The 71497-nt window shown below is 39.9% G+C and overlaps 6 protein-coding genes across 7 annotated transcripts in view; 4 read left to right on the forward strand and 2 right to left on the reverse strand.

The window, feature by feature from the left end:
• LOC144650730 (uncharacterized) overlaps positions 1-7731 on the forward strand; it is an 18411-nt gene extending 10680 nt beyond the window's left edge. For both annotated transcript variants that reach the window (XM_078510472.1, XM_078510473.1), the window contains 2 exons: positions 1-5933; positions 6687-7731. The exon at positions 1-5933 is cut by the window's left edge and continues 955 nt beyond it. In XM_078510472.1, coding sequence (XP_078366598.1) covers positions 1-5923 — 5923 coding nt within the window. In that variant the 3' untranslated portion in view covers positions 5924-5933; positions 6687-7731. The remainder of the gene's footprint in view (positions 5934-6686) is intronic.
• A 2822-nt stretch (positions 7732-10553) lies between these two features.
• On the forward strand, positions 10554-23006 carry LOC144650729 (uncharacterized). The gene is given in 6 exon segments (XM_078510471.1): positions 10554-10728; positions 11021-11088; positions 11339-11384; positions 12661-12714; positions 14304-21281; positions 21967-23006. Coding segments are annotated over 2 exon segments (6975 nt in total). The 5' UTR covers positions 10554-10728; positions 11021-11088; positions 11339-11384; positions 12661-12701; the 3' UTR covers positions 21266-21281; positions 21967-23006.
• LOC144650750 (prenylcysteine oxidase 1-like) lies at positions 22935-28921 on the reverse strand. The gene is made up of 3 exons (XM_078510500.1): positions 28476-28921; positions 25949-26344; positions 22935-24887 (listed from the first exon to the last, which is right to left on the reverse strand). Exons 1-3 carry the CDS (start codon positions 28798-28800, stop codon positions 24094-24096), a joined length of 1515 nt encoding a protein of 504 aa, XP_078366626.1. The 5' UTR covers positions 28801-28921; the 3' UTR covers positions 22935-24093.
• Positions 28922-28944: 23 nt separating this feature from the next.
• Positions 28945-46853, forward strand: LOC144648599 (adenosine receptor A3-like). The gene is made up of 2 exons (XM_078508113.1): positions 28945-28980; positions 45696-46853. The coding sequence occupies exon 2, from the start codon at positions 45705-45707 to the stop codon at positions 46851-46853; it is 1149 nt and encodes a 382-aa protein (XP_078364239.1). The 5' UTR covers positions 28945-28980; positions 45696-45704.
• A 1609-nt stretch (positions 46854-48462) lies between these two features.
• Positions 48463-51750, forward strand: LOC144648007 (adenosine receptor A3-like). The gene is made up of 2 exons (XM_078507662.1): positions 48463-48523; positions 50593-51750. The coding sequence occupies exon 2, from the start codon at positions 50602-50604 to the stop codon at positions 51748-51750; it is 1149 nt and encodes a 382-aa protein (XP_078363788.1). The 5' UTR covers positions 48463-48523; positions 50593-50601.
• Positions 51751-58515: 6765 nt separating this feature from the next.
• Positions 58516-71497, reverse strand: part of LOC144650747 (sphingosine-1-phosphate lyase 1-like) — a 20759-nt gene continuing 7777 nt past the window's right edge. The window contains exons 10-22 of the mRNA XM_078510497.1: positions 71029-71102; positions 69025-69113; positions 68510-68546; positions 67996-68067; positions 67462-67497; positions 67158-67300; positions 66303-66369; positions 65656-65721; positions 63998-64115; positions 63236-63290; positions 62064-62210; positions 61082-61202; positions 58516-60527 (exon numbers count right to left, since the gene is read on the reverse strand). Of these exons, the coding sequence (XP_078366623.1) occupies positions 60396-60527; positions 61082-61202; positions 62064-62210; positions 63236-63290; positions 63998-64115; positions 65656-65721; positions 66303-66369; positions 67158-67300; positions 67462-67497; positions 67996-68067; positions 68510-68546; positions 69025-69113; positions 71029-71102 (1157 nt within the window). The 3' untranslated portion in view covers positions 58516-60395. The remainder of the gene's footprint in view (positions 60528-61081; positions 61203-62063; positions 62211-63235; positions 63291-63997; positions 64116-65655; positions 65722-66302; positions 66370-67157; positions 67301-67461; positions 67498-67995; positions 68068-68509; positions 68547-69024; positions 69114-71028; positions 71103-71497) is intronic.

The raw sequence follows: 71497 nt of genomic DNA on the forward strand, positions 1-71497 counted from the left end.
TAAAGATCAGAAATCTTCTGCTCATAATCTTTTCATTAATGAATGGTGCAAAGGCAATTCTCCCCAAAACGTGGTCGTAGTTCAAATCTCTGCAACACCTTTCAATCTTCTCACACAGAACTCTCGTCTTCCTGTGGTCCCATGTGTCCTTCTTAATGACAAAGTGTCTACCACCGAAAGAGACTACGAAGAAGGCGATCTAGTGGTGCTAGAAAGAGAGCCTGACTTAGAAGAACATGTCCGGAATAACTCAAAGGAAGTAGAACTGCACGTTGTCCACTGGTCAGAGGTTGAACTGAAGAATTTTGAAGGCGGGATGAGGATGAAGCTCAAATCTTCCTTAAACTTGCCAGATGCCCGATACCAATACCTTCACGTTTCGTCCTTGAAGGACAAGCTGGGTGTTACATCAAACGAAAGCGAAGCAACTGAATTCGTTGTACAAGGCAGCCGTGGTATTGTGATTCTGAAAGTGATGGCAACAAACGGACAAGATCTAGCGAAGCCTTTGACGATAACTGCGGATGAACACGGAAATCTGATAGCCAAAGCTGATCCTCTACAGCCAACTACATTTGAAGTTAAGTTGGATTTTGGTGTTGGAATTCTCGCATTTTCTTCCTGCAAAAACCCAGATCACTTCATTGCCGTTGATGAACACGAATGTGTCACTTTACAATCCGCCAATATTGAAAGAAAGTGTGGTGTCTGCATCATGAAACCAAAGCATAAACTCGCTAGAGTGGCCTTCGAGTTCTACATGGATCAGTCTGGGCCAATGGAAGTCGGCATTGTTGGGCAACAGTATATGAGTTTAAACTACTACCTGAGCACTATCAACTATTCCGACCGTAGCGAACAAAAGATCAGAGAGGACGAATTTTTTCAAGGAGTCGTGGACCAGGCGAAGAGGCAAAAGAAAATATCCAAAAGCGATAAGGATTCGTCTTCATTCCCACCCGATGCCTTACTATGTGCGGAGTACTGCTACCACATTCTCCATGCAAGCGTTTATGGCAGTGAAGAGAAAATACGCCAAGCATTCAATCCTGATTCTGACGATTCTCCTGCTGCTAATTTGGAAAGAACTCTCAATTCCTTTACCATGGAACTCACCAAAAAAGCAGCAACCTCGAGAAAGTATATCAACCCCGACGCATTTGAATTTGTTCGAACAGAACTCCGCAAAAAGGTAAAATCCTCTTTCAAGGAAAGCTTAAAAGGAGTAGCAAGATGTCACAAAAAAGAGGCATCGACGAAGAAATGGAAGGAGCTCAAGGAGGTGATGGCTACTTCATTTGTCGCCTGTCTGATGCATCTTTCCCAGCTTGAATTACGGAAACTAAAGGAAGACACGCACCCAGTCGGCATCGTGGAAGATATCGAACAAAGGTTACAAGAGAATGGCTGTCAGGAGATGATTGAAAATTGGAACCATGTTGTTCAAGAATTCGAAACATCTTCCTTGACCAAAAATCTTATTCAAAGTGGCAAAGGGGAACGAGGTAAAATGAAAATTGTACGAGCAAAGAGCATGGAAACCGCTGATCAATTTTTCTTCACCCTACGTCTGGCGCGAACAGTGTCTTCCCTTGATAAATGCTTTGAAGTCATCAAAGACTACGGTGGGATTCAGATTGAGAAGCAACTGATGAAATCGTCAAGTCCTTTCTTCCGAAAGCTTCAACCAGAAAAATGCACGTTCGAGTTTCCGGATTGCCCTTGCCCCGGGTTGAAGCTACAAGCTGGTCGAAAGAAGTGCGTTAATTGTCAACATGTGCATAAGCTAATAACACAGTATGAAGACCTGGAAAACCTGGCCTGTGTACTCATACTGGTTGATAAAGGTCGTATGGGAGATACATTTCCCCGAAGCTTCGATTGCCTGGACCTTCGACTGAGCTATGACAACAGTCGAGAATTCAAGGAAGGAACTCCTTTGTTTCTTTCGACTCTCATTCAAGAACTTGGAAGAATGTGCCGTTATGCAGGGGTCCCTATCAATGACAATCAAGTACAGAGTATCCCATATGTACTAACAGGGAGGCAACTGTTCAAGAAACTGAAAACGTCGGTGGAAATGTCCCCATCAATGAGCTCAATTTCTTGTACTAGAGCTGACCGGTACATGACAAAAACTCGCAGAAAAAAAGACGCCACATCCTCGTCACTGCGTTGGATAGATTACGAAGCTCATAAGGATAGCTACGATCATCAAAATGACCTAAAGCATCCAAACAGAATCCTTCTGCAAGCTGAGCCTCAGATTGGAAAGACGGGAACATATCTCTGCCTTATAAAAGATTTGCGAATGGACATTCTTGGAAAGGAAAAGGTACCTTCCACTTCAACAGCTGCATTAGATGAAGGTGCCTTTTACTGCCACACTGATTGCAATTCAGCTGAAGAATTCCTCGCCAATGACAACAACCAAGTGCAAGACTGGGAAGTTCCCTATTGGAAAACAATTCAATTCTCTCTAAGCCTTTACGAAAAACCAGTGGTACCAGGAAAGTACTCCATCGGAGGGCAATTCTACACCCATGTCACACAGGAGAACCCCTACATCCTTATGAAACGAGAAGCACAGAACCCGACCAAGTCAACTTACCATTATCAGAAAACTGACTGTAAAGAAGACGTGTTACGTGCTTGGCATTGGTATCATTTCCAAAACTGTGTCGGATGTGGAAGACTTCTTCAAGGCAAAGAATCAGTTTTGGAGGAAAACTTGGAAATAAACATCGATGGTATAACAGTCTCTATAAAATGTTCACTTCCAAGCAGTCGCCCACCCTACAGCCACCTGCTTCAATATCTCAAGAACCCTCGATCAACAAACGGGGCTTTTGCCGGCGTCGAATGGCCTGAAGCAGCAGCCAATTCTCCCACTTTACCGTATTGGATATTTCATCCATCACACAGAGATGACCCTCGAAAGTGCACCTTGAATTATCATCACGTGATGCAAGAGAAGGGAAAGGTTGCTAGTTATGTGCAAGCTGTCGTTGTTCGTAGTGGCAAGTTCGAAGCTTACAGATCCACTTGGGGAAAGGTCCTTGCTATCTTCCAATTGCCAGAAAGTTTGCCAAACTGTGAGTTTGGGCCGAGTGAAGGAGGTGTGGGATACGCCAGGCTGTTCATTCAGAAGTTGGCATTTTCCCTTAATCTGGAATACGTTTTCGTCATTGATGACAACGTAGCCGTGATGTCCGAAGCAGTACTTGCCGCTGATCGCCAAACTGCCTCCGATGAACTAGTTGCAAGAGATGGCAATGGTTTAATGAAGATGGAAAGTTGTTCGTTTTATAAGCCTTTCACGAATCTTCAGAAAATAACAGAAGGGAAAGACACCCCACCGCACAGCTTAGAGCCTTATCCTTTCAAAGAACCGATGGATGCTCAGCAGTTTCCACTGTATAGCTACAGCGGTCCAGCTAAGCTGTTTGGTGACAAGCTTCATGAGAGTTATGGTGTACTAGGCCTTCTCAGAAGTATTCCAAGAGCAGTGAGTCCTTTTGCAAAAACTCAAGTGTACGCTGCCACTTTATTGAATGTCAAGAGCACAGTGGAAAAGGGTGTCTTCTACCGTCCATGGCCCTGCTGGGAAGACCTACGCTTTAATGATGACTGCGATAAAGCTGGTCTGTGGGTTGTGAAGTGCAATCGTTACCACTTTCTCAAAGTACAGCACAATGATTGGATAAACAACTTAGTTCTCCCAAATATCTTTAAGTGGAAAGATAATTGCGCGTTAGAGGACAGACCAGGTGTAAGTGAACTGCCCAAAGATTTGGAAGAGGGAATAATCCTGGAGCATCTTCGCAACTTTGTGAACATCCAGGGTCCTGATAAGTGTTTCAAGGGATGCATCGGATATGACCGACAAGAGGATATTGAAGAGCCAGTCTCTCCTGCGAGAATTGTTCAACAAGTCGAAGCAAAGGAGGGAACAGAGGAAGCTTTTGCCAATGGAACTCCAGTCCTTATTCTTTCCTACTGTGTCACCAATTCCGATCGTAAAAACCTCAATCTTTTGGATTCAACCTTCTGTAGCACTAAAGAGAAGATAGTTTTCGTCACAAGTGCAAAGGAAGTAATGGAAGAGTGGACTCAAATGACGCTGACTACCATACCAACTAAAAAGGGGATTTGTTTCTGTTCGGAAATGAGAGACAGAAACGCTCAATTTGCCATTTATTCCGCAGCTGATCCGCGGAAGCATTGCTTGCGATATATTCTGATTGAAGCGTCATTTTCACAAGACAAGGTCGCCAATGAAGAAGCCTTGAATTCCATCAAAGAGGACATCGCCGCTGAAAACAACCAGGTTCACGACAGTAATGTGAAGGAAAGTACCCTATTCCAACCTGTGCAACACACAGACAACGAGACCAAAGGTGCAAAGAGAGAGGATGTGACCGCTGAAAACAACCAGGTTCACGCCAGTAATGTGGAGGAAAGTACCCTATCCCAACCTGTGAAACACAGAGACAACAAGACCAAAGGTACAAAGAGATCTCTTGAAGAATCCACGAATGATCCCGTTAAAAACAAGAAGAGAAAAATAAAAGACGGGAGTAGTCGGAAGAAGAAAGGATTGCCCACTGCTGGTGCAGGCGAAGTGAGCATTGGTCCAAACACAACAAAACGTGACAAAGAAGGCCACGAATCACAATTAAATACTGTTGAAAAAGGCAAAGACGTACCCGGCATTAGCGATAATAGAGGGAAAGGATGCAGTCGCGAAACCTCACAAGCAGACCGCGAAATCCAGGGACAAAGCAAAGTCAAAAGAATGAAGACTGAGCCAGTCCAAGACATGGTAGAGCGCAATAATGAAGATAAAAAAGAGTTTCTCATTAAAGGTCAGGGCATCGTGTCAGTGGCACATCGAGAGGAGAATTTGAGAAAAGCCACGAGCAACAACTATAGCAAAGCGTCAGCCAGTGACCTGCAAACCATGCTTGGTTCTGAAAAAAGAGATGGACAGATGAAGAAAGTGGAGACCAAGACTGAAGGAAGCAAAGGAAGCTCTGTGGGAGAAATACGTGACGAAGAGGAGGCATCCAAGAACAAGAAGGCGAACAAGAACATGTTGCATGCTGAAGATAAAAAAGATGAAAGAGCTGTTTGGCAAGTTGATGATGACAGCAACGCCAGCACCGTAAGTGATAGCCAGGAGGCGTCGGGTGGAAAATCTAAATCGAGAAAATCAACAACTAAGACAGATCTCAATATCTCCGCAAATATGGAGGGAACCAATCGTGTCACGGGAATCATCGTGGATCTCTGGCGGGAATACAAAGAAATTTTAGGTTATAGCAAAGCGCAAATTGAGGAAAGAGGCAGTAACGACCTTTCTACAGACGAAGTTTATAACAAGCTTTCGCACCTTACATTTAATGAATTGCAAGCAGCCGACAAAAATGGCTACACCGCACTCCTAAAAGCCTGTTCTCTGCCTTCCATGAGTCCACATGTGATGCAGTACCTCATCACTACAAGAAAGGTAGACCTCAACTGTCAGCTCTCTCATGATTTTGACACAAACCACCCGACGGCCAGGAAACTTGTTCCAGGAATGTTCGCCTTATCAGTGGCAATCAGAGGAGGAAATGTTAAATTAGTTCCTACTTTCATGACGCGTCCGGGAGACATTAATGTTCGAAGCAAGGACTATAACGGAAACACTGCCCTCCATCATTGTGTTCTTTCGCACTCCAAGAGTTCTTTTCAGAAACTTTTTCCTCTTTATAAGCCGCTGGAATGGAAAGAGATGCGCAATAATGAATTAAAGAATCCTCTGGACATCTGCGTTGCAGAGATAGAATTGATGGAAGGCAGAAAAGAGAAAGAAAAAGCCCTAACAACCCTATCATACATGCGTCAAGAAATGGAAAAGGTTTCTGATGAGTGTTGACAAACATGAGGTACAGTATAATCAAAGAAACTTTATGAGTTTTGCTACCTTTATAAAACCACCAAACGGGCAACATATTTTTACCATAGAAAGAGAGCTCTTGTTAAACATCAAGCATGTTAAGGCACGGCTTGTCCTTTGTCCTTTTGTTAATATCCCCTTCCCCACTTTTTGTTTGAAGCAATATTGTTTTTCCCGACTGACTGACTGACTGACTGATTTTTTCCTGACTGACTGACTGACTGGTGGTGGCTGGCTGGCTGACTGACTGACTGACTGACTGACTGGCTGACTGACTGACTGACTGACTGACTGACTGACTGACTGACTGACTGACCGACCACGCCGCCGACCGACGACACCGACCGACCGGCCGACGACCGACCGACGACCGACCGAGGGACCGACCGACCGACTGACTGACTGACTGACCGACCGACTGACTGACCGACTGACTGACTGACTGACTGACTGACTGACTGACCGACTGGCCGACTGGCTGGCTGACTGACTGACAGGCTGACTAATTGATTGATTGATTGGATTGGATTGGATTGAATTGAAATCTTTTTTGGTGGTCACGTATCCCGTGACGTCATAATACTGTCCAAAATGAATAAAATGAGACAAGAGCATTTACTTAAACTAATAGCAAAACATTAGTTATACCCACTTTTAACTGATTGGAACCTAATCCGTGGACAGTTGGGACCTAAAGGTTAACACTATTAAAATATTATATTTCTTTCTGTTTTGGTGGTAGTTTTGCAAGCCTGAAGAGACCTTGTAAGCGTCCTTAACTGCACTTGTTTATCTGGTGAAATGTTGACAGAGGCCGCAAGCAGCATACCAAGGATGAGAACAGTAGCAAACATGATCACTAGACGAACCGAGGGTTTTGTTTTTATTAGATATCACTTATAATCGTTCGAACTTATTTTGCTATTTTAACTATATATGTTTTTGAGTAGCTCAATTCAATTCAAGAATTAGAAGTTGCCAATTTGATCAGTATTTTGTGAATATAAATGCTCGTTTTTTAAACTGTAGTGCCGGCGTATGATAAAAATGTCACTCAGCAAAACAGTTGCTTAATAGCAGCCTGGTGCACCGAAAATGTTACAAAAGAATTAAACTAACTTTGAATGAAAAATTCCAGCAAATTCATCAGTACTAATCAGTTCATTTTTCCTTACGATATCAGTATATTGTCTGAAAAAGAGTATTGTCTTGACATACTTTAGATTCTTAGAGGAAAGTAGGGAAAAATAACATTTTAAGTATGGCATCGAAATGTTTATACTCTTAGATTATAGAAGTTTGTGGAAATTTTCCTCTGTATACAAATTTATGCTTGTACATAGTTGCTGTGTTAAAAATAGCCGTTGTGTAACGACTCGTAGTTTAAAGGTAGCTAAATACGGTAGTTAAAAGAATTTGCATTTTCTAAAATTTCTCTATAGTATGACAAGAGTTTAGCATTTTCTACAAACGAAAAGTAGTGAGGAAAAACACCACCTAACGCATTCGTTAATTTACTCCAAATTCTCAAAATTAATGTTTAGAAAAATGACTGAGAAGTATTTAGGAGAATTCGAATTTTAATCTAGGAATTTTGAGAAAAATTTTAGATAACAGAAGTTTGAGGAAATTTCACTGTTTTATTATACAACTTTAAAACTGTGAATAATAGCTGTTTTCAAAACACACTTGATTATTATCAATATAGTCATATATAGGATTGAGTCACATTCTTTATGTACAAAAGGACTCACGTAACAAAGTAGCAATAAAGATAGTTGAGTGTACACTGCATCCTCTGTTATAAATGAACCAGGATCTTGGCGGAATCCTGCCAAGAATCTTGGTGGGAGTCCTGCTGGGATCCTGCCATTATACATTATGCTAGCATTTTTTCGAGCATTTTAGTGAGGCAAAAGCATTGAGCATTATTCGAGCATTTTAGTGGCATTTTCCCGGAAATTGATTTTTTCCCGAAAAAATAAAAAATAAATTATTTTTTTCCAAGAAAATAAAGACTAAAACTCAAAATTCAACTACAAATAACTTTCTAGAGATAGTCAACTACTTTCTGTACTAAGCCTCGTGGATGATTTTAAGGATTATGATTTTTTTGGCTGTATTTATGTACTTGGTATATGTTGTTGTTGTTACTTACAACACTTGTACGTTTGTATAATGAGCATTATCCGAGCATTTTAGTGGCTTTTAGGGGGGGGACCGAGCATTTTAGTGGGAAAAATGGAGCATTAAGGTGGAGCATTTTAGTGGGGAATCAAAAGCATAATGTACAAAAGCCTAGACATAGGTAGAATGCACGCTGGTATGAAAACAAATCAGGAATCTCTATTGTTCTTCTCGTTAGCATTTAACGTTAATGAGCAGAATTATCTGCACGTGCGTTAAAGCCTGATTCTCATATGATCGTCCCGATCGTCTCTGTCGCTTCTGTCGCTTCAAAAAGTTTGCTTGCTCCAATCACCTCAGACTTTGCAAACGACAGAAGCGACAGAGACGATCGGGGCGATCATATGAGAACCAGCCTTAACTATGCACGTGCGTTTTGAATCTTGGTACACTTCAAAGCCGTTCTCTTCCGAAAAACAACGTGAAATGACGAAATTCTGCGTATTTTGGACAACGTCAGCCACGACGGCTAATATTTGGTTTTCTATTTTGGGTTAAACGTTCTCTTTGAATATTCAACGGGAGATTGTTCTTAAAGCAATAAATAAGCAGAATACGTCCGAAAGTTGCGAGATCCTCAAGTAAAATATAAATTCATTTTCAACCAGACATTGTCTTTGACATTGTCTCCGGTGCGGTGTGAGGAATCGGTCTGCGGTCGTCTTCAAAAACACCAATTATGACATCAAAAACTCGTTTCATTCCTTCCATTTTAGTGCGCAGTCATTCAAAAACGTTTTCGTGAAGCCTTCGGAAATCTTCGTAATTTTTGCTGTTATTCACGCTTTGAGGCTCGGGAAGCAAAAATTTTTCTTAATTTTACTCAATAATGGATAGTTTTAGCGGTTGGTTGGTTAAACCTATTCAGACCGGGCTTTTTTGGACCTTCTCAGACCGGGGGGGCTTCGGAAGCCCCCCCTATGTAACTTCCAAAATATTTAAGCAATCACCATGAAACTTATAGGATGTATTGTACGTCCGAAACTCTTTCTTTTGGTATACGTCACGTGGGATGGTGACGTCACATCACGTGACAATTACATCATGATGTCAAAACAGCCGCCATCTTGGATCCGCCATCTTGGATTTCAAAATTTTTCCAAAATGCCAGAAAACCACCCAAAATCATTGCAAAGTACTCAAAATGAATGAAAATGTGCTTTTAACTCGTAAAAATGTAAAATAATGCCATTTAAGTTGATTTTTATTAACAGAAACACGCAAAATTACAAATTTGGGAAAACATGCCTATCAAAATGCCGTTGCCATGGTGATGTCAAGTTCCTGACACATCATCTAACCCTACCAATTTGTTGCCAGCTAAATTTTAGGAAAACTCAGAAAGTTTGGCAGCGTTTGGTTAAATGTTAAAAAAGTTATAAAAGTTCAAAGTCAGCGCGGGCCTCAAAAGCCCCCCCCCCCCCGGTCTGAATAGGGTTAAAATGGCATTTTGAAATTTCTGTTCATTTGACCTTTAAAGCCACTGGGAGCATCAGCTGGAGCATTGTGAGTTATATTTATAACTGTAAAGGATAAATCTCTTTAGCAAAGCGACGTGTGACATTGAAACCTTCCAGACGCACTCACAAGGTCTGGTCATGTCAGTATATTACGAAATGTAATCAATATATATAATGTCTGGATTTCTCAAAACCAGGCCAATGAAATTTTACCGTTTTAAGCGCAAATCGATGTAAACGTGTTTTTTCTCGCCAGAGACTCGACGATATAGAAACTAAAGGGACTATTAGTCTTTTTTTCTCTTTTCCTCTCTCTTCTCTACCTTGCAGCGCTGTTGTTCTTTTTTTCTCTTTCTTGTTGCGTTTTAAGCCCGGGGGGGGTACTTGGGTAAATTTTTGTTGGGTATGTGCCGCTGGACTCTCAGAACCCCTACCCCATTATAGTCATATTCTATGGCCAATTATAGACCCCATCTTAGTCACTTTTGGATAAATTTAATTTTTACGACCCCAACTTAGTCACTTTCTGGGAGCCGTTTGTCAAATATTGAACAACAGCAATAAATACGGTAACATTTTTTTCGGCGAATATTTCCGTTCATAAATCACAACTTGCCAGATTTTCGTACTCTCAAAATCCCGGAAAAGTGTGACCCCATTCTAGTCACCCTATAAAAAATGCTTGAAATGGCGACCCCATTATAGTCAGTCCAGTCGTGAAAATGCGACCCCATCCAGCGGCACATCCCCATTAGCCCATTTATAGGAAGTGCCCCCCCCCCCCCGGGGTTTTAAGCCAATCCGCGCAGTAACGTACATGTTCAAGTATACTGACATCACTTTTCTTTGACCCGGTTTTGATAAATCCAGACATATTTGATTGACAGGTTCTCATGATCGCTGAGGTCACGCCAAATGAACAGTCCGTTTTCCGAGAAGAATTAGTAAGTTCTTATCAAATTCTTAGAATTTATGCCCTCTCAAATTGCATTGATCGAGTCACACAGAAAGTGCATACGTAGAGACTGTCATTAAACAGGGTTCCATATTCCCTGTGCATAGAGAATCCAGCATGCCCCATCAGTCGATAAATCGTGGCGGCTGTTTTCTGTTTTTGTGCTGAACGCCTTCAAAGAAGTAAGTATTATATAGCGATGTACGACGAATGTAGACTGCAGACCTGCTGACATGCACTTCGGTTAGCCTATCTAAATAACGTTCCGTTTACCGTTAGCTCTCAATATAACACGATATATCCTTAAACAGTGTTAATGACGCCCTGTTTACAGTAAGCTTTCAGTAATGGCAATGGCGGTTGCCGATTATGCAGCTGATGATCGCTTTTATGATGCCCTTTCGTAACGTAACAACTATCATTTATGCACACACACATGAACAAGGATTAAGCAATTTGTGTTTAACTTTGCAGGTCATTTGTTGCATTTCGAAGTAAGTCAACGAAGAATAGTTTTAACAAATACAAGGTCCCAATTCAAGGTATTTAATACTAAAAGTTATTTCGGATCTCGGGCTTCTTAATCGAAGATCATTTACAACTAGCTACAACTGTTTGATAGTTAAACTTACATTCGAAGGTCAGTTATCAAGCAACATTGACGCTTAAACTATATATTATTTCTTTCCTCTGTAATCGAAATGACCTTTTTCTATTACTTCGACAAAACTACGTATGACGACGCTCTTGAGCTTGCTGGACATTTTAAATGTTGTCTAATATTTCTCGCAGAGAAACGACGACGACGCAATGTAGACTGAAGACAAAGCAGACATGTGTAAGTAAACAAAACAACCCTGTGATTCAAGGAGGGGCATCTCGTTTATTAATCGCAGAAAGCGGAAAACTTATTATGTAGGCAGGCAGAACCACGATAATCGTTAAATAACGTTGCAGTGTATGAAACAGTTGAATAAGGTCAAAATAGGCAAATCAACAGCCAAATGCTTAAATATTCGGAGGATAATGAATGATTGCGAAATTTACATACCGACACAGAAAGCATCAGTGAAAGGTCAAGAAATGCTCTTATCGAATAGCAGATGTAATGTAATATTCGCTTTATATCACAAAAAGGTCACATTGTTACTAAGACATACAAGGTATCGAGGTTTCTATGGAGGCCACGGTAATGACGAAAAGACTTGATTTACACGCTGTTTGCTGTTGCATGACATGTTGCTTGTAACGGATTATTTCACGAACCTTACTTTTGACTGTCAGACATATAAGGAAGTAATATAAGGAACTAATGTGCATAAACGCCAAACAAAAATGGCCTGCGAGCAGGCTCTCTTCGGGGGCAACGCACGCGTGAAGCGCCCCCGCGAACAAAAGAAACGAAATTTTGTTCAAATTTTAGTGAAACTACTCAGGCTTCAGATGGCGTTTTATTGAGCTCACGCTAAAAACCGAAACGAACTTTTACATGTCCTGTAAGAGGAGTATTTAGATACATTATAGCCTAAAAATGAATCCGATTGGAGAATGGCCACACATCGAAAGTCAGTTTGTAATTGTCAGGTGAAACTACTTTAAATAGGGCTGTTGGTAAATCTCTTTAAAGACTGATATGTTATTTCGCAGTGTGAAATATAATCCAGAACCGAAAAACAGGCTGCTCGCTTACGAGAGTGGTCGACAGTGGTGGTTCGACTGTAATTTCAAAGAATCCCATTTCGACTATATGCATTCTCATCTCCAGTGGTCAGCACCAAGAACGAGCCTCAATTCGACCATGTGCAATTTCGTCCCTACTTGTCAAACCCAAGAATAAACCTCTGGAAAGCTCCAGATTTATGGACGTTCGCTCATATCCAATTGGCTGACAATCGAAATTAGCACTATGCGCATGCTCAAACAATTAAAACCGAACAGTGGTCGCTACTACGATCTCGGTTTCTAAAGACGGCAATGGATGTAAAAATCCGTTTAGTTATTATATTTTGTGGAACTGACTGTTGATGTTCTAGATTCTTTGAACTTTGTAGCTAGTGCCAGGACATTTCTAGTTTCCAAGCTCTATATTCACTGCTTTTGTTTCTGGTTTTCAGGGTATTAATTGTGGTTTGGTAAACGTCAATTAAAGAAAAACATGGATGGGCAAAGTAAGTCAGTGTTCTTAGAATACGTCAATTCAATACACGGGGACCGGTAAATAGGAAATGATTTGGTTCCCACGGCACCTTTTTTTTTTTGCCACGGCACGCCTAGTTCCATTGATTCAAATGCACGATATAGAGGTCTGAGATTCTAGCTGAAAAACGTCCATACTAAATAAATGGCACGCAATGCCTGCAGAAGCGATGACGTTTCACAAGGGGTTTTACTTAATTTTGAGGAAATTTGTCAAAAAACTTAATGTAAATAAAAGTAGAAGCAATGTAAGAAGCAATGTTAATGATTGTATAAATAGCATAGTTAGGATCTCATGGAATTCAAATAAATACAGTAGTTAAGAATCCACAGGCCAAGGATGCAAATAACACATTTTCTTCGTAGAATTGCTGAATTAAACAACAGTAATATTTTTTTCTTTAGATTTTTATTTTTGTTTTACATTTCCCTATGTTGTTGCTTGACATCCGATCAACGACATACGATACGCGCGGCAGGCATTAAGGTCCCGAGGAAGGTCGGACGGTCTCTTGCTCACAGCTTCCCTGTATATTATAAGAATTACGAAATCTAATAGATCCAATCATATAAAATTAGTCTCTTTCGTTGATATATTGTAGCATTCCATTCTTACTGCACGGACGTTTTTTGCTTTTATGTTCTGCGCGGCGATGTCTCGTTAAATTGAACTTGATTTCTGATCGGTCACGCGAAGCAGACAACAGGCAACAGAACAAAAGAATAAATGATCCTGTCGATCGGGTGCCGGCATAAAGCGATGACGTCATCACTTACACGTCATCGCCTTAAAAGCGGCGCTTGAGAGATCAACGAAGTGACGAGTCGTTTTTTTTTGGTTAACAAAAAACTATATCCACAGGAAATCCAGACGTCCTATTGCTGTAGCGCCGCGTTCTGGTGAAATTCATCTTTAGGCATTTTAAAAGGGTTTTTCACCAGCGCCAGGCCATGCATTTCTCTATGCAAATTTCAAACATGTTTGCTTAAGCGGGGTAGAGTCTGCATTCGACACCAGTGCCTATCGGGGCGTGCTATCCGTACTTCTCTTGTTTCACTGAAAGCCCTATTTAGGGAGATTTAAATGCAATAAAATTACTGTATTGTAGTTCTATAGCTCTTTGTTGCGGTTTTCAGTGAAATGCGAACTCTGAAATCCAAAATACAACTAACGATTGCGTTTTTCGCTGCCGTCAATCATAATTATGGCGACAGCCAACGAACCATGAAAACCAGAAACAAACAAAATGGATCGAAATCTACAAATCAAAACTGACATATTTGACCTTTTGACCCGATTGAAGTGCGCATCTTTTTTTTCCGAGAGGTCTGCTAAGATGATTGAGGGCAGCAAAAAGCGTAAACTGTTGGTTGAGGGTTGAATTGCTGAGTTTCCATTTCACTGAAAACCGCAATGAAAGAAAGCTATTGCATTAGGCTTACGTAGCCTTATTAAACCACTATCCGCTTAACCTCATTGGCAGTTAAAAACGTGATCTAATTTGTAAGATTCAGAATGTTTTTTGGATCGATTTCTTATCACATATTCAATAAATTGCAGACGAGGTTATACCAGATGAAACTCTGCAGGTTGTAGTCCATTTCTCCAGCTCCGAGGATACGATATGCACTCTTCAACTTGAAGACGAAGAAGTGTTCTATTGGCAAATCCCAGATTTTATGACTTATTCTCTTTTCGTTGACTTCCTAACCGAGATCGTGGACACAATCTCCGATCGGGACACAGATAGATTCATTGAACTCTTTGATCCTTTTTCATCATTATGGGACGAGTTACGAAGGTGGAACAAAAAACGTGTCAAATGGTTTGACAGCAAGGACACGTGCTCGAAGGTGCGCGAAACGTGTACACACGAAACGAGCATTGGCGACTTTATTTTCCCTTTCCCATCACAGGGAGACATCAAGAGTGTCGACGTTCGAATCAACGATGAAATAGACCCCTCTGGAGAGCTACGAAGAATAATTAATCAGCTTATAGCATCCACCAAGCTTATTGCTGATGTAGAATCAGATGCCGATGAAGAAACTGAAGAAGGTCTCGATGCTTTTGTGGATGACAAATACCAGTCAGACGAAGAAGAAGAGATTGACGAAGAAGTACGAGCTAATCCTGAAAAGCCTTGCTATTATCCTTCGCAAATAGAGATGGCAGCTATCCTAAAGAAACGAATTGAAACGATTATGTTTCATTACCACAACATCACGAGCCTAAGTAATGTTTTCAATGATGTTGAGTTCGTAGTGTACACGGCCCGGTACAGGATGCTCAGCGATCAGACAGAGAAGAGGATACGCCATCCCGATGCCGGTGTACTATCGAAAGAAGAACTGAAGTCACGAAATGACTCCGACGCAAAGAAAAGAATGTTCATGTATGTTCGCAGCCTTGAAACGGATGACCACTTTGAAAACCTTAAACGAGGTGTTCGAGAAAAGCCTAACACTCTTTTCGTCGTCATTGCAGACGAGTGTCACTGGGGAATCACGAAAGATAAAGATCAGAAATCTTCTGCTCATAATCTTTTCATTAATGAATGGTGCAAAGGCAATTCTCCCCAAAACGTGGTCGTAGTTCAAATCTCTGCAACACCTTTCAATCTTATCACACAGAACTCTCGTCTTCCTGTGGTCCCATGTGTCCTTCTTAATGACAAAGTGTCTACCACCGAAAGAGACTACGAAGAAGGCGATCTAGTGGTGCTAGAAAGAGAGCCTGACTTGGAAGAACATGTCCGGAATAACTCAAAGGAAGTAGAACTGCACGTTGTCCACTGGTCAGAGGTTGAACTGAAGAATTTTGAAGGCGGGATGAGGATGAAGCTCAAATCTTCCTTAAACTTGCCAGATGCCCGATACCAATACCTTCACGTTTCGTCCTTGAAGGACAAGCTGGGTGTTACATCAAACGAAAGCGAAGCAACTGAATTCGTTGTACAAGGCAGCCGTGGTATTGTGATTCTGAAAGTGATGGCAACAAACGGACAAGATCTAGCGAAGCCTTTGACGATAACTGCGGATGAACACGGAAATCTGATAGCCAAAGCTGATCCTCTACAGCCAACTACATTTGAAGTTAAGTTGGATTTTGGTGTTGGAATTCTCGCATTTTCTTCCTGCAAAAACCCAGATCACTTCATTGCCGTTGATGAACACGAATGTGTCACTTTACAATCCGCCAATATTGAAAGAAAGTGTGGTGTCTGCATCATGAAACCAAAGTATAAACTCGCTAGAGTGGCCTTCGAGTTCTACATGGATCAGTCTGGGCCAATGGAAGTCGGCATTGTTGGGCAACAGTATATGAGTTTAAACTACTACCTGAGCACTATCAACTATTCCGACCGTAGCGAACAAAAGATCAGAGAGGACGAATTTTTTCAAGGAGTCGTGGACCAGGCGAAGAGGCAAAAGAAAATATCCAAAAGCGATAAGGATTCGTCTTCATTCCCACCCGATGCCTTACTATGTGCGGAGTACTGCTACCACATTCTCCATGCAAGCGTTTATGGCAGTGAAGAGAAAATACGCCAAGCATTCAATCCTGATTCTTACGATTCTCCTGCTGCTAATTTGGAAAGAACTCTCAATTCCTTTACCATGGAACTCACCAAAAAAGCAGCAACCTCGAGAAAGTATATCAACCCCGACGCATTTGAATTTGTTCGAACAGAACTCCGCAAAAAGGTAAAATCCTCTTTCAAGGAAAGCTTAAAAGGAGTAGCAAGATGTCACAAAAAAGAGGCATCGACGAAGAAATGGAAGGAGCTCAAGGAGGTGATGGCTACTTCATTTGTCGCCTGTCTGATGCATCTTTCCCAGCTTGAATTACGGAAACTAAAGGAAGACACGCACCCAGTCGGCATCGTGGAAGATATCGAACAAAGGTTACAAGAGAATGGCTGTCAGGAGATGATTGAAAATTGGAACCATGTTGTTCAAGAATTCGAAACATCTTCCTTGACCAAAAATCTTATTCAAAGTGGCAAAGGGGAACAAGGTAAAATGAAAATTATACGAGTAAAGAGCATGGAAACCGCTAATCAATTTTTCTTCACCCTACGTCTGGCGCGAGCAGTGTCTTCCCTTGATGATCGCTTTGAAGTCATCAAAGACAACGGTGGAACTCAGATTGAGAAGCAACTGATGAAATCGTCAAGTCCCTTCTTCCGAAAGCTTCAACCAGTAAACTGCACATTCGAGTTTCCGGGTTGCCCTTGCCCTGGGTTGAAGTTACAAGCTGGTCGGAAGAAGTGCGTAAATTGTCAGCATGTGCATAAAGTAGTAACACAGTATGAAGACCTGGAAAACCTGGCCTGTGTACTCATACTGGTTGATAAAGGTCGTATGGGAAACACATTTCCCCGAAGCTTCGATTGCCTGGACCTTCGACTGAGCTATGACAGCAGTCGATACTTCATAGAAGGAACTCCTTTGTTTCTTTCGACTCTCATTCAAGAACTTGGAGGAATGTGCCGCTATGCAAAGGTGCCTATCAGTAACAATCAAGTGCAGAGTATCCCGTATGTCCTAATAGGGAGGCAACTGTTCAAGACACTTAAAACGTCGTTGGAAAGGTCCCCATCAATGAGCGCAATTTCTTGTACTGGAATTGCCTGTGACCCGTACATGACAAAAATCAACAGAAGAATAGAAGACGCCACATCGTCGCCACTGCGTTGGTTAGATTACGAAGCTCATAAGGATAGCTACGATCATCAAAATGACCTGAAGCATCCAAACAGAATCCTTCTGCAAACTGAGCCTCACATTGGGAAGACGGGAACATATCTCTGCCTTATAAAAGATTTGCGACTGGACATTCTTGGAAAGAGGAAGGTACCTTCCACTTCAACAGCTGCATTCGATGAAGGTGCCTTCTACTGCCACACTGATTGCAATTCAGCTGAAGAATTCCTCGCCGATGAAAACAGTCAAGTGCAAGACTGGGAAGTTCCCTATTGGAAAACAATCCAATACTCTCCAAGCCTTTACGAAAAACCAGTGGTACCAGGAAAGTACTCCATTGGAGGGCAATTCTACACTCATGACACAGAGGAGAACCCCTACATCCTTATGAAACGAGAAGCACAGAACCCGACCAAGTCAACTTACCATTATCAGAAAACTGACTGTAAAGAAGACGTGTTACGTGCTTGGCATTGGTATCATTTCCAAAACTGTGTCGAATGTGGAAGACTTCTTCAAGGCAAAGAATCAGTTTTGGAGGAAAACTTGGAAATTAACGTCGATGGTAGAACAGTCCATATAAAATGTTCACTTCCAAGCAGCCGCCCACCCTATAACCACCTGCTTCAACATCTCAAGAGTCCTCGATCAGGCGTCGAATGGCCTGAAGCAGCAGCTAATTCTCCCGCGTTGCCGTATTGGATATTTCATCCTTCACACAGAGATGACCCTCGAAAGTGCACCTTGAATTATCATCACGTGATGCAAGAGAAGGGAAAGGTTGCTAGTTATGTGCAAGCTGTCGTTGTTCGTAGTGGCAAGTTCGAAGCTTACAGATCCACTTGGGGAAAGGTCCTTGCTATCTTCCAATTGCCAGAAAGTTTGCCAAACTGTGAGTTTGGGCCGAGTGAAGGAGGTGTGGGATACGCCAGGCTGTTTATTTAGAAGTTGGCATTTTCCCTTAATCTGGAATACGTTTTCGTCATTGATGACAACGTAGCCGTGATGTCCGAAGCAGTACTTGCCGCTGATCGCCAAACTGCCTCCGATGAACTAGTTGCAAGAGATGGCAATGGTTTAATGAAGATGGAACGTTGTTCGTTTTATAAACCTTTCACGAATCTTCAGAAAATAACAGAAGGGAAAGACACCCCACCGCACAGCTTAGAGCCTTATCCTTTCAAAGAACCGATGGATGCTCAGCAGTTTCCACTGTATAGCTACAGCGGTCCAGCTAAGCTGTTTGGTGACAAGCGTCATGAGAGTTATGGTGTACTAGGCCTTCTCAGAAGTATTCCAAGAGCAGTAAGTCCTTTTGCAAAAACCCAAGTGTACGCTGCCACTTTATTGAATGTGAAGAGCACAGTGGAAAAGGGTGTCTTCTACCGTCCATGGCCCTGCTGGGAAGACCTACGCTTCAACGATGACTGCGATAAAGCTGGTCTGTGGGTTGTGAAGTGCAATCGTTACCACTTTCTCAAAGTACAGCACAATGATTGGATAAACAACTTAGTTCTCCCAAATATCTTTAAGTGGAAAGATGATTGCGCGTTAGAGGACAGACCAGGTGTAAGCGAGCTGCCCAAAGATTTGGAAGAGGGAATAATCCTGGAGCATCTTCGCAACTTTGTGAACATCCAGGGTCCTGATAAGTGTTTCAAGGGATGCATCGGATATGACCGACAAGAGGATATTGAAGAGCCAGTCTCTCCTGCGAGACTTGTTCAACAAGTCGAAGCAAAGGAGGGAACAGAGGAAGCTTTTGCCAATGGAACTCCAGTCCTTATTCTTTCCTACTGTGTCACCAATTCGGAGCGAAAAAACATCAATCTTTTGGATTCGACATTTTGTAGCACTAAAGAGAAGATAGTTTTCGTCACAAGTGCAAAGGAAGCAATTGAAGAGTGGCCTCAAATGACGCTCGCTACCATACCAACTAAAAAGGGGATTTGTTTCTGTTCGGAAATGAGAGACAGAAACGCTCAATTTGCCATTTATTCCGCAGCTGATCCGCGGAAGCATTGCTTGCGATATGTTCTGATTGAAGCATCATTTCTACAAGACAAGGTCGCTAATGAAGAAGCCTCGAATTCCATTAGAGAGGAAGTGACCGCTGAAAACAACCAGGTTCACGCCAGCAATGTGGAGGAAAGTACCCTATCCCAACCTGTGCAACACACAGACAACGAGACCAAAGGTGCAAAGAGAGAGGAAGTGACCGCTGAAAACAACCAGGTTCGCGCCAGTAATGTGGAGGAAAGTACCCTATCCCAACCTGTGCAACACACAGACAACGAGACCAAAGGTGCAAAGAGAGAGGAAGTGACTGCTGAAAACAACCAGGTTCGCGCCAGCAATGTGGAGGAAAGTACCCTATCCCAACCTATGAAACACAGAGACAACAAGATCAAAGGTACAAAGAGATCTCTTGAAGAATCATCGAATGATCCCGTTCAAAACAAGAAGAGAAAAATAAAAGACGGGAGTAGTCGGAAGAAGAAAGGATTGCCCACTGCTGGTGCAGGCGAAGCAGGTCCAAACACAACAAAACGTGACAAAAAAGGCCACGAATCACAATTAAATACTGTTGAAAAAGGCAAAGACGTACCCATTAGCGATAATAGAGGGAAAGGATGCAGTCACGAAACCTCACAAGCAGACCGCGAAATCCAGGGACAAAGAAAAGTCAAAAGAATGAAGACTGAGCCAGTCCAAGACATGGTAAAGCGCAATAATGAAGATAAAAAAGAGTTTCTCATTAAAGGTCAGGGCATCGTGTCAGTGGCACATCGAGAGGAGAATTTGAGAAAAGCCACGAGCAACAACTATAGCAAAGCGTCAGCCAGTGACCTGCAAACCATGCTTGGTTCTGAAAAAAGAGATGGACAGATGAAGAAAGTGGAGACCAAGACTGAAGGAAGCAAAGGAAGCTCTGTGGGAGAAATACGTGACGAAGAGGAGGCATCCAAGAACAAGAAGGCGAACAAGAACGTGTTGCATGCTGAAGATAACGAAGATGAAAGAGCTGTTTGGCAAGTTGATGATGACAGCAACGTCAGCACCGTAAGTGATAGCCAGGAGGCGTCGGGTGGAAAATCTAAATCGAGAAAATCAACAACTAAGGAAGATCTCAATATCCCCGCATATATGGAGGGAACCAACCTTGTCACGGGAATTATCGTGGATCTCTGGCGGGAATACAGAGAGATTTTAGGTTATAGCAAAGCGCAAATTGAGGAAAGAGGCAGTAACGACCTTTCTACAGACGAAGTTCACAACAAGCTTTGCCACTTTACCTTAAGTCAATTGCAAGCAGCGGACACAAATGGCTACACCGCACTCCTAAAAGCCTGTTCCTTGCCTTCCATGAGTCCACATGTGATGCAGTACCTTATCACTACAAGAAAGGTAGACCTCAACTGTCAGCTCTCTCCTGATTTTGACACAAACCACCCAAAGGCCAGGAAACTGGTTCCAGGAATGTTCGCTTTGTCAGTGGCAATCCGAAGCAGAAATGTTAAATTAGTTCCTACTTTCATGACGCGTCCGGGAAACATTAATGTTCGAAGCAAAGACCATGACGGAAACACTGCTCTCCATCATTGTGTTCTGTCGCACCTTAAGGGTCCTTTTCAGAAACTTTTTCCTCTTTATAAGCCGCTGGAATGGAAAGAGATGCGCAATAATGAATTAAAGAATCCTCTGGACATCTGCGTTGCAGAGATAGACTTGATGGAAGGCACAAAAGATAAAGAAAAAGCCCTACAAACCCTATCATACATGCGTCAAGAAATGGAAAAGGTTTCTGCTTAGTGTTGGCAAACATGAGGTACAGTATAATCAAAGAAACTTTATGATTTTTGCTACCTTTATAAAACCACCAAACGGGCAACATATTTTTACCATAGAAAGAGAGCTCTTGTTAAACATCAAGCATGTTACAGGAAGGCGCCCAAAAGTGTGACCACTTTTAATTTATTCACATTCTTTCGTGCAGATTTAATCCAATCAGAAGTCAACTGCAAGCTATCCACGGATTTTGATTGGATTAAATCTGCACGAAAGAATGTGAATATATTAAAAGTGGTCACACTTTTGGGCGCCTTGCTGTAAGGCACGGCTTGTCCTTTGTCCTTTTGGTTATATCCCCTTCCCCACTTTTTGTTTGAAGCAATATTGTTTTTCCTGACTGACTGACTGACTGACTTTTTTACTGACTGACTGACTGACTGACTGAGTGGCTGGCTGGCTGACTGACTGACTGACAGACTGACTAATTGATTGATTGATTGATTGATTGATTGGATTGGATTGACATTTTATGGTGGTCACGTATCTCGTGACGGCATAATACTGTCCAAAATGAGTTTTCAAACGAGACAAGAGCATTTACTTAAACTAATAGCAAAACATTAGTTACCCGCTTTTACCTGATTGGAACCTAATCCGTGGACAGTTGGGACCTAAAGGTTAACACTATTAAAATATTATATTTCTTTCTGTTTTGCTGGTAGTTTGCAAGCCTGAAGAGACCTTGTAAGCGTCCTTAACTGCACTTGTTTATCTGGTGAAATGTTGACAGAGGCCGCAAGCAGCATACCAAGGATGAGAACAGTAGCAAACATGATCACTAGACGAACCTAGGGTTTTGTTTTTATTAGATATCACTTATAATCGTTCGAACTTATTTTGCTATTTTAACTATATATGATTTTGAGTAGCTCAATTCAATTCAAGAATTGGAAGTTGCCAATTTGATCAGTATTTTGTGAATATAAATGCTTTTTTTTAAACTGTAATGCCGGCGTATGATAAAAGTGTCACTCAGCAAAACAGTTGCTTAATCAGCCTGGTGCACCAAAAATGTTACAAAAGAATTAAACTAACTTTGAATAAAAAATTCCAGCAAATTCATCAGTACTAATCAGTTCATTTTTCCTTACGATATCAGTATATTGTCTGAAAAAGGGTATTGTCTTGACATACTTTAGATTCTTAGAGGAAAGTAGGGAAAAATAACATTTTAAGTATGGCATCGAGATGTTTATACTCTTAGATAATAGAAATTTGTGGAAATTTCCTCTGTATACAAATTTATGCTTGTACATAGTTGCTGTGTTAAAAATAGCCGTTGTGTAACGACTCGTAGTTTAAAGGTAGCTAAATATGGTAGTTAAAAGAATTTGCATTTTCTAAAATTTCTCTATAGTATGACAAGAGTTTAGCATTTTCTACAAACGAAAAGTAGTGAGGAAAAACACCACCTAACGCATTCGTTGATTTACTCCAAATTCTCAAAATTAATGTTTAGAAAAATGAATGAGAAGTATTTAGGAGAATTCGAATTTTAATCTAGGAATTTTAAGAAAAATTTTAGATAACAGAAGTTTGAGAAAATTTCACTGTTTTATTATACAACTTTAAAACTGTGAATAATAGCTGTTTTCAAAACACACTTGATTATTATCAATATAGTCATATATAGGATTGAGTCACATTCTTTATGTACAAAAGGACTCACGTAATAAAGTAGCAATAAAGATAGTTGAGTGTACACTGCATCCTTTGTTATAAAAGAACCAGGATCTTGGCAGAATCCTGCCAAGAATCTTGGTGGGAGTCCTGCTGGGCTCCTGCCAAGGTATGGATAGCTAGTATTCCTTTATGTCCCTTTAATTTTGGTCAAGGGGAATTAAAACGTGGTTCCACTTTAGCAGGGGCGGATCTAGGGGTGTACCCCTCCTAAGAAAAATCCTGGATCCGCCCCTGTATAGGTAGCCCAACCTTTCGCCTAGTAACAATTTAGAGGATAGTTTAAGACATACAGTCACAACAAAAGCGCAACTTGCCAAAATCTCTTTCAAACAGTCCATGAAACACAAGACCAAGGCAATGAGTCACTTTTGCAATATTAAAATTCAACTTGATTGTAATGCCTGGAGGACACAAAAAGAGAAAATGAACGGGCATGTTTATTCATTTCTTCGTTTGTGTCCTGTGGGAGTTGACTATCAAGCTTAATATTAATATAATGGAAGCAGCCTATTTAATTCATTTTCCAAACTATTTTGCATTTCTGGCAACTTAGTTAATTGGTTGCATTCTATATTTATAAAATCTTACATTTTGCTAATTTCCTATACACAGCTTATACAGCATGACTTTGGGTTAGCACTGATTTTCACCCCAACAACTTAAAAACTGGTACCTGCTTTCCCGCAGATCAATGTCACCAACTCAAGCAAATATCATTTGCCAGCCAAGGGGGGACAAAACTGGGAGAACTCTAAAAAGCCATCGCACTTGACATTTACATTGAACTTGAAAATGCTGTCATGAAGACAGCAAAACGTTGTTCTTTACTTTTATCACTTATTTTTATTCTAAAATTACATTTACCCTAAATTATTATAAAGGAAAAAAGAGAAAAAAAGGAGTTCTCTATAGTTGTTTGTAGTTGGTTGTTGCCATGACTAGACTGGAAGAATTCTACATAGTGACACCCCTTGAAATATCAAAATCATATTTACCCTAAAGAATTACAATTCAATAAATTCCTTTAAATGTTCAGTCATATTGGCAAGTTTTAAGCTGTTGCATTGCCCACAGCAGTACTGATTGAGCCAACAGCATAAATTGCATTAAAGTTCGCTTTTGGGATTGGAAGGCGTGGCATTGTCATGTGCTGACGATGTTCCACCAGTGTAATACTGATGAGCTAACAAGGCAGCATTCTTGGCACTCACTGCCGACATCTCCATTGCACTGGCTGAATGTTCAATTGCGTTGACATAAAATACACCGTCATCCAAGACAAATGACCAAAACTTCTCAGGAGGGGTGTAGTGAGGATATGCAAGCCAGGAAACCACTTTCACTTCATCTACATTCAAAAACAATTCATTCAGCTGTGAAGGACTTAGTTCTGCTCGTGAAAAAACTTTGCGAATGGGCAATTCCTTTGGATCAGTGTTTGACCTGCTTTCCACTGGTTCCTGCATGCCAACTGAGTTGAAATAGTTTTTTGGTGTTTCTGTTGTGCCAATGACTTCTGGTATGTCATCCTCAGTTGAAAACCCAAAATGCGTCATGTTGACTTGACCGTGCACAAAAGTAGCAACTGTGCGCCAGAATTCTCCCAGTTCTTTAGGAACCGGCCATTGTTTACAATCTTTGCAATCAAAGAAGTAATTAGCAATCTCAAACGGGGCTGCTACAATCACAATGTCATACTGCTTGTCAGGAATTTGGCTGTCCCCTTTTAAGGTGTAAACCGGACGTTCGTTGCTACCCTGAGTTGTTTTTACTACTTCTGTTATTTTGGCGTTTTTGTACACTGTAGCTTTAGAAGTGGACAGTAAACCATCACAGACTTTCCAGTTTCCACCTTCAACTGACCACAGACCACCCTGTGATCCTGCCAGGGACACTGATCCTGTCAATAAAAAATAACTAAGACAATTAGAGGTTAAATCGGCATTTGGGTTAAAAGAGAACGCAGACATGCAATATGTTAGAAATGGCTGCTATCAAAAAATCGATAGGTGCCATAACTTTTAAGTCTAGTTCCAGAGAAATTAACATTAGGTACCATAGGGGTGGGGGGAGAGGGCATAAGGAATAAGGGGTCATGAAGCTTTTTTGGTCTGCCTTTAATAATGGGGGCCCTATATAAATTTTGAAACCAGTTTTCAGGGGGGGGGGGGGTTTAAGTAGAGATTTTCATTGCAATCTCAAAGTCTAACAAATATAATGTATTGAGTATGTTATTCTTAGTTATGAAGTTTGCTGGGATGAATACAGCACCTACAGTTCATTACAACAATTAATTTCAAAGTCTAACAAATATAATGTATTGAGTATGTTATTCTTAGTTATGAAGTTTGCTGGGATGAATATAGCACCTTCAGTTCATTACAACAATTAAATGCAGTGACAGAGAGAAAGGCCCTTGGAAAATGTCTTTTTTTTTTCAGGGGGAGGGGGGGGCTTAAACTTTTTCCTTGGTGAAGCAAGGTGAAAGGTGAGGGACCTGAAAAAATAAGGGGTCTGCTTATTCCTCACCCATCCCCCTATCCCTGTATAAATAATGAACATTTAAGTAGAATTCAGTTTTACTTTAAAAATGAAAGATCAATATGTTTAGAGCTGATTTCCAGTCCGTACTGCGCTGACTCGGGGTTTGATTTCGTTTTTGTTTTGAATTCGTTGAAACGTTACACTTCGGTGACAGCATACATGAAGTTTTTTTAGTTCACCATTACAGTTCGTTTCGTTCAAGAATTTCCGATGTGCTGAAACGTTGGTTTGAAATAGCGTCAAGGTCCCTCTACTCGTTATTATTTGTTCTGCAAGGATATCTGGCGTTAATTATGAAGAAAAAGGTAAGTTTGTCGCGGAATTTTTAGTTTTGCTTGTAAACATTCCTTTGTGTGGGCTCACATAAACATTGCAGCCGAGATTGCGCAGTACGGACTGGAATTCATCTTTAATTACCTGCAAAACCATTCAAAGTCACATCTTGACCATAATTGATCCTCATGACAGCAGTCACTAGCTCATCAATCAAAAGTGGCTTGAGCCCGATCTTCTCCAAAGTTTGTCTCGCTGTTTGCTGGGTGTATCCATAAAATTCTTCCCCACCCATTGCTTTTAACATTTCAGGTACACTGTTAAATGCGTCACCATTCTCCTGCAGCTTATAAATATTTGAAAAGTTCTTCAACATGTTTGTGATAAACTTGTCCATGGTGTAAAGGTCAAATAAGCCGTATCTCCAAATAAGCTTTATGTAATTTACAAGTTTCCATCTGCTGCCATAAAAGACAAATTCATCGCCATTATAGATTCCAAGAAGGCTGCTAGGTTCACTGCTTTTGAGCTTCTTGAACCCTATTTTAAAGAGAAAATGGAGATATAAGGGGCTAAGCCACTGATAAACTTAAAATCTTTATGGAGATTGCATGGAAGCTTGGCTGGGGTTAAGGCCAGTAAGACCAAGATATTCAATGTCACAACCTTAAGTACACTATGGGATTATAGTGCAGGGCATAAAAGAAGCAATGCATAGTTCTTTGTAAGACTGTGAAACATCATGGCAAGAAAGATTGCAAGACCGTAAAAAATGATCATGATGATTGTAGACAGCATTATTTATACATGCCCCATTAGTGGAACTCAAGGAAATTGACAGGTGTGATCACCTCAAAAAAAACAAGTATACAAATGATACAAAAATTGATACAAATTTAAAGCACACTTCAACTTCTTCAGACTCTTAAAAGGTCCAGCATTTACTAAAACCTAAAACAACGTAACAAAATCACCAAAACGAACAAGCGAAACTCAAGGTTCGTAACAAAAACTCGTAACAAAACCACCAAAACAAACAAGCAAAATCACCAAAACGACTAATGTGAGACCGCTGAAACAACCAAAATGGCTGAAACAAAACAAAACACCAAAACAAGCAAAACCCATTAGAATTGTTGAGAGCTTACCGTAAACAGGCTGACCTGAGCCTTGTTCAGGCTAACCACAGTGTTATTCAGGCTAACCAGAGTGCTATTCAGGCTAATTAACCGCAGCGCTATTCAGGCAAACCAGACACTCTGGTTAGCCTGAATAGCACTCTGGTTAGCGTGAATCCTGTGGGGGGGGGGGGGGGGTTACTCAGGTATGTTATAGGTGGGTATGTGCTGCCCAGGTCTTCAAAGTAGCACCCCGTTTTAGAAATAATTTGCATCCAAAATGATACCCCGTTTAAGAAACAGTTCAACTTTTTAACACCACATTTTGGCTGCTGATAAATATTTGAAACTTTCATGCGTTCAAAATATCATACCCCATTTTAGGAATTGTCTCTAAAATGGAAACCCCATTCTAGAACGGAAGCCCAAAATCACGACCCCTTTGGCGGCACATTCCCATATGGGTATTTTGGGGAGTACACCCCCGACCCCAAACCCCCTAACCCCTCCCCCCAGTGCCTGAATATTAATGCTCAGGTTAGCCTGTTTACAATTAGCTCTCAATAAATGTAATGGGTTTTGCTTGTTTTAGTGATTTTGTTTCGTTTCGGTTGTTTCAGCAGTTTTTTTTTCGGTCCCTTTGCTTGTTTTATTTTAGACTTTTGTTTCGTTGTTCCTGGGTTTAGTACATGCCAAAAGATGCGAGTGACAGCGCGAAATTTCATTTGTCTGTGCGTCGAGGAATGGCTCGGAACGAGCAACTTGTGTCACTTGCAGGAAATCGATTCTAGCTGACGTATTTTGCCGCGAAAATATTGCATCATTTCGTGTGCATTGAGTTGGTTTCTTTTATCGTGTTGACGTCAGTTTTGTACGCCGTGTGCAGCTGACGCGCGCTGTGGCGTGTGTTAAAATTGCCATTTTCTTCCCTTTGTTGTGGGAAATCATACTCAAGGCCCTTAATGGCTCTCTCATTTCTGTACAATTTAAAAGGGACAAGCACAAAAGAAGACATTTGTGTTGTTTGTTCCGAAATTGGTTTTAACTGCCGATGTGAGAAGGAAACAAGTCTGCTCAAGTTGTAAAAAGTTAAACGCAAGCTTGTCTCGTGTGCCGGCAGCGCGCGCTAAGTTGGCAGGCACAGCGCGCTCAGTATTAAAGTTTGCGCGCAATACAATATGATTGACATAATCTCGATGACGTCAGGTGAGACAAGTCGCTTGTTCCGCCACGATCCTCCGCCATTTTGTTTTTCATTCCCGCACGCGCCCTCCGCTTCTGCATCCAGTGGTCTCCTGCGAATCAAACAAGCGACTTGGAGCAAGTCTAATAATCCGCTTGTAAGCCATGTTTTGTTTGAGCACAATATTTCATCTGATAACTGTCACGCAATCGAGATATTCATGTATACTATGGAAATAACGTTATTTAATCGCTTTTTAAACTAAAACCAAAATGGTTAAGTTAGAATATTATAAATATTATTTTTACAGCAAAGAAAATATTTTTCATTCAACAACGATCACGAAATGCTATAACCAATGCAAACGTACCTAGAAGTTTGACGAAATCTCCCATATATTTATTGTCAGGGTGAATGATAGATCCTCCCGATTCAAAACTTTTCCCAGCAACTTCCATTGTATTCAACCGCCCACCGATCCTGTCTGAAGCTTCAAATACATCAATCGTTGCCTCTTGTCCAAAGAGTTCTCGAAGAAAGTGTGCAGAACTCGAACCACCAATCCCGGCTCCAATGACGGCTATGTTAGGTTTTGAGCTCTGCTCTGCCGCGCTGACTGATCGCTGTCTGGCGAGGAAAAGAGCCGGGATGAATAGAATACTTGTACCTACGCCTAAACCAAATGCTCGGAACATTGCTTTTCTCTAGAAGACCGAAAACACAGTAAACGAACAAACAATCTAACGCAGAAACCTCTCGACAAGCTTCAATGACATATGAAGCGTGACAAGAGCCCCACCGGATCCCCACAAGGACAGTACGTGAAAAGAGAGAGAGGGGAGGGTGAAGTTGCCAGGACTGATACTAAACACAATGTAAGAAAACCATTTCTTTATTGTTCTGTTTCCTTAATTAAAGAATGGATAATCATCATACCATTCCAGGTATACAGAAGAACTCACGCTGCTAAGAACCAACCACACTCTAAAATTGTTCTGAGCCTTTTTGGCTTTCAGCCTGTTTACATTGTAAAGTAACATTCTGTGTGTCAAGCATAATATTAACGCTACTAAAATAAACAAATTAGCTTCTAGCTCTGGGTTTGTATAAACAAAACCCCGAGAGAGAGCTTTGATAGAAATTTTGTGCAAACAGTTGCGAGCTTCGCATGATCCCATGCTTGCTTTACTTATTTCTAAAGCACGTTGTTAGCTTCTTTCGTTTGGAAAACGCCTCTCGTTCTCAAAGACTGACTGAATTCGAAGATGCGTTTATCTTTATTAAAAGAGATCGGTATCTAACACGGCACATCACTGGTCATCAGAGATGGCGCCTTACTGACTGACGGCCGAGTGTAGTGTAGACGTTTAGAACAAGTTGACCGTGTGATAAATGTAGATGGATCGTGGTACTGGGATCTGAACGGGGGCGGGGGAGGGGGGGGGGGCACTCCTATATATGAGCTAGAATAGGAATAGAAACTCGGAAGAGGAAGAGGCCTTCTTAAAAGTAAATAAAGGTAGCGATGTTCGGTGTTTAGTCCAGTAAAGCGTTGCGAAATCAGCTGAAAAGGGTCTAGTCAGGAGCCCATTACCTGGTGTAGTATAGGGTAAGGGTTTCAGAGTCCCAGCGGCACACACCCACCCAAAAATATATAGAGTACCCCCAGGGGATCTGAGCTTCCTATCCCGTTCGCTTCTCGTTTCCGGCTTGGTGGTAGTAGGCCCGGTACAAACATGGAAAACAAGTTGAGCTCTTGTGCTTCGCGCTGTGTGAGCTCGACTTGTAGGCAAATCTTTAATCCTTGTATGTAGCTTATACTTCCGTTTCCCGCCCTTTTTCCTCTTGTCGGGAATTCCGCTTTGAACCCACTCCTCCTCCACCTCCCGTATTGTGGCGAAGTAGGGCTTTTATTGGATGAACTGTTATATAAAGTATGATTTTTGAGCTGGTTTGGTCTACATTTATTAGATATAGATTACAAATATTGCAACCGTTTCTTTACACTTTTAATTAGGTTTAGTTTTGCAATTAGCCTGTCTCCTAAAGAAGATTTTATGGTTTAGTTTTATCTAATCGAAATATTGAGCAGTAAATTTACCCTTTATAGCTGTCCGATCAGCCTTGCATTTTGGTTTGAAATAGAGTACGGATTCTGCACTCTGGTCAGTAATTAGGTATAACTCTTAGAAAAAAACTATTTTTGTCATTGTTGTTATTTATTCCTTTGGATTAAGTCAAAATCGGGAAGTTGAGAGTCTTCTCAAATGTGGGTCTGAATGGCGTTAACCGCCGACTGGCGACAAAGGGCGAAAGATATAACTGGAGGCTACTCAAAAAAGTTTTGTACGGGGAGGCTCCGCCTCGAGGTCCAACCCCTTACCCTTTTATATACCATTTTGACAGAAAAGGCACCCCTTCCGTATACCTTTTACTGAAAAGGGTACCCCTTTCATATACCGAAAAGACATGACAGATGCCTAAAGGAGAAACTCTTGATGTCATTTTTATGTAGCGTTTAATAAATTTAAATAATACAGCCTCAAGGTGCGTCTGTTCGAAATATTTTCATTAAAGGCTCTTTTAAATACCCAAATGAGCGATATCCCTACCCTTTCATATACACAAAAATCGTGGAATCCCTACCCTATTATATACCTGAAGTCTGAAAAAGGTACCCCTTTTCAGGCGGAGCCTCCCCGTATAGACCATTACAGGGAGTACCCCCCGGGCTGACAACCGACAAAGTAATTTAATTTTAACTGACTACCGAAATGTTGCCCCCCCCCCCCCCCCAAATTCAGACCCTCTTTAATGTTTATACAAAACCCTGCTGGGTAGGGTCAGGTCTGAAAAGGGTGAGGAAAATGGCATACTTTGGTCTGAACAGGGTATTAAAGCGGTTTCGAGAAGCGCGCGCTGCACACACCAACCGAATTCTCCAGTGTCCACAAACGGTAACGCAAGTGCACGCAAGTTGTTTGGCCAGGACTTGCGTGCACTTGCGTTGACTTGCGATGTCGCAGGCGTTCACTTTGGTCAAGATCAAATTTGCACGCAAGTCATCCCAAGTTTTTCACCGTTTGGCCACCCAACACAAGTCAACGCAAGTAGTGCTGTGTACTTCAAGTACTTAATCACAACGCGCACAGTAGTATTGAAATGGCTTTTTGACAATTTGCGTGCTCTTGTGAGTAAACTTGCGAGTCCGTTTGGCCAGCCAAGGCAAGTCTGTACGCAAGTTCAACTTGCGATTACGTGCGTCGACTCGCGTTACCGTTTGGCAAGGGCTTTATATAGAGGTGTCTGTAAGAAGAGTTTCAACTGTAATTTAATTTTAAGAAACCAAGGCTCCTTGAAGACCAATTTTATAATAAATTAATTTTCGCGGGAACTTTTTTCACTGGTCTTCGTGATTTTTTTTTCAATAAAGTCCCGCGAAAATAAGTTAGAATGAGGTACGCGTACGTGATGCTTGTGAAGACAGGAATTGTTTCTGTGCATTTAGTTTATGTACCTTATTACAGGTGTACAAGCATTTAATCATATATCATTATTTCACCGGTCTCGTGCTTTATTCGAAGCAAGCATCTGCCACTGTTATTGAAAAAAGAAGCCAGCCATTTCAATTATAAGTGGACCAAAACTGAAAGCAGCCAGTAAAAAGTGGAATCAAAATGATCGAAATTAAATACACCATCAGCTGTATACCTTTAAATGTCAAATGTCGACAGGGCATTTGACAGTAATGTCTCTCTTTCTCGATCACCACAACTACAACACGTTCCTGTCTCTGCTCAAGCATTTCTTAGAGCAAAACGTGTAACCATAATTTTAACTTGGTTTCAACTTCCGCTCATTTCTCAGTGTCTTCGCCTGGTGGTTAGACACTAGCAGTATAAACAGTAAGCGACTGATTTTCGTTGGAACTCACAAGATCAAAGCTAGTAAGTTTCTCCTCTTTCTTTCAAAACTACAAGTAATTTATAGTGGGTCTTGACAGTTAGTGTAGCTTGCAACTAGCCTTTGTATTGGGAAATTAGGGATTTCTGGCTCGCATATTGCACACTCTCATTTATCAGATTTATAGCCAGTAGTGGTTCAAACTAAGCTTTTAAAAACTACAATTAGCACACAACCATTCTTTAAAGAGGTATACTGTAATTCGTCCTCCCGAGTTACGGCTTAAACTCATTTTCATTCCAGTTCAACTTCGAAGATCTTGTCCGGCAAGTCGGCAAATTTGTTAGTGGCGCACTTGTAGAAATGATATCTTTGAGATCCTTTGAAAGCTGCAATTTTTTGGAGTTTGTAGCAAAACAGTTGCAGTTGTGTGTGCAGTTTTTTATTCACTGCACACACAGTTAATGTTTTCAAGACGTACATTTCCATAAAGTAAAATAACTAGGAGATCGTTTACAATTCAGTGTTAGTCTATCCGTAGCAATCTTGCTTGTAACGGTTCTTTCATATTAAACTGCTGCCCGCCAAGGGAGCACAAAGTCAAGTATGAATGTAGCCGGCTGCTCATTTTCTCACGCCCGCTCCAGTTCAACTCAGATTGCGAATGAACTTTTTTTCTCAGCTCAGCATAGAGGGTTGTCAGAGTTTCGTATATTTTCAAGAAAATGAAAACTAACAATTGTTGACTCGGCTATGATAAATACAGAGGCCGAGAAAGCGTAGAATTCAGTGTGATTTTGAAGGGTACTATTTTTCGGCTGGCCAAATCAGCCTTCTTCAGGTACAAACTAGCCTTCTTCAAGTAACATGAAGAAGGCTGGTTTCGCCAGCCGAAATCAAGTACCCTTGAAAATCACAATTCTGCGTTGTATCGGCCTCTGTATTTATCATAGTTATCATTTCATTGTTTATAGCTGCTTAGATCACTTGTTTGATTCAACATATCGTACACGGTTGCTTGCTTGAATATTTCGTAATAATTGTTGCATGTTTTAGACATTTTAGCTTCTTTTATTTCGTTTCATTCCGTCTGACTGTAAACAGTTTTCTATGCAACAAGAAAAAGATAACGATATCATTCAGGTCTGAAAGAAAATATCATATTATGAAACCGTTGACATCTTTCCTTTCCTTTTTTAATTTTTTTATCTAGCCCTTACGTCAAGTGAGCGTACTTGAATGGGCCCATTGACAATTGTGAATCGTATGAAAAAACAAATGTCACAGCAAATGACTCCGTAAGCTGCTTTTAATTAGAAGAAACAAGAACGGTTTGACAAAGTGAGACATCAATGATAAGATAATTGCAATCAAAGAAATATTACAGTCTACGAAACTACTGAATTCGAACGACCTGTACAAAATTTACATTTGAGATCTTGTCTTTGAGACACTTTAAAACTCTCAAACTAAAAAAACTCTCAAACTGTCCGTGAGAATCATGGAATTATGATATACAGTCGAAGCTCTCTTAACGGACACTCTCGTAAGCGGACAGCTCTACTTACGGCCACCTTGTTAGAAACCCCGTTTTTACTCCCATACAAACTCTGTATTTTTACCTTCTCGTTCTAAGCGGACATTCCCGTAAGCGGCCGCGGACACTTTCCGAGATTACGCCTTAGACTTTTTCTTTGTTTTTAAGCTCCCGTAAGCGGACACCGCAAAGAAAATCATATAAAAAACCTCTGTATCTTGTATTAATCAATCAACTTGACATCGCCGTTCGTCACAATGATTTTACTATAATTACAGTACCATATTTCAGTGTTTGCTTTGTCGTCATCCACGTCCGGTTACATTTCGAAACACCACTAACATGCATATTACCATTATGTTAGCTGGGCAAGCTCCCGTAAGCGGCCATCTATCCCCTACACCTCTAGTGGCCGCCGGCTTACAAGAACCATTCTCGTAAGCGGCCAGCTCCAGTTGCGGACACTTTTTTCGCGTCCCGAGGGTGTCCACTTATGAGAGCTTCGACTGTACTTATGTTCTTTACTATCAAGATATTTTTTGTTGAAAGAATTCTGTATCTTTCTTTTTTGTTGACTGGGAAGTGCATAGGCACCTCCCACAACAAACAAGATGGTACGAGATAAATGATTTGAAGGCGGACATTTGTTTGAGTTTGTACGCAAACAGGAAACAGTACATTTCATTTTTATTAGAAAGAAAAGCTATTCGCGTTTAATATCTATTGCCTTTCCTTCATTTAGGCGTAAAAAATGGAAAATTCTTCACAGACGCAACTTTCTGATCAAGACGCTTCAAACTCTACACACAAGCTTGAAGTCACCGTGTGGTGTGCTGTGTTTGCAGCGGAGACTGTTGCCATAGTGATAGGAAACCTTTTGACTGCCATCATCTTCGCAAGAGATGCCAGTGTTAGAAAACCAAGCTCTTACCTTATCATGAGCCTGGCACTCGCTGACCTGTTCATTGGCTTATTCACTTTACCGCTATGGATTTACCAGTCAGGTCACTGCACGAAAAATTGGATTTGTCACATATTTGATCTTGGTCAAAGGCGTGGACAAATATGCTAATAACTTTGATTGTACCTTTGACGCGCGTCAAAGACGAGTCAAATATGTGTGAGCTTTGACTAAACCTTTGACGCGCGTCAAAGGTACAGTCAAATGTGCTAATAACTTTGACTTTACCTTTGACCCACATCAAAGACGAGTCAAATATGTGTGAGCTTTGACTAAACCTTTGACGCGCGTCAAAGGTACAGTCAAATGTGCTAATAACTTTGACTTTACCTTTGACCCACGTCAAAGACGAGTCAAATATGTGTGAGCTTTGACTAAACCTTTGACGCGCGTCAAAGGTACAGTCAAATGTGCTAATAACTTTGACTTTACCTTTGACCCACGTTAAAGCCAAAGTCAAATATGCAACAGCTTTGCCACACCTTTGATCGTTGTCAAAGGCGTGGTCAAAAAAGCTTAAGGCCTGGGGACGAGGAGGACGTCTGTGGCAACCCGCGTTTCTTGGCGGGAAATCGCATTGCCAAGATCTGTCGTAGCAAAGAAATTTTATTTTCAAAACGACTGTGAAACGCGAGCGGAAAAGTTTGTATTTTGAGCTCTTTTCATGTCAATGTCGACAAATAATGGTATAGAAAATTGATTTTCAAGGATACAGAGCTTAAGAGGTCTACGAAGGAAAAGAGAGCGAGAAAGATCAAGAGAAAACAAGCGAAAAAGAAGCAAAGAACAGCGACAACAAGAGCAGGAAAAGCCCCAAGAAAATTGACAGAAAAGCAGCGAAGACCAACAAGAATACAACGAGAATGGCTCGGTTGAACAGGGAAAGAAATAGCAAAACACAGCGAAAAATAAAAAGAGAAAAGGCCGGCAAAAAAGGCAGAGAAGTACCGAAGAGCGACGAGTAAAATGTGAAAGAGGGACCAACTAATGAAAATTATGTAATAGGATATAACCAAGAAACAGAGAAAGGCGAAGAAAAAGAGAAGACGAGAAAAGTGTTGGAGAAGGTAAGACGTTAGCCTAAGTAAAAAAAAAGCCGGATCTGGATAATGTGGTAGGAGATACAGGGAATAAACAGTACTACTGACTTCTTGCTTCTACTTCTTGCTAATATAATAATGCCGCAAATTGAAGGTGGCTCTGAAACCAGTAGGAGAATATATTTTTTTTAACCTTTGAGAAACCTTTTGACCAAACATGCTGATTATTATTTAATATTAGAAAATAGCACAAAGTAAATACGTGCGCTGATTGGTTAAAAATTGTGTTTCTATAACTCGATGGAGACACAGACAGTTGTCGTAGACACGGCAATCAATATTCACGGCGCTAAAATAAGCAATGCAAAAATAACAACTAATAATTGTGCCAAATTTTAATGTCACAGCTGACAAAAACCAGGTTAAGACTAAACAAATATTTGCACATTTTAAAACAAGTGAGTAAGATGTTTACAGAGCCCGCTACACATTCAAAAATAGTCTGTGAAAGAAATTATCGAAGCGGCTGACCTTTCAAAGAAGTATATGAATTGGCGCAACTTCACTCCATTCTAGGCTTTGCAGCACTTCAGAACTATTCACAGCTCCTCACCTGGACAAGATATTCGTCCAGAATGCCGAGTCAAACTTCTTTTAACAGAAAAATAATAAATAATTCACTTTCACCTCCAAGGTTTGAGTCGCTCGATCGTCGGTCGTCAAACCATTCGGTTAGTTCGATGAAGCGAAATAAAACCACAATTCTTGACTCCTTCCAGTGCTGGACTTCAGTTAAACCATCGACTTAGTTATTTCTCATAATTACGTTAACTTTACTTTGGGGCATGTTTTCTTTGTTTGTTTGGCCAAACAACGGTGAATTTTAGCCTTGAAGCAAATGTTGAACAGTTGATTTATTTCTGTTCGTCGACTCCCGTACTATCATTGGTTGATTACTGTTCATGACGTAAAACCGCGAGGTGAAGAGAATCTACGTTTTGATGTTAGATAAAGCGCTAAATATTACTTTGATGTGCGTTATTTTCTTTGTGCTGTTTTCTAAAAGAAATAGAAAACATGTTTTCCGTGTTTCTATCGAGTTATAGAAACACTCGTGAAAGTTTGGGAGAACTCGAAAAAGCTGTGGAAACACTCGTCTATCGACTCGTGTTCCCACAGCATTTCTCGTTCTCTCAAACTTCCACTCGTGTTTCTATAACTCGATAGAAACACGGAACATGTTTTCTATTTCTTAAATAAAAGGGGAATCGCTGTGCTCGTTTTTTAAGTAATGAATACTTAGAGCGAAAAAAAACACTTTTAAAGGTGTTTTTAACAGGTTATACTGTTGCTATGGTAATCATTGATGTCATGACTGATAACCACAATTCGTTCAGCAGTGACTGGCTATTTGTTTGACATTATTATATTATCAGCAAATTGTAACAATTTATAGTACTGACAGTCTTCAAGCTGGGAACTGCTAGATAATCTGTTATCCCTTTGAATGATCATGAGGAATGTATTGTTTTGCTACGGTGGAATGCGGGCGCTGTAGCTACTGCCCAACACGCTGTCATAGTTTGCGCGTTTTTTTTTTTACCTTATATTATTATAATCAAATGACGAAATAACTCCTTATAGGTTTCTGGTACTAATGGATAAATAGCATTCTTTAAATCTCCAAGACCCCTTTTCTTTTACTCAGCATGTTCTTAGACCTCCTTTCCCCTAATCTGGGGTGACCCTGTTCGGCGGAATGGAGGAATGACGAAACGGCACGGCTAGGGCTTTCCACAAGTTGCTCGAGATTTCCCAAAAAGTTGCCCGTAATTTCTCAAAAAGTTGCTCAAAAGTTGCTCCAAAAATCCAAAAAAGTTGCTTCTGATAATAAAAGTTGCTCGAAAGTTGCTCCAAAAAATCTAAAACGCTGCTTCTAATCAAAAGAATTTTTCTAAATATATGCTTATTTCCCTTTGAGGGTAAGATTTCTAAGCAGTTTTATGCAATTTTACAGCAAAAGAAGTATCTAAATAACATATTTAGGGGAAAAGATATCGATGACGTCATATCTGATGACGAATTTTTTAATGCAGAATGAGCCGAAAGTTGAAACGTCTTCAGATGTTCCTCGAAAGTCTTCGGCAAACTTCGTAAATCTTCGGAAACGTTCGTATTGCCTTTGAACAACACTCGGATAATCTTCGGAGAGCTTCGGTCTGGAAATTGCTCAAAATGCAACAAGTTGCTCGAGAGGGAAAAAGTTGCTCGGAGGGGAAAAAGTTGCTCGAAACTTGAAAAGTTGCCAAAAAGTTGCCGAGCAACTTGTGGAAAGCCCTAGGCACACCGGAATGGCGGAATATCCTAAAACAGAGAATGACGAAATCATCCTAAAGAGCGGAAATACCCTGAAACAGAACTGAACATAGTTTTTTTAACCAAACTTCGCCTACTGGTTTATTACTTTAAGGGAACTTAAATTTTGAAATAAAAAAAGGGGGGTCACCAGATTCGTTTAGGAGCGGGAAGACCTTGTATATTCCATACAATTCCTTTAACAATAACAACGACAAAAAAAAGTAAAATTATATATAACTGCTAACTTTCTCAGACGGCGATTTATAATAAGGCTAAGAATTTCAGGTATTTTGGTGGATATACGTTGCCGTGACAGATAAAACAACTTGTTTACAGCGGCTGTTAGCGCGCCATAGAAAACCAGTAAACAGTAAATATATCCCTTATAACGAAGGGTTCTTTATATATCTTCTTTATCCTTCGGGGACGTCGATCTCGAGCCGGGACTTCGATCGCGCTCTTTCTGATACGTTTCATTGTTTTGAGCGGGACGAGAATTCGGTGAATTAACGAAATCCTCACTCGATCACTCGAGTATCCTACCTCGAAATCCCGGCTCGAGATCGACGTCCTCAAAGAAGATATACAGTAGAACCCCGGTAACTTGAACTCTGAAGGGAAACGAGTTCGAGTTAGCAGGGTTTCGAGTTATCGGAGTCGATTGAATATTCAATTTGCCATGGTAATAATTGATAGTTTACTCATTTTCAGCACTTCAGTACACAGTACAGTGCAAATTGAACTTATCTCGTCAGAAACTCTTACACTATCATACATTTTTTTTATTTAAGAGTGGAAAATGACTGTCACATATCTGTTCGTTGCTCAATTAAAATCAAATTGCTGTAGTTTTCGTTTAAGTATTTAAATCCAAATACACGACAAGAAGAGCTAATGGAATAAATTTCAATGTGCATCTGTGGCTCGTTGCAAGAGCCAGAATTCGAGTTATCGGGGTAAATTTGACTCAAATTTTGATCAAGGGAAACGAAATTTAGTTCGAGTTAGATGGGTTTTCGAGTTATCCGAGTTCGAGTTACCGGGGTTCTACTGTATAAAGAACCCTTCGTCATTTACTATTTACTCGTTTTCTACGGCTAGCAGCCGCTGTAAACAAGTTGGGTTTTCTGTCACGGCAACGTATATCCACAAGTTATAAAAGTACCTGCAATTCTTAGCCTTATTTTAAATCGCCGCCTGAGAAAGTTAGCAGTTATAATTTTACTTTTGTTTGTTTGTTTTTGTCGTTGTTGTTGCCCCTTTTTTAATGTTTCACAATTCCGCGTTCTCGATCTCGATTATAAAGCACTTCTCTTAATCATTTGAATCAAATGTAGGTCAGCCGTTATAAAATACAATGTATGAATGTATGAGTAGAGGGGACTTTTCCCCTCAGCTACTACAGATTTGACACGTTAATAAAGTTGTTATTATTATTATTATTATTATTATTATTATTATTATTATTATTATTATTATTATTATTATTATTATTATTATTATTATTATTATTATTATTATTGTGATGTCACACAACCACAAACTGTGAGACTTGTCTGCCCGTGGTCCTGAACCATTTACATGTAGTTTTGCTATTTCCAAAGGGAATTTGAATTTATGCGCTGGTCGGCTTAAGCATTTTCTCGCCTACAAGAAATTTTTCAATTTTAATGTTAATTGTAATTCTCTTTATTTTTCTTGCAGAAAATTGCACGGCGCAGAAAAACTGTTTTTAAAAGGAGCGGTCAGCTATATATGAGGAGGACAAAACTAAGTAATTTTTAATTTTTAAGTTGAATATATGTATGTCATCTCATTGACTGATAGTCACTGAATGATAGAGACTGATCGAATTAGAATGTGGGACTACTTATTTTTTTTTATTTAGAAAAAAGGACTTAGTGGACTACGACTCCACTTCGGCGAACGGAAATCGATTTATGATTGCAGGCGGAGGTGGACGACACCAAATCCTGTTACACATTTAACATAACTAGAACAAAAGTTAAGAAAAAAACGGCATAGGTAACATAGTTTGGGGGAATAATAGCAAAGTATTGACCTTTTTTAGTCTGTACGATCAAAGAAATCCATTAAACAATATGTTGGCTTATTGAAATATAACGTAGGATTTGCAATTGTCGCAAACTCTTTTTTTCTCGGTAAATTTTGTTCAATTTACGACAAATAAGAAATGAAGACTGTATGTTAGTTAAGCAATAACTGATAGTTTCGATCGTGTATTTTTCCCGAACACATAATTACTTTGTAGATTTTATAATATTAGCTACTGTTATTAAATGAGTATTTTATCTTTAAGAGTTTATAACTTAGGTAAAAAAAAACATGGGACATTATTTTCTATTCGTTAATTTCATATGAAACTTTTTACATACAGCAACAACCAAATAGCATTACAAAGTTATATACAGTGTGCTAGAGGTTTTGTTAATGTGATAAGCTTTTAATATTATAAACAACTTTTACTGTAACATACCTTTAAAATAGTTTGAAAATATAATAAAAGGTAACGCAGATTTGATTGCATCTTCTATATACATATAATGAGCTATTAAAGTCTAAGGGAAAGCAGTAATAAAAAAAAGCAATAATAACTTCGCCTTTGCCAGACCTTTGACGTGAATCGCAGATGTATTTGACTTACATTTGGCACGCCTTTGACAAAAGTCGCAGATATATTTGACAACACCTTTGACCTACCTTTGACGCGATTCAAAGACACATTTGACCAGATTTCCCCTCATCGAACTACGCCTTTGACTACGCGTTTGACTTAAGTCAAAGGCGCGTCAAATATCACCTTTGACACGCGTCAAAGGCGCGGGTAAAGGTGTGGCAAAGACGGCCTTTATCGCCTGCGACCGCGGGCAAAGGTGTAGTCAAAGATGACCTTTGATGCACGTCAAAGGTCGTCAAAGGTGATCAAATGTGGCCTTTGACACGTCTTTATCCACACCTTTGACCAACGACAAAGATGATTTTTCGTGCAGTGGGTTTGGGAACGCTGTGGCACTTCACTCTACCCCAACACGGGTCGATCGCAATGGCGTTCATCGGGCTTGACATTTTCACAAACCTCGCCTCGATTTCAAACTTGGCCGCCATATCTGTGGAGAGACTGTACGCCACTTTGTTGCCATGGCGACACCGCGCTACTACCAGATGGCAGTTTTTGCTTCTTATCGCGGTTGTTTGGATGACGTGTGCCCTCAGCGCAGGTATCTACATTATCGCGCGCTTTGTGGTTTTGTCGGCACTGGGTATAATGTGCTCTTGGCTGCCATATTTCTGTCTCTTATTGCTCGTAATCTGTGCCTCGTACACCGCTATTCTGGTAAAGATGCGACGAAGCAGTCATCGTAGGTTGGACAGAGAGCGTAAACTAACCATAACCTTATTCATTGCCACGGCGTTTTCCCTCGTTGCCTATCTACCAATGGTTGTGCTCGGTGTTTTGTACTTTGCTCTCGGTAAAGAAATCAGCAATTTGTTTATGAACTTGCTAAGCTTTTTCAACTTTGGCAACTCTCTGATGAATCCAATTTTGTATTCATTCAGAATGCCGGATTTCAGGAGAGCAGTTCGTTCAATTTTTTGCCCCCCAAAACAGCGCCAACAGATGTGTCACGGTCACGTGACCATTCCACCAGCTGATGACTGTGTTACACCTTTTTCTTTTAGGATGACAGCGGTTTCCCCAACCATGAGTTTGCGCGGTGTCGTCTCCAGGGTCCCCGATCCCGCTGTTTTGCGCACCGAACGGCAGAATCAAAGGCCCTGGATACAAGGAGAAAGTGGCCAGTGTGAAGGCTTGGACCCAGTCTCACAGGCGGAAATATGTGACAGACCAAGGCTCTCTTCGGTCGTTTCTTCCTGTGACGCCAGCTAACTAAACTCACGCCCAAAACCAAGGAAAATGCATTATTAGGGAATTACCTCAATGTTTAAAAAAAAACACGCTGTTTTGAGCTGTTTACACCTTTATTTCAGAGAACACAAAAAGACGCTTAAGTTTTTTTATTTGCTCTCTCCAGTATTGGAATATGTTTGTAAAATTTATGTTATTCTGATACGAAATAGCAAAGATGCCCAACTAAAGTAACAATGTATAAACGAAAAAATTGAAATTAGAGAGTCTGCAAGAGAATGCACTTAAAAGAGCGGAAGAAGGTTAACAGAATTCTGTGTATCCCGGAGTTTAAATGCAACTGTCTTATTAAAATTAAAGTTACTGTTTGGATTATAAATATAAATGGATACAGCCAGGGCAAGCACACAAGCGGCTGAGTGATCATGTGACACGCTAACCAGTGCAAAATCAACCAAAATTTTCCGCAGCCATTAAGAGCTTTAATTTATATTTTGATGATTCAAGCAGATCAAAAGTAGTAAATACATATAAGATCGCGTTATACGTGAGCCTTTTGCAACAAAGAGTTACATGGTACAATCAACACTAGAGCTTCCGAAAGCACAGAAGAATCCAAAGCTTGACTGGTCGACCTGACTTTGTATTGGAGGCTGTTGCATTCTTTTAAATTATCTAGCACAGTGGCTTTTGTACCCTGTGTACACTTGTTGCAAAAGGTCCATACCCCCTTTCACCCCCAAAGGAAAATTACAGTTGAAAAAGAAACCAAGTTTCGTTAACAACTGACAAACATCGAGGACGATATCATAGAGCTTCAAATTTGCACACAAGTCATCGCAAGTTTTGCACCATTTGGTCACCCAGCACAAGTCTACGCAAGTTGTGCTGTTTTATTTTACTTCAACTACTTAATCGCAACGCGCAAACCGTGGTTGTATTGAAATGGCTTTTTTGACAACTTGCGTGCACTTGCGAGTAAACTTGAGCTCCCGTTTGGCCACCCAACGCAAGTCTGTACGCAAGTTCAACTCGCGATTACGTGCGTCGACTTGCGTTACCGTTTGGCAAGGGCTTTATATAGAGGTGTCTGTAAGAAGAGTTTCAACTGTAATTAAATTTTAAGACACCAAGGCTTCTGAAAGACCTTTATTATAATGAATTAATATTCACGGGAACTTTTTTCACTAAGTTCAATAAAGTCCCGTGAAAATAAGTTAGAATTAGGTACGTGATGCTTGTGAAGACAGGAAGTGTTTTTGTTCATGCAGTTTATGTACCTTATCACAGGTGTACAAGCATTATATCATATATCATTATTTCACCGGTCTCGTGCTTTATTCGAATCAAGCATCTGCCACTGTTATTGGAAACAGAAGCCGGCCATTTCAATGATAAGTGGTCAAAAACTGAAAGCAGCCAGTAAAAAGTGGAATCGAAATGATCGAAATTAAATACACTGCCAGCTGTATGCCTTTAAATGTCAAATGTCGACAGGGCATTTGACAGAAATGTCTCTCTTTCTCGATCACCACAACTACAACACGTTCCTGTCTCTGCTCAAGCATTTCTTAGAGCAAAACGAGTTACCATAATTTTAAGTTGGTTTCAACTTTCGCTCATTTCTCAACTCAGAGGATCTCAGAGGTCTTCGCCCTTTTATCGATCGATTTTCGTTGGAAGTCAAGGCTAGTAAGTTTCTCCTTTTTCTGTCCAAACTAAGTTATTTATAGTTGGTCTTGACAAAGTGCAACCGGCGAGTCATTCCGGTAAGTCTTAATAGCACATTGGTTAGCCTAAGTAGCATTTAGGTTAGCCTACAGTTAATACATGCGGTAATGTAGCTTGAGGTTAGCCTTTGTATTAGGGATTTCTGGCTCGCATATTATCGCACACACTCATTTATCAGATTTATAGTGGTTCAAACTAAGCTTTCAACAACTACGTTTATCACAAAACCTTTCTTTAAAGAGGTATACTGCAATTCGTCCTCCCGAGTTACGGCTTAAACTCATTTTCATTCCAGTTCAACTTCTAAGATCTTTGTCCGGCAAATCGGCAACATTTTTTAGCAGCGCACTTGGAGAAATGATAGCCTTTGAAAGCTTCAATATTTGGAGTTTGTAGCAAAACAAAATCAGAAATCTTCACTGCACACACATTTAATGTTTTCAAGACGTACATTTCCATAAAGTAAAATAACTAGGAAATTGTTTACGACTCAGTGTTAGTCCATCTGATCACGAGGCAATCCTTGCTCGTAATAGCCTCCCACGCAGTCGTTCTTATGGGCGATCGTGTTTACACGATCGCCCCTAAGAACGACTGCGTGGGAGGCTATGCTCGTAACGGTTCTTTCACAACTCCTGCCCGCCAAGGAAACACAAAGTCAAAGTGTGAATGTAGCCGGCTGCCCATTTTCTCGCGCTATCTCCCGCTCCAGTTCAACTCAGATTGCGAATGAACTTTTTTTCTCAGCTCAGCATAGAGGGTTATCATTGAGAGTTTCGTATATTTTCAAGCAAATGAAAAAGTTCTAACAATTGTTAACTCGGCTATGATAAATACAGAGGCCGATACAACGTAGAATATTCGGCGTGATTTTGAAGGGTACTTCTTCAGGTACAAACTAGCCTTCTTCAAATAAAATAAAAAAGCCTTGTTTGGCCAGCCAAAATAACGTACCCTTGAAAATCACAATTCTGCTTTGCATCGGCCTCTGTATTTATCACACTTATCATTTCATTGTTTATAAATGCTTAGATCACTCGTTTGATTCAACGTAATATAAAAGGTGTCGTACACGGTTGCTTGCTTGAATATTTCGTAATAATTGTTGCATGTTTTAGACATTTTAGCTTCTTATATTTTGTTTCATTCTGATTGTAAACAGTTTAATTCCTATGCAACAAGAAAAAGATAACGATATCATTCAGATCTGAAAGTAATTGTAATATTATGAAACCATTGACATCTTTTCTTCCCTTTCTTGAATTTTTTTATCTACCCTTTTTCTACCCTTACGTCAAGTGAGCGTACTTGAATGGGCCTTTTGACAATTCTGAATCACATGGAAAAAATGTCACAGTTAATGACTCCGTAAGCTGCTTTTAATAACAAGAAACAATAACGTTTTGACAAAGTGAGACATCACTGATAAGATAATTGCAATAAAAAATATATACTACACTACTAACTATGAGTATACGAAACTACTGAATTCTAACGACCAGTACAAAATTTACATTTGGGATATTGTCTCTGAGACACTTTTAAATTCTCAAATTTAAAAAAACTCTTGAAACTCTCAAACTGTCCGTGAGAATAAGAGAATCGTGCCATACTTATGGTGGATTTCCACTTACGCGTATTTTTTTACGTGCGGGAAAAATTTAGAGACAATGTGTGAAGGACTTGCGTGAACGTTTACGCAAGGCGTTCATACATTGTCTCTAAATTTTTTACGCACGTAAAAAATTACGCGTCAGTGGAAATCCACCATTAGAGTAAAGCAATTTTTCCCCGTTTTTCACCGTTTGGCCACCCAACGCAAGTCAACGCACATTTTGCAGTTTACTTCAAATACTGAATTGCAGTGTGTAGGATTTTAATTGGCTTTTTTATAAACTTGCTTGGCCAAAGCTTCAAATTATAACGAAATTCCGCGCCACTGCGGTGTGTTCTTTACTATCAAGCAATTTTTTGTTGAAAGATTTCCGTATCTTTCTTTTGCGTGGGGGAAGTGTTTAGGTACCTCCCACAACAAACAAGATGGTACGAGATAAATGATTTGGAGGCGGACATTTGTTTGAGTTTGTAAGCAAACAGGAAACAGTACATTTTATTTTTATTAGACAGAAAAGCCATTCGCGTTTAGTATCTATTACCTTTCCTTCATTTAGGTGCGTAAAATGGAAAACTCTTCACAGACGCAACTTTCTGATCAAGACGCTTCAAACTCTTCACACAAGCTTGAAGTCACCGTGTGGTGTGCTGTGTTTGTAGCGGAGACTGTTGCCATAGTGATAGGAAACCTTTTGACTATCATCATCTTCGCAAGTGATGCCAGCGTTAGAAAACCAAGCTCTTACCTAATAATGAGCCTGGCACTCGCTGACCTGTTCATTGGCTTATTCACTTTACCGCTGTGGATTTACCAGTCAGGTTTGGGAACGCTGTGGCACTCTACTCTACCCCAACACGGGTCGATCTCAATGGCGTTCATCGGGCTTGACATTTTCACAAACCTCGCCTCGATTTCAAACTTGGCCGCCATATCTGTGGAGAGACTGTTCGCCACTTTGTTGCCATGGCGACACCGCGCTACTTCCAGATGGCAGTTTTTGCTTCTTATCGCGGTTGTTTGGATGACGTGTGCCCTCAGCGCAGCTATCTACATTATCGCGCGCTTTGTGGTTTTGTCAGCACTGGGTATAATGTACTCTTGGCTGCCATATTTCTGTCTCTTATTGCTCGTGATCTGTGCCTCGTACACCGCTATTCTGGTGAAGATGCGACGAAGCAGTCATCGTAGGTTGGACAGAGAGCGTAAACTAACCATAACCTTATTCATTGCCACGGCGTTTTCCCTCGTTGCCTATCTACCAATGGTTGTGCTCGGTGTTTTGTACTTTGCTCTCGGTAAAGAAATCAGCAATTTGTTTATGAACTTGCTAAGCTTTTTCAACTTTGGCAACTCTCTGATGAATCCAATTTTGTATTCATTCAGAATGCCGGATTTCAGGAGAGCAGTTCGTTCAATTTTTTGCCCCCCAAAACAGCGCCAACAGATGTGTCACGGTCACGTGACCATTCCACCAGCTGATGACTGCGTTACACCTTTTTCTTTTAGGATGACAGCGGTTTCCCCAACCATGAGTTTGCGCGGTGTCGTCTCCAGGGTCCCCGATCCCGCTGTTTTGCGCACCGAACGGCAGAATCAAAGGCCCTGGATACAAGGAGAAAGTGGCCAGTGTGAAGGCTTGGACCCAGTCTCACAGGCGGAAATATGTGACAGACCAAGGCTCTCTTCGGTCGTTTCTTCCTGTGACGCCAGCTAACTAAACTCACGCCCAAAACCAAGGAAAATGCATTATTACGGAATTACCTCAATGTTTAAAAAAAAACACGCTGTTTTGAGCTGTTTACACCTTTATTTCAGAGAACACAAAAAGACGCTTAAGTTTTTTTATTTGCTCTCTCCAGTATTGGAATATGTTTGTAAAATTTATGTTATTCTGATACGAAATAGCAAAGATGCCCAACTAAAGTAACAATGTATAAACGAAAAAATTGAAATTAGAGAGTATGCAAGAGAATGCACTTAAAAGAGCGGAAGAAGGTTAACAGTATTCTGTGTATCCCGGAGTTTAAATGCAACTGTCTTATTAAAATTAAAGTTACTATTTGGATTATAAATATAAATGGATACAGCCAGGGCAAGCACACAAGCGGCTGAGTGATCATGTGACACGCTAACCAGTGCAAAATCAACCAAAATTTTCCGCAGCCATTAAGAGCTTTAATTTATATTTTAATGATTCAAGCAGATCAAAAGTAGTAATTACATATAAGATCGCGTTATACGTGAGCCTTTTGCAACAAAGAGTTACATGGTACAATCAACACTAGAGCTTCCGAAAGCACAGAAGAATCCAAAGCTTGACTGGTCGACCTGACATTGTATTGGAGGCTGTTGCATTCTTTTAAATTGTCTAGCACAGTGGATTTTGTACCCTGTGTACACTTGTTGCAAAAGGTCCATACCCCCTTTCACCCCCAAAGGAAAAGTACAGTTGAAAAAGAAACCAAGTTTCGTTAGCAACTGACAAACATCGAGGACGACATCATAGAGCTTCAAATTTGCACACAAGTCATCGCAAGTTTTGCACCGTTTGGTCACCCAGCACAAGTCTACGCAAGTTTTGCTGTTTTATTTTACTTCAACTACTTAATCGCAACGCGCATAGTAGTATTGAAATGGCTTTTTTGACAACTTGCGTGCACTTGCGAGTAAACTTGAGCTCCCGTTTGGCCACCCAACGCAAGTCCTTACGCAAGTTCAACTCGCGATTACGTGCGTCGACTTGCGTTACCGTTTGGCAAGGGCTTTATAATTATAGAGGTGTCTGTAAGAAGAGTTTCAACTGTAATTAAATTTTAAGACACCAAGGCTTCTGAAAGACCTTTATTATAATGAATTAATATTCACGGGAACTTTTTTCACTAAGTTCAATAAAGTCCCGTGAAAATAAGTTAGAATTAGGTACGTGATGCTTGCGAAGACAGGAAGAGTGTTTGCTCATGCAGTTTATGTACCTTATTACAGGTTTACAAGCATTATTTCATATATTATTATTTCACCGGTCTCGTGCTTTATTCGAAACAAGCATCTGCCACTGTTATTGAAAACAGAAGCCAGCCATTTCAATGATAAGTGGTCAAAAACTGAAAGCAGCCAGTAAAACGTGGAATCGAAATGATCGAAATTAAATACACTGCCAGCTGTATGCCTTTAAATGTCAAATGTCGACAGGGCATTTGACAGAAATGTCTCTCTTTCTCGATCACCACAACTACAACACGTTCCTGTCTCTGCTCAAGCATTTTTTAGAGCAAAACGAGTTACCATAATTTTAAGTTGGTTTCAACTTTCGCTCATTTCTCAACTCAGAGGATCTCAGAGGTCTTCGCCCTTTTATCGATCGATTTTCGTTGGAAGTCAAGGCTAGTAAGTTTCTCCTTTTTCTGTCCAAACTAAGTTATTTATAGTTGGTCTTGACAAAGTGCAACCGGCGAGTCATTCCGGTTAGTCTTAATAGCACATTGGTTAGCCTAAGTAGCATTTAGGTTAGCCTACAGTTAATACATGCGGTAATGTAGCTTGAGGTTAGCCTTTGTATTAGGGATTTCTGGCTCGCATATTATCGCACACACTCATTTATCAGATTTATAGTGGTTCAAACTAAGCTTTCAACAACTACGTTTATCATAAAACCTTTCTTTAAAGAGGTATACTGCAATTCGTCCTCCCGAGTTACGGCTTAAACTCATTTTCATTCCAGTTCAACTTCTAAGATCTTTGTCCGGCAAATCGGCAACATTTTTTTAGCAGCGCACTTGGAGAAATGATAGCCTTTGAAAGCTTCAATATTTGGAGTTTGTAGCAAAACAAAATCAGAAATCTTCACTGCACACACATTTAATGTTTTCAAGACGTACATTTCCATAAAGTAAAATAACTAGGAAATTGTTTACGACTCAGTGTTAGTCCATCTGATCATGAGGCAATCCTTGCTCGTAATAGCCTCCCACGCAGTCGTTCTTATGGGCGATCGTGTTTACACGATCGCCCCTAAGAACGACTGCGTGGGAGGCTATGCTCGTAACGGTTCTTTCACAACTCCTGCCCGCCAAGGAAACACAAGTCAAAGTGTGAATGTAGCCGGCTGCCCATTTTCTCGCGCTATCTCCCGCTCCAGTTCAACTGAGATTGCGAATGAACTTTTTTTCTCAGCTCAGCATAGAGGGTTATCATTGAGAGTTTCTTATATTTTCAAGCAAATGAAAACTAACAATTGTTAACTCGGCTATGATAAATACAGAGGCCGATACAACGTAGAATATTCGGCGTGATTTTGAAGGGTACTTCTTCAGGTACAAACTAGCCTTCTTCAAATAAAATAAAAAAGCCTTGTTTGGCCAGCCAAAATAACGTACCCTTGAAAATCACAATTCTGCTTTGTATCGGCCTCTGTATTTATCACACTTATCATTTCATTGTTTATAAATGCTTAGATCACTCGTTTGATTCAACGTAATATAAAAGGTGTCGTACACGGTTGCTTGCTTGAATATTTCGTAATAATTGTTGCATGTTTTAGACATTTTAGCTTCTTATATTTTGTTTCATTCTGATTGTAAACAGTTTAATTCCTATGCAACAAGAAAAAGATAACGATATCATTCAGATCTGAAAGTAATTGTAATATTATGAAACCATTGACATCTTTCCTTCCCTTCCTTGAATTTTTTATCTACCCTTACGTCAAGTGAGCGTACTTGAATGGGCCTTTTGACAATTCTGAATCACATGAGAAAAATGTCACAGTTAATGACTCCGTAAGCTGCTTTTAATAACAAGAAACAATAACGTTTTGACAAAGTGAGACATCACTGATAAGATAATTGCAATAAAAAATATATATTACACTACTAAGACTAACTATGAGTATACGAAACTACTGAATTCTAACGACCAGTACAAAATTTACATTTGGGATATTGTCTCTGAGACACTTTTAAATTCTCAAATTAAAAAAAAACTCTTGAAACTCTCAAACTGTCCGTGAGAATAAGAGAATCGTGCCATACTTAGAGTAAAGCTTTTCGCCTCTGTCGTTTTTTTGCGAATTTTCCCCCGTTTTTCACCGTTTGGCCACCCAACGCAAGTCAACGCACATTTTGCAGTTTACTTCAAATACTGAATTGCAGCGCGTAGGATTTTAATTGGCTTTTTTGAAAACTTGCTTGGCCAAAGCTTCAAATTATAACGAAATTCCGCGCCACTGCGGTGTGTTCTTTACTATCAAGCAATTTTTTGTTGAAAGATTTCCGTATCTTTCTTTTGCGTGGGGGAAGTGTTTAGGTACCTCCCACAACAAACAAGATGGTACGAGATAAATGATTTGGAGGCGGACATTTGTTTGAGTTTGTAAGCAAACAGGAAACAGTACATTTCATTTTTATTAGACAGAAAAGCCATTCGCGTTTAGTATCTATTACCTTTCCTTCATTTAGGTGCGTAAAATGGAAAACTCTTCACAGACGCAACTTTCTGATCAAGACGCTTCAAACTCTTCACACAAGCTTGAAGTTACCGTGTGGTGTGCTGTGTTTGTAGCTGAGACTGTTGCCATAGTGATAGGTAACCTACTAACTGTCATCATCTTCGCAAGTGATGCCAGCGTTAGAAAACCAAGCTCTTACCTAATAATGAGCCTGGCACTCGCTGACCTGTTCATTGGCTTATTCACTTTACCGCTATGGATTTACCAGTCAGGTTTGGGAACGCTGTGGCACTTCACTCTACCCCAACACGGGTCGATCTTAGTGGCGTTCATCGGGCTTGACATTTTCACAAACCTCGCCTCGATTTCAAACTTGGCCGCCATATCTGTGGAGAGACTGTTCGCCACTTTGTTGCCATGGCGACACCGCGCTACTTCCAGATGGCAGTTTTTGCTTCTTATCGCGGTTGTTTGGATGACGTGTGCCCTCAGCGCAGCTATCTACATTATCGCGCGCTTTGTGGTTTTGTCAGCACTGGGTATAATGTACTCTTGGCTGCCATATTTCTGTCTCTTATTGCTCGTAATCTGTGCCTCGTACATCGCTATTCTGGTAAAGATGCGACGAAGCAGTCATCGTAGGTTGGACAGAGAGCGTAAACTAACCATAACCTTATTCATTGCCACGGCGTTTTCTCTCGTTGCCTATCTACCAATGGTTGTGCTCGGTGTTTTGCACTTTGCTCTCGGTAAAGAAATGGGCAATTTGTTTATGAACGTGCTAAGCTTTTTCAACTTTGGCAACTCTCTGGTGAATCCAATTTTGTATTCATTCAGAATGCCGGATTTCAGGAGAGCAGTTCGTTCAATTTTTTGCCCCCCAAAACAGCGCCAACAGATGTGTCACGGTCACGTGACCATTCCACCAGCTGATGACTGCGTTACACCTTTTTCTTTTAGGATGACAGCGGTTTCCCCAACCATGAGTTTGCGCGGTGTCGTCTCCAGGGTCCCCGATCCCGCTGTTTTGCGCACCGAACGGCAGAATCAAAGGCCCTGGATACAAGGAGAAAGTGGCCAGTGTGAAGGCTTGGACCCAGTCTCACAGGCGGAAATATGTGACAGACCAAGGCTCTCTTCGGTCGTTTCTTCCTGTGACGCCAGCTAACTAAACTCACGCCCAAAACCAAGGAAAATGCATTATTACGGAATTACCTCAATGTTTTAAAAAAAACACGCTGTTTTGAGCTGTTTACACCTTTATTTCAGAGAACACAAAAAGACGCTTAAGTTTTTTTATTTGCTCTCTCCAGTATTGGAATATGTTTGTAAAATTTATGTTATTCTGATACGAAATAGCAAAGATGCCCAACTAAAGCAACAATGTATAAACGAAAAAATTGAAATTAGAGAGTCTGCAAGAGAATGCACTTAAAAGAGCGGAAGAAGGTTAACAGTATTCTGTGTATCCCGGAGTTTAAATGCAACTGTCTTATTAAAATTAAAGTTACTGTTTGGATTATAAATATAAATGGATACAGCCAGGGCAAGCACACCAGCGGCTGAGTGATCATGTGACACGCTAACCAGTGCAAAATCAACCAAAATTTTCCGCAGCCATTAAGAGCTTTAATTTATATTTTAATGATTCAAGCAGATCAAAAGTAGTAATTACATATAATATCGCGTTATACGTGAGCCTTTTGCAACAAAGAGTTACATGGTACAATCAACACTAGAGCTTCCGAAAGCACAGAAGAATCCGAAGCTTGACTGGTCGACCTGACATTGTATTGGAGGCTGTTGCATTCTTTTAAAAATTATCTAGCACAGTGGCTTTTGTACCCTGTGTGCACTTGTTGCAAAAGGTCCATACCCCCTTCCACCCCCCAACCCCCCCCCCCCCCCCCAAAGGAAAAGTACAGTTGAAAAAGAAACCAAGTTTCGTTAACAACTGACAAACATCGAGGACGATATCATAGAGCTTCAAATTTGCACACAAGTCATCGCAAGTTTTGCACCGTTTGGTCACCCAGCACAAGTCTACGCAAGTTGTGCTGTTTTATTTTACTTCAACTACTTAATCGCAACGCGCAAACCGTGGTTGTATTGAAATGGCTTTTTTGACAACTTGCGTGCACTTGCGAGTAAACTTGAGCTCCCGTTTGGCCACCCAACGCAAGTCTGTACGCAAGTTCAACTCGCGATTACGTGCGTCGACTTGCGTTACCGTTTGGCAAGGGCTTTATATAGAGGTGTCTGTAAGAAGAGTTTCAACTGTAATTAAATTTTAAGACACCAAGGCTTCTGAAAGACCATTTTTATAATAAGTAAAAACTTTGTGTAAGTTTTTTTTTTTTTTTTTTTTTTTTTTTTTTTTTTTTTTTTTTTTTTTTTTTTTTTTTTTTTTTTTTTTTTTTTTTTTTTTTTTTTTTTTTATTTTTTTTTTTTTTTTTTGGGCGGGTTTTTTTTTTTCTCCTTAAATTAATTTTCGCGGGAACTTTTTTAGGTGGTCTCGTGTTTTTTTGTAAAACGCGAAAATCACAAAAATTAAGTTCAATTAATAATAAGTTAGAATTAGGTACGTGATGCTTGTAAAGACAGGAAGAGTTTTTGTTCATGCAGTTTATGTACCTTATTACAGGTGTACGAGCATTATTTCATATATTATTATTTCACCGGTCTCGTGCTTTATTCGAATCAAGCATCTGCCACTGTTATTGGAAACAGAAGCCGGCCATTTCAATGATAAGTGGTCAAAAACTGAAAGCAGCCAGTAAAAAGTGGAATCGAAATGATCGAAATTAAATACACTGCCAGCTGTATGCCTTTAAATGTCAAATGTCGACAGGGCATTTGACAGAAATGTCTCTCTCTCTTCTCGATCACCACAACTACAACACGTTCCTGTCTCTGCTCAAGCATTTCTTAGAGCAAAACGAGTTACCATAATTTTAAGTTGGTTTCAACTTTCGCTCATTTCTCAACTCAGAGGATCTCAGAGGTCTTCGCCCTTTTATCGATCGATTTTCGTTGGAAGTCAAGGCTAGTAAGTTTCTCCTTTTTCTGTCCAAACTAAGTTATTTATAGTTGGTCTTGACAAAGTGCAACCGGCGAGTCATTCCGGTTAGTCTTAATAGCACATTGGTTAGCCTAAGTAGCATTTAGGTTAGCCTACAGTTAATACATGCGGTAATGTAGCTTGAGGTTAGCCTTTGTATTGGGAACTTGATGGGATTTCTCAGGGCTCGCATATTATCGCACACACTCATTTATCAGATTTATAGTGGTTCAAACTAAGCTTTCAACAACTACGTTTATCACAAAACCTTTCTTTAAAGAGGTATACTGCAATTCGTCCTCCCGAGTTACGGCTTAAACTCATTAGTTTATTCCAGTTCAACTTCTAAGATCTTTGTCCGGCAAATCGGCAACATTTTTTAGCAGCGCACTTGGAGAAATGATAGCCTTTGAAAGCTTCAATATTTGGAGAAAACAAAATCAGAAATCAAAATCGAAAAAAAATAAATTTGTAGCAAAACAAAATCAGAAATCTTCACTGCACACACATTTAATGTTTTCAAGACGTACATTTCCATAAAGTAAAATAACTAGGAAATTGTTTACGACTCAGTGTTAGTCCATCTGATCACGAGGCAATCCTTGCTCGTAATAGCCTCCCACGCAGTCGTTCTTATGGGCGATCGTGTTTACACGATCGCCCCTAAGAACGACTGCGTGGGAGGCTATGCTCGTAACGGTTCTTTCACAACTCCTGCCCGCCAAGGAAACACAAAGTCAAAGTGTGAATGTAGCCGGCTGCCCATTTTCTCGCGCTAGCTCCCGCTCCAGTTCAACTGAGATTGCGAATGAACTTTTTTTCTCAGCTCAGCATAGAGGGTTATCATTGAGAGTTTCTTATATTTTCAAGCAAATGAAAAAGTTCTAACAATTGTTAACTCGGCTATGATAAATACAGAGGCCGATACAACGTAGAATATTCGGCGTGATTTTGAAGGGTACTTCTTCAGGTACAAACTAGCCTTCTTCAAATAAAATAAAAAAGCCTTGTTTGGCCAGCCAAAATAACGTACCCTTGAAAATCACAATTCTGCTTTGCATCGGCCTCTGTATTTATCACACTTATCATTTCATTGTTTATAAATGCTTAGATCACTCGTTTGATTCAACGTAATATAAAAGGTGTCGTACACGGTTGCTTGCTTGAATATTTCGTAATAATTGTTGCATGTTTTAGACATTTTAGCTTCTTATATTTTGTTTCATTCTGATTGTAAACAGTTTAATTCCTATGCAACAAGAAAAAGATAACGATATCATTCAGATCTGAAAGTAATTGTAATATTATGAAACCATTGACATCTTTCCTTCCCTTCCTTGAATTTTTTTACTCTACCCTTACGTCAAGTGAGCGTACTTGAATGGGCCTTTTGACAATTCTGAATCACATGAAAAACATGTCACAGTTAATGACTCCGTAAGCTGCTTTTAATAACAAGAAACAATAACGTTTTGACAAAGTGAGACATCACTGATAAGATAATTGCAATAAAAAAATATATACTACACTACTAACTATGAGTATACGAAACTACTGAATTCTAACGACCAGTACAAAATTTACATTTGGGATCTTGTCTCTGAGACACTTTAAAATTCTCAAATTAAAAAAAAACTCTTGAAACTCTCAAACTGTCCGTGAGAATAAGAGAATCGTGCCATACTTAGAGTAAAGCACATTTTGCAGTTTACTTCAACGTATACTGAAGTCGCAGCGCGAAGCATTTAGAATTTGGCTTATATTTGAAATGCACTTGCGTTCACTTGCGTTTTTAACCGTTTGGCCAATGGTTAAAATTATAACGTAATTCCGCGCCACTGCGGTGTGTTCTTTACTATCAAGCAATTTTTTGTTGAAAGATTTCCGTATCTTTGTTTTGCGTGGGGGAAGTGTTTAGGTACCTCCCACAACAAACAAGATGGTACGAGATAAATGATTTGGAGGCGGACATTTGTTTGAGTTTGCAAGCAAACAGGAAACAGTACATTTCATTTTTATTAGACAGAAAAGCCATTCGCGTTTAGTATCTATTACCTTTCCTTCATTTAGGTGCGTAAAATGGAAAACTCTTCACAGACGCAACTTTCTGATCAAAACGCTTCAAATTCTTCACACAAGCTTGAAGTCACCGTGTGGTGTGCTGTGTTTGTAGCTGAGACTGTTGCCATAGTGATAGGTAACCTACTGACTGTCCTCATCTTCGCAAGTGATGCCAGCGTTAGAAAACCAAGCTCTTACCTAATAATGAGCCTGGCACTCGCTGACCTGTTCATTGGCTTATTCACTTTACCGCTGTGGATCTACCAGACAGGTCTGGGAACGCTGTGGCACTCCACGCTACCAAATAACGGTTCGATGGCAATGGCCTTCTTCGCGATTGACATTTTCACAAACCTCGCCTCGATTTCAAACTTGGCCGCCATATCTGTGGAGAGACTGTACGCAACTTTGTTGCCATGGCGACACCGCGCTACTACCAGATGGCAGTTTTTGCTTCTTATCGCGGTTGTTTGGATGACGTGTGCCCTCAGCGCAGCTATCTACATTATCGCGCGCTTTGTGGTTTTGTCAGCACTGGGTATAATGTACTCTTGGCTGCCATATTTCTGTCTCTTATTGCTCGTGATCTGTGCCTCGTACATCGCTATTCTGGTGAAGATGCGACGAAGCAGTCATCGTAGGTTGGACAGAGAGCGTAAACTAACCATAACCTTATTCATTGCCACGGCGTTTTCCCTCGTTGCCTATCTACCAATGGTTGTGCTCGGTGTTTTGTACTTTGCTCTCGGTAAAGAAATGAGCAATTTGTTTATGAACGTGCTAAGCTTTTTCAACTTTGGCAACTCTCTGGTGAATCCAATTTTGTATTCATTCAGAATGCCGGATTTCAGGAGAGCTGTTCGTTCAATGTTTTGCCCCCCAAAACAGCGCCAACAGTTGTGTCACGGTCACGTGACCATTCCACCAGCTGACGACTGCGTTGCACCTTTTTCTTTTAGGATGACAGCGGTTTCCCCAACCATGAGTCCGCGTAGTGGAGTGTCGACTCCAGGGTCCCCCATCCCATTGTTCTGCGCATCGAACGACACAATCAAAGGCCCTGGAAACCAGCGGGAAATGGCCAGTGGGCAGGCTCGCACCCAGTCTCACAGGCCTGACAGACCCAGGCTCTCTTCGATCGTTTCTTCCTGTGACGCCAGCTGACTAAACTCAAGGTGGATTTCCACTGACGCGTAAATATTTACGTACGTAAAACGTGCGTAAAAAAAGATACGTAGGCAAATTTTCACTGTCGCGTAAAAAGTAATAAAAAGCGTTTCCTTTTTACGCGCGTTGAACGTGCGTAAATGCCCGCCATACTGAATTATCAAGTTGGTGAATAGAGTGCGTGATTGTCGGCCATATTGGAGAAGTGAAACAATAAGTTGTTTTTCCTTTGGGAAAAAAATCATTAACATTTTTATGCAAATATCTTGTTGTTTGACTCTTCCAACATGGCTGCCATGAAAACACTTTGTACCAAACGCTAGAAAAAGAAATGCGTGAATATGACCAATAGGCAATTTATAAATACTTCCGAAAGACACCATCAAGTAAAAGAGGATTTGAGGCGACCTTCCCGGATTCCCGGTTCAAAGCCCACGTGACCTGACGCCAGGCGATTTCTTTCACTACTGCGTTCGTGTAATTTGGTTCTGTAGCCAGTTCTATAGATTATTTCTTGAAATGTTAAGACTTTCTCGATGAGAAGTGTTTTTACATCTGAATGTTTTCCCAAGTAAATCGATGGGCGATTTAAAACAAAATGGTTTTCCACATGGTAAGTGGTGTCATGTGACGAAATCCAAAAGTATGATTGGGTAAATCGTTGCGTAACCGCAGACAGCCGCGAAAAAAGTTGAACTCGGTTTAACTTTTTTCAAAACCCCCAAAATCGCTACGTGCGTAAACGTGCGCGTCACGTGCGTGAATACCTGGAAAAAAATGTGGCATTGGAAATTGGACAACGTAAATTCGACGCACGTAATCGCGCGCGTAAAATTTCATTTTACGTACGTTTATAATTTTTACGCGCGTTAACGTGCGTAAACAAAAACGCGACAGTGGAAATCCACCTTCATGCTTAAAACAAGGAAAACGCCGTAACAGGGAATTACCTTAAAAGAGAAATCACGCTGCTTTGAGCTGTTCACACCTTTATTTCAGAGGGCACAAAAAGACGCTTAAGTTTATTTATTTGCTAGCTCCAGTATTGGAATATATTTGTAAAATGTTATGTAATTCTGATTCGAAATAGCAAAGATAACCAACTAGAGCAGTTTTCACTTGAATGTCGAAAGTAAATTGCGTTTGCTTTGGTTTTGCATTACTACGCTCAGTGATTGGCTTAAAAATCTCGCGCCACTTTATCAACCAATCAGAACTTAAACCAAAACCAATCGTGACTCGCTTGCGCACGTTTTCCCGCGCTTCGTGCCAGCTACATGTATTTGCTTCGAGTTTTGATTGGTTCACTTTATTGTCTGTGTCCTTTGTTATTGGCCGGAGTAATTACTTTGGTTTTGGTTTTACGACACTCAGTTGAAAACTGCTCTAAAGCAACAATGTATATACGAAAAATATGAATTTGGAGTCTGCAAGAGAATGCACTAAAAAGAGCAGATGAAGGTTTACAGTATTCTGTGTATCTCAGAGTTAAAATGCAACTGTCTTATTAAAATTGAAGTTACTGTTTGGATTATAAATATAAATGGATACAGCCAGGGCAAGCACACCAGCGGCTGAGTGATCATGTGACAAATAGCGTGACGTAACAAACATAACGTTAACAAGTGCAAAAGCAACAACAAATTTTCGCAGCCATTAAAAGCTTTTGTTTTTTAATGATTCAAGCAGATCAATAGTAGTAAATCCATAGTAGAGCGCGTTTTACGTGATAAATGGGCCTTATGCAACAAAGAGTTAAACGGTACAAAATCAACACTAGAGCTTCTGAAAGCACAGAAGAATCCAAAGCTTGACTGGTCGACCTCACTTTGTATTGGAGGCTGCTGCATTCTTTTAAAAATTATCTAGCACAGTGGCTTATGTACCCTGTGTGCACTTGTTGCAAAAGGTCCATACCCCCTTCCCCCCAAAGGAAAAGTACAGTTGAAAGAGAAACCAAGTTTCGTTAGCAACTGACGAACATCGAGGACGATATCATAGAGCTTCAGCATATTTTAATCGCTGTTTGAATCGTTCAAGAATTTGTTCTGCACGGACGTCGTTTTGCAACATGGTGTATCATGCATATAAAAGACGCACACGAGCGACTAACCGTGACCATGAACGTAACGCATTGACTGAAACTGTCGACGATTTTCATTGGATCAGAGCACGTGAACAGCAATAGCCACGCACGTGTTTCCGTACCAAAATGAACCATGTGACTAGTTTTGACCAATGGCATTACGCACAAATTCTTGATGGATTCTAAACACACTAAAAAGTATATATATATATATTACTCTAGCAAATTAACCTCTCACCCCCTCCCCAAAAAATCCATCTACTCTTAAAAAAATTCAAATATTTTTTGTACGGATGTAAAATACAAGATTTCTTCTGTAACCAACAAACAAAACAAAAATAGTAAATACTCTGCTTATGTTTGTAATCAACATCGTATATTTCTTTGCACCCATGTTGCCTTCCAACGCATGCGTAATAGATACCCTGGGCCCGCCTGGGTACACAAGGAAGACATATGAGCCATAAAATAAAATAACGTGTATGATAACTTTAGTTACTTTGTTGTATTCCCATAACAAAAAAAATTAAATTTCAAGTATATAGTGAAAAAAAGTACAATATATAAATTGAGACCAGATGACTTTCTCCAGTGGGTAACCTCTATCAAGCAGGAAAAACAAATTAATCCACCGCACCCCAAACAGATGGTGACTGGAACATTTACCCATAATTCGTAGCGTGCAAAAGCATAGAAAAGCTCTAAAAAAATTCAAACCCAAAATGACCATTTGTTAGTGCCGGGATGAATTTCGCAAAAACATGGCTTTCAACGTGCTATCTTGGCCATGACAGGTTCGCATGATATAGTGGTAAAATGTACAGCCACCACCTTTTTCAGTTCGGTAAATTGCACAAGTTTGGTAGCAGAATTAATAATAAAGTTTACTTGTTAAATACAGGTTTATCCACTGGATTAAGACAACCGTACACGAGCTTGGCTTTTGCTAAGAAATAGTTACTTAGCATGAGCTACATTCTTTTTAAATAATCAAGATTTGCATGCAAACATTAACTATGACTAGCAATCAAACTGTATTTTTTTTTCAATTAATTTAGTTATTTGTTATTAGTTATTTGTGTTTTTAAAAAAACTGTCCTCGGAAGTAAACAGTTTTTTTTTTCTCTACGAATGTTGCTTTACTGTTGTCTGCCAAAACTATTACCTAATACTAATGTGACCACTAATTCGTGACTCAATTATGTTGCGTGAAACCGTGTCACACAAACATATAAACACGTGACCTATTCTTCTATGGCATGACGAGAAACAGTCACAAAGATATGTATTTGTAACTTACATCTTTGCATTTCACTTACACAACAAGAGAAAAAACCTTCAGTTTACCATGCTAATACCTCTGGCCCTTACTGACCATAACACAACAATGACCTCTCCAAACAATTTCAACATGATTCAGAATGATAAATACTATTTTTTAGTTCTTGAGGTCTCCATTCTCCTCGGCTGGCTGGTTACCAATTGTGTACATGCAGTCGAGGAATCCACAGGCTAACTCGGACACTATGGATCGGTCTGGAATACTTTGGGACATGCCATAGATGGCACCCTGCAGTACAAACAACAAAATGTCAATCAGCAATTTTTCAACAGATTTACTTTGTGTATTATTAACAAGATGACAGGGTCAGTGGCCTAATTAATTAACTCGAAGTTTCTTTTGGCTGATTATTGGGCAAAGCCCTGAGCTAAACATAAAAAATTATAGAAACCAAGGGTGAGCCCACTAGGTTTATCAAATCACTAGAGTTGATTTATTGAAGGTTTTGATTTGATCGATAACATTCAGTAAAAAACTGCACACGTGCTCAAAGAGCTCTCTATAGGCAATATCAATCAATAGACGGCACCAGTGTAGCCAATCAGACTGCGTGCTTTGCCGATAGACAGCACTGGGTTATGTTGATGAACATAAGTGCCACAGACTGGATCTGGAGTCCAAGTTTTGGGCATGTTACTTGTGCTATGTTCTTGTTTAATGCAAGTGCTGGTGGCCAACAAGAAAACGAATTGGCATTCCTCTTTCCCTCCCCCCGGGGAAAGAGAAGAAGCTGAGTTGAACATCAGAATCTAAGAAAATAAATGTTTTAGTGAATCTCTCACCATGCCACTTGTCTTGGCTGAACCATCTGTCAAAAGCTCAGCAGTACAATCACTGACATCCTTCACAAAAAGGTCAGCCACGCCTTCTTGAGTGTTCAGGTAAGTCACACAGATGTGAATACTGCGGAAAAAACAAAAACAAGAAAATTCAAATTGGAATAACTGGTCCTTCATCAACTTCACTATTTTAAAAACAGCAACAGAAGGAAGTCGAAAAGTTCTTTTTGGCTGTTTGACCTTTTCATCCCAATGGTATTACAGTCGTAATTCAGCACTCTGATGTGTAAATAAGGTGCTTTTTCAACCTGGACACCAACAAAGGTAATCTTTTGCCCTAGTACTTCTGAAACTTCAATCTCTTATTACTAGTCATTCCAAGGCACCATAAAAAGGTCACTTCTCTGTAATACCTGAAGCACTGAATATCAAGCTGGTACTTGAAGTACCCTAGTCAGCCACCTAGGGGGGTACTCTGGGATCAAAGTGACGGGGATGATCGAATGGAGGCAAAACTCAGGACCCAAAAATCCCTAAGTCTCCCGACATTACCCAAAAAAATTCCTGGACCAAAAAAACGCCAAAAAAATCCCAAGTCAAATTACCCCTAAATTGCCAAGGCCGCACCAAGGCACTTTAGTTTGATTTTAATACCCCAAAAAATCCCCTATTTAAATCAAGTCACCCCAAAAAATACCTGCCAAATTCTCCTACCCAAAAAAATCCCTGAATCGAAAATTTCGACCCCCAAAAAATCCTTCGCACATCCCCATCACTTGGATCCCGGAGTACCCCCCTAGCCATGCCTTTGTTTACGGTATTTTACCAGAGCGTGTATAAAGGAAAGGAATCACTGGGAAACTGCTTAACTTCCTGTAACACAAATTACAGCAATGCAATAACATTTGACTTCACCATACAGTTTTCATAATTTCGAGGCATCGAAAATGGTAGAGGCGGACCTTTAAATTAATCAGGGACAAACCTTGAAGGAAACTGAAGAGAATTGAGGTGCCAGCCTCTTTTGGTGAGAGCATCTCCAAGACGATAAATATCAAAGTCCTTGGATCCAAATGCCACAACACTCACTTCAGGTTTCCCAAGTACATAGATTCCTTTGACCTTACGTAAGCTGCAGTAGAATGAAGGCAAAAATAGTAACTGTTATTAGAAAGCTTACCAAAAAATTAACAACAATAATTCATCAAGTTAAAAAAAGTTGAATTCCAGCCAGCCATGCAGACAAGCAGTTCTTGAATTAATTTTGCTTGCCTGGAGAGAGTTGCATGCCTAGGAAGGTGAGCTTGTTATTCAGGAATTTGAATTCTGCAAAACGTTTAAATTCTAAAACTCTTTTTGTGATCCAAAAAAACGTTCATTATCCCATGTACTTTTGTAGAGCAGTATTGCTGGTTTTCACTGTCACGCAATCAAAAAATAAATTCGAAACCATTCAACTACAGAAGCTATGAATTTCAAATATTATAGATGATAAATAGATAAACACTTTCTCCAAGTTTCGGGTCTGTGCGGTGTACCATTCACAAGTTATTTTCCGAACCTTTCCACGCAAATTTGTAAAGTTTAGTATGGAGCCGCCATCACTGTGTCCTGCCGAGGGACACAGTAATGGCCGCCGTGATGTCAGAGAAACCATCTGGAACTCAATTCTGTTTACAACAGCATAAACACCACTTATTATATCTAAAATGTTCATTCTGCACAAAATGGAAAGGCCTTTTTTCAAACAAAACAGCTTTGTCACGGCACTCAGCTTGATGTCACATACGACGGAGAACTCAAATATTCAAAATGCTCTGTTTTAAAAACGAATGACACTATCGATCTGGAAATTTGCAAAAATATTTATTTTTAGTTTATCTTTCGCCTAATGACAACAAAAATTTAGCAGGCCTAGTGAATTTTGATTTCAGAATTTTATGACGTAATATGAAAACCAAGAATCAAATCGTTCCAAACATTCAGTCACTTGACCACATGTAGGCACATTTAATCCACCAGTACCATATTAAATCTGTATGATCAGTTCTTGTGCTGTACATAAAATACAAATATTTCATTGGGTGCCATGTACATGTATGTACATGTTCTATGAAGCGTACAGTTGTTCAATAACATATTTCAAGTCACTCTCACCCTTCCTCTATTTTCATTCTAGTCTGAACAATTTTCCTTGTACTGTCGACATAACCTGAAAACAAAAGAAAACAAAAACATATAAACACATTAAAAACCTGCATCTACTTAACAATTAGACTACGAGCCCGAGTTTTCTATGAGCAAATATTCAACGAGGCGCAGCCAAGTTGACTATCGCTCATAGAAAACAAGGGCGAGTAGTCTAATTGTTTTAGTAGAAACTCTAAAAGATTGCAGTCCAAAACCTACAATATTGTGCACTTTGAAGACAAAAAATCAAGAAAATTTACTACTTAAAGAACTACGCGCGCGCGCGACTGTTTTCTATCAGCGAATAGAAAACAGTGGGAGAACCAATCAGATTCTCGGATTTTCAATAGAACACAGCTGAGTTTCTACTAAATGTTGTTAGTTATCAGATACAAGTACAGTCAACTCTCACTATAACAGACACATTTGGGACCAAACTTGGTGTCCGTAATAGAGAATGTCTGTTATAGCAGGAGATACTTTCAGTAATGCTTATTCGCTGGGACTTGCACTCCTGTCTGTAATATGGGGTGTCCGTAATAACGAGGTCTGTAATAACATAAGTGATGCAGGGTGGGAAATGACTGTATTCCTATTATTATGGTAAAGACAGTTTGTTGGGAGTCTGTGATCAAAAACTACATCTTCTGTCACTTGGCATTCTGGTTAATGGTTCGTAAGTTTGTTCAAGACACTACAAAAAAGTCACAAGCATCAGTAATCCCAAACCTGATTCTCCAAAGTACATCAATGCTGCCCATGTTGATGCAATGACTGCACCTGGTCGACTGCCAGGCATTGTGGGACAGGCATAGATTCCTCCTTGCCAATCAGGTGCTACAAAGAACTGACAAAAACAAAATTTGCTTAAATTATAGAAACTACAATTTGTAGCTGATTTTTTGAAATAAGCAATGTGGCAAATTCTTTACTAATTGCCATAGTTTTTTTTCAATATATGTTTTAAAACATTGGTTGCAATGTTCTCTAGGTACATTTACGATGTTACCATAGGCTCGTCAAGCAATCATGTGCTTTAAGTGCATGACAGGGAGTGCCCCAGGTTACTTGACTGAGCAGTTCATTAAACGCTCCGACGTGTCAAAGCACTCTACTAGAAACGCACAAGCTCTTGATATCCCACTATTCAGATCTGCTAGTGGACAGAAAACCTTTTACTATCAGGTTGTTAGTCTTTGGAACTCTCTGACACCCGAACTTAAACTTTGCCAATCCCAGAGAGAATTTAAACAATTCTTAAAGCGTCTACTTTTAACGGAATTCTTAGGTTACCGTAAAGTTCCGTGTACAAGCCGCACCTTTTTCCTCTAAATTCAAGTAAAAAATCGGGGGTGCGGCTTATCTACGGAAACATCTCTGGTTGGAGTTCTCAAAGGCCTAATTAATATTCATAAAAAACTTCTTAAGACGTCATTGAATAAACATATAACAACCTGAAAACTTTGTTGTTTTTCACTACCTTTTAGTTCCTCTGCAAAGCTGTTTGCAGTGAAGCCTGCCAGTCACTTTGAATCATGTCTTTCCGCCGCGTGCGAGAAGGCACCAACATAAACGCAAATACTCACAAGGCAAATGGCCGACCGCTTCGGTTTTTTATTGACCTTCACAGCAAATAAATCTGCTGGATTAACAAACTCTTATTCTGCATGAAGTTTTTATCCTGTTGCGGGTAGCAGTTTCCAAGAATCTTGAAATAAAAACGTGGTTTCTTTCGAAGAAAATGCCGCCATGTTTGTTTTTAATGCCCAGACTCCTCTCTACAATTCAGAGCTTGGCTACTAAGCATTCATCGTTCGCGAACGATTCGAACGAATTACAAGTGTTTCAGGAGTGTTTAGAAGTGATAATCTCGAAAAAATGATATCAAGAGAGCATCCAAGTTTAAGATATTGTGAACTCAAACTAAAAAGGAGGTATGACAAGTGAAATTTAGCTTTCGTAAGGCTTAATTTATATTAAACATTGCAACAACCACCGTGTCAGTGTTTCGAAACGGTGCTTCACTGCTTGTTTGCGCTTGATTGTTTACCAATAGAACTTCACTTGAACTTAAACTTTATGGTCTGTATATTTTTTTTTCCAAAATTTGAGCTTCCAAATCGGGGGTGCGGCTTATCTACGGGTGCGGCTTATACACGGAACTTTACGGTAATTAATTTTGATTTTTATTATATTCATAGTTTATTTACAATATGTATTTATAGGTTTAAGTATATGTATTTATTTAACTCTGAAAAGCCTCATCAGGGATGGGTTAATAAAATTTGTATGTATGTATGTATGTACAGGCTCTAGTAACATCTCTCAGTAGTTACAGGGTTTATCTATGCATTGAAATGAAATAATTTGTAGCTTTCATTACTTACTTGAAAATGCCTAAGATGCTTGTCGCTGTACATTATAACTGAAGATCCCTTTGGTGAATATCCATACTGAAAAAGAGACAGATTAACTTCGATGTTTAAAGTTCATTAAAATCAGGATGTTTGTAAAGATCAACAGCTTCATAATTTATGTATATCAACACACAGTTACAAGGCTTGAATTTAAATATACAGCGAACATTGGTTCAATGTGTTGTTTCAATGTTGAAATCATGTTTCAGAACGAACTCAACTAAATATAGCCCTAACTTTTAAAACCAAACAAAGAAAGCTGTTCGACAGTACTGTTGTGCAGAACTTTTGTATGATCAGTTAGATTACCAGTTCCATCCCAAAAGCCCATTGAGTAAGGTGCATGAAGTTGCAGGAGACCATCAGCAATTACTATTATTCCAATGTAAGTCACTTTTGAGGAGGAGGTATTTTCATATTTGCTACCCATAACCTAAAAGGTTAAGCATTTGGCTGGTGGCATAATAAAAAAAAACATCTAATAATCAAAAGTACTGGTATCTTTTACTAAAAACTGCATGTACATGTACTCTGAAGAAAGTCAGTTAGCCTAAAAACTGTTCAAGTCTGAAAACTATTTGTTAGTCTTGTGCAAAACAAGAACAAACATAGCAAACCTTGTGGGTATCGCAGGATATACTGGTAACACCATCTACTGCAAAATCAAATGGAGGAATGTCAAACCTGCAAAGAGCAAAGAACAAAATTTAACGATCAATCAATGTGACATTTTATGGTAGTTTGAAAGTTTAAAAAATTAAGATCTGCGTGGACAAAAAAATGTACATTAAGCAAAGCTTGACATTTTGTAACTTTTTCTCTTACCTATTCTCAGTAAAAATCAATGTGTAGTTCCTGAGAATATCCATACCAACCCAATAGAAGGTCATTAAATTCCAAGGACCGAGGAGGGGGGTCTCAAATGCCCAAATTTTTAAATGAATGTATGAAGCTTAACTGGAATTTATGGAGGGTTTTTTGGGGGGTGGGGGGGGGGGGGGAGGAGAGCAAACCAGAAAACCATCCACTGGAGGGGTATGGAAATTTTCTGGAACAACATGTGACCTTACTTTGACAACCTTACAACTATTTTATCATAATCTTTTTCATGGCACCCATTTTGTACTACAGCTATTTTCTAAGGGTTAACAAAGTTATGTGACAAGGCTCGGTTAACAGCTCATTTCAAAATCTAATACTTAAGTTGGATTTGAATACATAAGCCTTGTGATGCTGTTACAACTGCTGTCCACAAGTTCCAAGCTTTAGCTTCACTTACATGTAGGAAACCACTGGGAGAAAGTCAACAAAAACATTGGTGTGCCCATTGTCATTTGTGAGGGGGGAGGGACAAGAGTGTAAACCTTCTTCCTACCTATTTTTCGAGCCAATTTCTCCCTCCTGCCTATATTTTTTTGCCTTGATTTATCCCTTCTCCCTGTTCTGTTCCTCCCCCTTCCATTGTTACTTACCCTGCTTTCTTCATGAAGGGTACCAGAAATCCACCAAGACAGGAGTCGACATGAAGTCCAAGATTGTACTTCTTGGCAAGCTTGGCCATATCTTCAATTGGATCAATGACACCATGAGGAAACTGGGGTGCAGAGCCACAAAGCTGGAAACAAAAATAAAACTTAGAGGATGTAAAAACTGAAAGGCAGTGAAAGAAGTAAAACATATCATGGAACTGGTGGGTGCTGTTTCAACAAGGTAAAAAACAAACAAAAAGATACCTGAAAATACCATGTACATGTAAACCAAGTGAATTGCACTTACTAGGATGGTATTCCTTGTGATAGCTCTTCTCATTGCCTGAACAGAACACACAAAAAAGAAAATAAATTAAATTGTATTCTTAAATACATGTAGTTATACGTCAGAATGTACTAGTCTCTGGATTAACAGGACCAAGCTCAAGCCAGGCTATGGCCTTTGCATTTCCCCCCCCGCCATGGAGTGTAAACAGATGCTGTTAAACTGTTGGGTCTGGCAAGAATACCATGGTGGAATGGGGGAGAGTCAAGGGAAGGGGTAACCTGCGAAGGATAACTATAAGGGGCGCTAAATGGTAAGTTTAAGACTTTGCCAGAGGGCCAGACTGAATACATGTATCTTTTCTGCGAGCCTGAGACTCTCTTGGCCTTGTAAAAGAAACTGAGACTTGGAGAAGGCATCCTAGGAAAATTTGAAAGCACAAGGCCTGGGGTAAAATTCTGTGATATGACATACATGTACAGACAGGTAAATCAAACACACAAAATGACAGACTTTTGACCTCTGCAAAGACTTAATAAATTAACACATAATTACCTTGATATTACATTTTCTTGTATTCTCATCAACAGGAACATGTACTAATTTGATGTTGAAATAGTGAGCGGCCTGGCAAGAAGATAGAATAGTACATTGTATGTTATGTGTTATCAAATATTTTTTAGAGTATCGGACCAATCCTTATCAGGACAATCCCAACACACGAATAACATGCGCCTGAAAACTTGACTTGGTTTAGCTGAGTAATAAGTGTTAAAAATAACACAGAGATATAATTTAAAATAGCAGAACAAACAAACAAAGGAGACATATTTTAGTGATTATTTTACAAAATTGAATGTTTTCTTTACAATCTTTTGTGAACCCATTTTAGTCATAACACAAAAAGTCAATTCCCACATTTACAAGTACAGGTACATACAGGTACACAAAGACAACATCCCTTTATAAACTTTTGAAAGCTTTCTTTTGTTGTCCTTTTATTCTGTTGGCTTAAAATGTTTTCAAGAGAAAGAGATTATGAGCAATTTTGGCAGCGGCTAAAAATTACCTTATCAAAAGCTGCATGTATACTGATGGGTGCCACACTGAGAAAAAAAGAATATATACAAGATTAAAAATAATTATTATTATTTAATTAATGAACTTTAACAGGGAAGCTTTCATGGCCGTTCTTGAAAGTAAAATTCAGATAGAGATGCATAAATCTAAGAAACAGATACAGTTGTAATCCGTAACAATAACTATAGAAATAAGTATATATAAAAATAAACACATATAGAAATAATAGATACAATAACAACAACAAAAGTAGGCACCCAGGTTTCCTGTTCTCTGTAATATATTCTTTTCTATTTAGTTTCTGCATGCCCTTTGAGTAACGTAAATTATTCTCTGTAAGTAAGCTATGTATTGTAGTGTATTGTAATTGTAAGTAAGCTATGTATTGTAATGTATTGTAAGTCAGTGTTAATCAATAAACTGCTTTATCTAAAAAAAAAAAAAAAAAAAAAACTTTAACAGGCACATTCACAAGCTTTGGTACAATGCAATAAGCACACTCACATCTCTGGTTTTGTAATGCCACGCTCACGAGCCCACTCACGGTATGCCTTACAAGCCATTAATATACTCTCTGTGCCTCCTGTTGTCATCTGCAAGTATTGAGAAAACAAGGTCATTTTAATTACCGGTACTGATTACCATAACACAGTACATAGCTGTGGTAAGCCAGCACAAGATGGTCAGGGGCATGTACTTATGAGTGACAGTTGTCTCAATGTTTTTACAGAGCTGTCTTACAGTTACGATTGTTAACTTGTACAGTCAACTCTTTCTAAGACGGACACCGTCGGGACCGGCCCCAACTGTCCGTCTTAGAGAGGTGTCAGCCTTATAGAGAGTCGAGGTAACGTGACACCAGAAATTTTAAGAAGATAAAGCCAAACGGCTATGCACAACGAATACACGTCTGTTTCGAGTGGCTTACTTTAGCAAAACCTATTAAGTGGAACAAAATTAATATCAGAAATTTGACTTGTTTGTTCATTACAAACGGTAATACTGTAAGTAGAAAACTATCTCTTTGGTGCCATATACTTAAGCTGTGAAGTAATACGTTATAGCGGACTGCTTTTGGTAAGTTTGGTATTCTAAAGGCGCTGACTTACTATGCTATATGTTGACATAAGTTTCGAAGTATTATTCACTAAAAAAATAACTTCTTGTGCGTGTCCGTTGGCGGTTTCAAAGTGTCCGTTGTCCGTCTTAGAGAGGTGTCCGTCTTACAGAGAGTTTTGTTACAGTAAAATGATTGAAAAATCGGTCCGCGATGCGTACGTGTGGGGGCTTGATAATTTCAAATTTGATTCTTGTTTTTTGTGAATTCATTTAGTACATTCAATTACCTTAAGGCTGCTATTTATTGCGGCAAATAATCTTTGTGATTTTTTGCAAATTCATTCCTTGAAAATTTATAAGCAGCAGGTGATTCAAACATTTCTTTGATGCACATGATAACAGATAAACAGCGGAATGTCTATTACATTGATATACGATATTTTCGCCCTTACGTCATTAAGAATGTAAGAGTAGCGCAGTTGGGTAGGCATCTGACTGGGGAACGAGAGGTCGCCAGAGGCCCGAGTTCGAATCCCAGAGGGGACAATTTTTTTCTTTTTTCCTTTTTTTTTTCTTTTTTAACCAGTAGCACTAAAATGGTTTGTTTATTATATCGCTCCGTAGGTATGCATTGCAGAATAATTTACATATATCAGAACATATAGCCATATAGACTGATTCAAGTACAAATGTATTAAATTGTGCTGTTTCTGCGGCTTTCAATATTGGCTTGCGTAAGCGTAAAAGCTCCTCTTGAATTGATGTGCAACCTGCACAGACTTCCAGCCAAACGAAATTTTGGCTAGTATGACTTCCCCAGCTGCTGTAATGACGAGCAACTTCAAGAACAGCTCAGTAAAATCAAAGAAACCACACGAAACGTACGACACGCCAAAATCCAATATGGCCTACTCGACACGCACCGCCGACTCATCCCCAGGCTCTCTCGCAGAAGACCACGTGACACAAGCAAACCCACACACAAATAAATAAATAAATAAATAAATCCCGCAGTCGATAACAATGTGGCGGCTTTGCCCCCACAAAAACGGCAGGGACCATCACCAGGTGTCCGTCTTAGAGGTGTCCATTAAGAGAGAGGTGACTGTAGTTTACAATTTACAATTTTTGGAAATGATATATTCAGGCTAATTTAATGTAACAAATGTTGAGTGGTGGATGTTTGAGTCTTAGAGAAAGGACAGCACACATGAAGGGGCAATTCCCATGAATTATTAATTACCTGTGACAATTCCCATGACGAGTTTGCATGGGAGCACTAATAAATTATATAGATTTGTCCCCTCTTGTAAGCCAACCTTAATTTTGATAGACAAGTCCTTGAAACTTGTCCGTTCAATTCAAAGCAGTTTTCAAGCTGCAAATTGCGAAGAATTGTCCCCTTATGTCTTCCGATCTAACAATTAGAATTTATTGCATAATACTCACAGTTCCACAAGCATCCTTTCCTCCTCTGAACATATTAACACACATCTGAACAACTTCTGCTTCCATCTTCCGCACTGTCAGAAATCAAATTTATTTTAATTAATAATTATAATGCACTGTGTACTTTTTGCAAGGAGTTAAAACCTTTACTTTCATGTTTCATCACATTTCCAAAACAACTTGAATTCACTCAAAAATTCCTCAACTGCGAGATTTCAACCCTCAATAATAAAAACAAAGTTCCAAATACTGCATGGTACTAAAAAATAATAAAAACTGAAAATTGCCAAAGAAAATGCAACCAACTCTCATCTCTCTTCCTGGTGTTTAGAAATGTGACAAATCAGTCTGTGCCAGTCTATCACATACTTCAAGTTAAGGGAAGTTCTGAGAATATGGTGATTTGCAATGATATTACAGCCATCCAAAATGAATGTTGCTGCTGTTGTAGGTTAACTGTCAGATATGT

The sequence above is a fragment of the Oculina patagonica genome, chromosome 4 (genome assembly GCF_052425735.1).
Source record: "Oculina patagonica isolate OP01 chromosome 4, crgOcupat, whole genome shotgun sequence".
Taxonomy (NCBI): Eukaryota; Metazoa; Cnidaria; class Anthozoa; order Scleractinia; family Oculinidae; genus Oculina; species Oculina patagonica.

Excerpts from the sequence above, each read along its gene's own strand:
- LOC144650750 (XM_078510500.1), bottom strand. The coding sequence starts at position 28,800 with ATGTTCCGAGCATTTGGTTTAGGCGTAGGTACAAGTATTCTATTCATC. Across the intron at positions 26,345-28,475 it reads AGATTTCGTCAAACTTCTAG|GGTTCAAGAAGCTCAAAAGC; the intron begins GTACGTTTGCAT and ends TCTTTAAAATAG. Across the intron at positions 24,888-25,948 it reads GACTTTGAATGGTTTTGCAG|GATCAGTGTCCCTGGCAGGA; the intron begins GTAATTAAAGAT and ends TTTTATTGACAG.
- LOC144648599 (XM_078508113.1), top strand. The coding sequence starts at position 45,705 with ATGGAAAACTCTTCACAGACGCAACTTTCTGATCAAGACGCTTCAAAC.
- LOC144648007 (XM_078507662.1), top strand. The coding sequence starts at position 50,602 with ATGGAAAACTCTTCACAGACGCAACTTTCTGATCAAGACGCTTCAAAC.